Here is a 72,089-nt window from a genome sequence, read left to right as displayed (position 1 = left end):
CGGATTTCTCAAGGTTCTTGCTACATATGAACACTTTCCACATTCTCCCGTGCAACGCGGCTGCTAGTCCTCCTTTGATGCAAAATCTTAAGTTCCTAGCTCATGTCCAAGGCACCAAAGAAGGGTAAAAAGTCAATATTCGATACCTAAAACTTGAATTCTGCTACTTCTTACTGGCTATTACATCAACTTAGAAGCTTCATCTGTGTTCCACTATGGTGCTTCTAGTGTCTCCGCATACCGCAGCAAGCGACGTAGCTTTGCATACGATACGTACAACCATTTTAGAGAGAAGAGCGGCCAATGTGACGATCTGGCTTTAAGTCGATTCGATAACAAATGACGAAAACCGAGTGATTTCTCAGGTTCTTACTACATATGAAAATTTTTCACATTCTCCCGTGCAACGCGGCTGTTAGTCCTCGTTTGATGCAAAATCTTAAGTTCCTAGCTCATGTCCAAGGCACCAAAGAAGGGTAAAAAGTCAATAATCGATACGTAAAACTTGAATTGTACTACTTCTTACTGGGTATTACATCAACATAGAAGCTTCATCTGTGTTGTACTATGGTGCTTATAGTGTCTCCGCATACCACAGCACGCGACATAGCTTTGCAGACAATAAGTACAACCCTTTCAGAGAGAAGAGCGGCCAATGTGACGATCTGGCTTTAAGTCGATTCGATAACAAACGACGAAAACGGACGGATTTCTCAGGTTTTTACTACATATGAACACTTTTCACATTCTCCCGTGCAACTCGGCTCCTAGTCCTCCTTTCATGCAGAACCTTAAGGTCCTAGCTCATGTCGAAGGCACCAAAGCCAGCTAAAAAGTCAATAATCGATACCTGAAACTACATCTACATCTACATCCGTACTCCGCAAGCCACCTGACGGTGTGTGGCGGAGGGTACCCTGAGTACCTCTATCGGTTCTCCCTTCTATTCCAGTCTCGTATTGTACGTGGAAAGAAGGATTGTCGGTATGCTTCTGTGTGGGCTCTAATCTCTCTGATTTTATCCTCATGGTCTCTTCGCGAGATATACGTAGGAGGGAGCAATATACTGCTTGACTCTTCGGTGAAGGTATGTTCTCGAAACTTCAACAAAAGCCCGTACCGAGCTACTGAGCGTCTCTCCTGCAGAGTCTTCCACTGGAGTTTATCTATCATCTCCGTAACGCTTTCGCAATTACTAAATGATCCTGTAACGAAGCGCGCTGCTCTCCGTTGGATCTTCTCTATCTCTTCTATCAACCCTACCTGGTGCGGATCCCACACTGCTGAGCAGTATTCAAGCATTGGGCGAACAAGCGTACTGTAACCTACTTCCTTTGTTGTCGGATTGCATTTACTTAGGATTCTTCCAATGAATCTCAGTCTGGCATCTGCTTTACCGACGATCAACTTTATATGATCATTCCATTTTAAATCACTCCTAATACGTACTCCCAGATAATTTATGGAATTAACTGCTTCCAGTTGCTGACCTGCTATTTTGTAGCTAAATGATAAGGGACCTATCTTTCTATGTATTCGCATCACATTACACTTCGCTACATTGAGATTCAATTGCCATTCCGTGCACCATGCGTCAATTCGCTGCAGATCCTCCTGCATTTCAGTACAATTTTCCATTGTTGCAACCTCTCGATACACCACAGCATCATCTGCAAAAAGCCTCAGTGAACTTCCGATGTCATCCACCAGGTCATTTATGTATATTGTGAATAGCAACGGTCCTATGACACTCCCCTGCGGCACACCTGAAATCACTCTTACTTCGGAAGACTTCTCTCCATTGAGAATGACGTGCTGCGTTCTGTTATCTAGGAACTCCTCAATCCAATCACACAATTGATCTGATAGTCCGTATGCTCTTACTTTGTTCATTAAACGACTATGGGGAACTGTGTCAAACGCCTTGCGGAAGTCAAGAAACACGGCATCTACCTGTGAACCCGTGTCTAAGGCCCTCTGAGAATCGTGGACGAATAGCGCGAGCTGGGTTTCACACGATCGTCTTTTTCGAAACCCATGCTGATTCCTACAGAGTAGATTTCTAGTCTCCAGAAAAGACATTATACTCGAACATAATACGTGTTCCAAAATTCTACAACTGATCGACGTTAGAGATATAGGTCTATAGTTCTGCACATCTGTTCGACGTCCCTTCTTGAGAACGGGGATGACCTGTGCCCTTTTCCAATCCTTTGGAACGCTTCGCTCTTCTAGAGACCTACGGTACACCGCTGCAAGAAGGGGGGCAAGTTCCTTCGCGTACTCTGTGTAAAATCGAACTGGTATCCCATCAGGACCAGCGGCCTTTCCTCTTTTGAGCGATTTTAATTGTTTCTCTATCCCTCTGTCGTCTACTTCGATATCTACCATTTTGTCAACTGTGCGACAATCTAGAGAAGGAAGCACAGTGCAGTCTTCCTCTGTGAAACAGCTTTGGAAGAAGACATTTAGTAATGAACTTGAATTGTACTACTTCTTACTGGCTATTACATCAACTTAGAAGCTTCATCTGTGTTCTATTATGGTGCTCTTAGTGTCTCCGCATACCGCAGCACGCGACATAGCTTTGCAGACGATAATTACAACCGTTTCAGAGAGAAGAGCGGCCAATGTGACGATCTGGCTTTAAGTCGATTCGATAACACATGACGAAAACGGACGAATTTCTCAGGTTTTTACTACATGTGACCACTTTGCACATTCTCCCGTGCAACGCGGCTGCTAGTCCCACTTTCATGCAAAATCTTAAGTTCCTAGCTCATGTCCAAGGCATCAAATAAGGGTAAAAAGTCAATAACCTATACCTAAAACTTGAATTGTACTACTTCTTACTGGCTATTACATTAACTTAGAAACTTCATCTGTGTTCTACTATGGAGCTTTTAGTGTCTCCACATACCGCAGCACGCGACATGGCTTTGCAGACGATAAATGTAACCGTTTCAGAAAGAAGTACGGCCAATGTGACGATCTGGCTTTAAGTCGATTCGATAACAAATGACGATAACGGACGGATTTCTCAGGTTTTTGCTACATATGAACACTTTCCACATTCTCCCGTGCAACGCGGCTGCTAGTCCTCCTTTGATGCAAAATCTTAAGTTCCTAGCTCATGTCCAAGGCACCAAATAAGGTTAAAAAGTCAATAATCGATACCTAAAACTTGAATTCTACTACTTCTTACTGGCTATTACATCAACTTAGAAGTTTCATCTGTGTTCTACTATGGTGCTTTTAGTGTCTCCGCGCACCGCATCACGCGACATAGCTTTGCAGACGATAAATGCAACCGTTTCAGACAGAAGTGCGGTGAGTGTGACGATCTGGCTTTAAGTCGATTCGATAACAAATGACGAAAACGGACGGATTTCTCAGGTTTTTACTACATACGAACGCTTTTCACATTCTCCCGTGCAACGCGGCTGCTACTCCTCCTTTCATGCAAGATCATAAGTTCCTAGCTCATGTCCAAAACACCAAAGAAGTGTAAAAAGTCAATAATCGATACCTAAAGCTTGAATTTTTTTACTTCTTACTGGCTATTACATCAACATAGATGCTTCATCTGTGTTTTACTATGGTGCTTTTAGTGTCTCCGCATACCGCAGCAAGCGACTTAGCTTTGCACACGATACATACAACAATTTTAGAGAGAAGAGCGGCCAATGTGACGATCTGGCTTTAAGTCGATTCGATAACAAATGACGAAAACGGACAGATTTCTCAGGTTCTTACTACATATGAAAATTTTTCACATTCTCCTGTGCAACGCGGCTGTTAGGCCTCGTTTGATGCAAAATCTTAAGTTCCTAGCTCATGTCCAAGGCACCAAAGAAGGGTAAAAAGAAAATAATCGATACGTAAAACTTGAATTTTACTACTTCTTACTGGGTATTACATCAACTTAGAAGCTTCATCTGTGTTGTACTATGGTGCTTATAGTGTCTCCGCATACCACAGCACGCGACATAGCTTTGCAGACAATAAGTACAACCCTTTCAGAGAGAAGAGCGGCCAATTTGACGATCTGGCTTTAAGTCGATTCTATAACAAACGACGAAAACGGACGGATTTCTCAGGTTTTTACTACATATGAACACTTTTCACATTCTCCCGTGCAACTCGGCTCCTAGTCCTCCTTTCATGCAGAACCTTAAGGTCCTAGCTCATGTCGAAGGCACCAAAGCCAGCTAAAAAGTCAATAATCGATACCTGAAACTTGAATTGTACTACTTCTTACTGGCAATTACATCAACTTAGAAGTTTCATCTGTGTTCTACCATGGTGCTTTTGGTGTCTTCGCATACTGCAGCACGCGACGTAGCTTTTCAGACGATAAGTACAACCATATTAGAGGGAAGAGCGGCCAATGTGACGATCGGGCTTTAAGTCGATTCGATAACAAATGACGAAAACGGACGGATTTTTCAGATTTTTACTACATATGAACACTTTTCACATTCTCCCGTGCAATTCGGCTGCTAGTCCTCCTTTCATGCAGAATCTTAAGGTCCTAGCTCATGTCCAAGACAGCAAAGAAGGGTAAAAAGTCAATAATCGATACCTGAAACTTGAATTGTACTACTTCTTACTGGCTATACATCAACTTAGAAGCTTCATCTGTGTTCTACTATGGTGCTTTTAGTGTCTCCGCATACCGCAGCACGCGACATAGCTTTGCAGACAATTAATGTAACCGTTTCAGACAGAAGAGCGGCCAATGTGATGGTCTGGCTTTAAGTCGATTCGATAACAAATGACGAAAGCGGACAGATTTCTCAGGTTTTTACTACATATGAAAACTTTTCACATTCTCCCTTGCAACGGGGCTGCTAGTCCTCCTTTACTGCAAAATGGTATGTTCCTAGCTCATGGCCATGGCACCAAAGAAGGGTAAAAAGTCAATAATCGATACCTAAAACTTGAATTTTGCTACTTCTTACTGGCTATTACATCAACGTAGAAGCTTCATCTGTGTTCTACTATGGTGCTTTTAGTGTCTCCGCATACCGCAGCACGCGACATAGCTTTGCAGACGATAAATGTAACCGTTTCAGACAGAAGTGCGTCCAGTGTGACGATCTGGCTTTAAGTCGATTCGATAACAAATGACGAAAACGGACGGATTTCTCAGGTTTTTGCTACATATGAACACTTTTCACATTCTCCCGTGCAACGCCGATGCTAGTCCTCCTTTCATGCAAAATCATAAGTTCCTAGCTCATGTCCAAGGCATCAAAGAAGGGTAAAAAGTCAATAATCGATACCTAAAACTTGAATTGTACTACTTCTTACTGGCTATTACATCAACTTAGAAGCTTCATCTGTGTTCTACTATGGTGCTTTTAGTGTCTCCGCATACCGCAGCACGCGACATTGCTTTGCAGACGACAAGTACAAACGTTTCACAGAGAAGAGCGGTCAATGTGACGATCTGGCTTTAAGTCGATTCGATAACAAATGACGAAAACGGATAGATTTCTCAGGTTTTTACTACTTATGAAAACTTTTCACATTCTCCCGTGCAACGCGGCTGCTAATCCTCCTTTCATGCAAAACCTTACGTTCCTAGCTCATGTATAAGGCAACAAAGACGGGTTGAAAGTCAATAATAGATACCTAAAACTTGAATTGTACTACTTCTTACTGGCTTCTTCATCAATTTAGAAGCTTCATCTGTGTTCTACTATGGTGTTTTTAGTGTCTCCGCATACCGCAGCACGCGACATAGCTTTGCAGACGAAAAATACAGCCATTTCAGAGAAAAGAGCGGCCAATGTGACGATCTGGCTTTAAGTCGATTCGATAACAAATGACGAAAACGGACGGATTTCTCAGGATTTTACTACATACGAACGCTTTTCACATTTTCCCGTGCAACGGGGCTGCTACTCCTCCTTTGATGCAAAATCTTAAGTTCGTAGCTCATGTCGAAGGCACCAATGAAGGGTAAAAAGTCAATAATCGATACCTAAAGCTTGAATTTTTCTACTTCTTACTGGCTATTACATCAACTTGGAAACTTCATCTGTGTTCTACTATGGTGCTTTTGGTGTCTTCGCAAACTGCAGCACGCGACATAGCTTTTCAGACGATAAGTACAACCATTTTAGAGAGAAGAGCGGCCAATGTGACGATCGGGCTTTAAGTCGATTCGATAACAAATGACCAAATCTGACGGATTTTTCAGGTTTTTACTACATATGAACACTTTTCACATTCTCCCGTGCAACTCGGCTGCTAGTCCTCCATTCATGCAGAATCTTAAGGTCCTAGCTCATGTCCAAGACAGCAAAGAAAGGTAAAAAGTCAATAATCGATACCAAAAACTTGGATTGTACTACTTCTTACTGGCTATACATCAACTTAGAAGCTTCATCTGTGTTCTACTATGGTGCTTTTAGTGTCTCCGCATACCGCAGCACGCGACATAGCTTTGCAGACAATAAATGTAACCGTTTCAGGCAGAAGAGCGGCCAATGTGACGATCTGGCTTTAAGTCGATTCGATAACAAATGACGAAAGCGGACAGATTTGTCAGGTTTTTACTACATATGAAAACTTATCACACTCTCCCGTGCAACGGGGCTGCTAGTCCTCCTTTGATGCAAAATCTTAAGTTACTAGCTCATGTCCAAGGCACCAAAGAAGGGTAAAAAGTCAATAATCGATACCTAAAACTTGAATTTTGTTACTTCTTAATGGCTATTACATCAACTTAGAAGCTTCATCTGTGTTCTACTATGGTGCTTTTAGTGTCTCCGCATACCGCAGCACGCGACATAGCTTTGCAGACGATAAATTTAACCGTTTCAGACAGAAGTGCGGCCAGTGTGACGATCTGGCTTTAAGTCGATTCGATAACAAATAAGGAAAACGGACAGATTTGTCAGGTTTTTACTACATATGAACGCTTTTCACATTCTCCCGTGCAACGCGGCTGCTAGTCCTCCTTTCATGCAATATCATAAGTTCCTAGCTCAAGTCCAAGGCACCAAAGAAGGGTAAAAAGTCAATAACCTATACCTAAAACTTGAATTGTACTACTTCTTACTGGCTATTACATTAACTTAGAAACTTCATCTGTGTTCTACTATGGTGCTCTTAGTGTCTCCACATACCGCAGCACGCGACATGGCTTTGCAGACGATAAATGTAACCGTTTCAGACAGAAGTACGGCCAATGTGACGATCTGGCTTTAAGTCGATTCGATAACAAATAAGGAAAACGGACGGATTTCTCAGGTTTTTACTACATACGAACGCTTTTCACATTCTCCCGTGCAACGCGGCTGCTAGTCCTCCTTTCATGCAAAATCATAAGGTCCTAGCTCATGTCCAAGGCACCAAAGCCATCTAAAAAGTCAATAATCGATACCTAAAACTTGAACTGTACTACTTCTTACTGGCTATTACATCAACTTAGAAGCTTCATCTGTGTTCTACTATGGTGCTTTTAGTGTTTCCGCATAACGCAGCACGCGACATAGCCTTGCAGACGATAAGTACAACCGTTTCAGACAGAAGTACGGCCAATGTGACGATCTGGCTTTAAGTCGATTCGATAACAAATAAGGAAACGGACGGATTTCTCAGGTTTTTACTACATACGAACGCTTTTCACATTCTCCCGTGCAACGCGGCTGCTAGTCCTCCTTTCATGCAAAATCATAAGGTCCTAGCTCATGTCCAAGGCACCAAAGCCATCTAAAAAGTCAATAATCGATACCTAAAACTTGAACTGTACTACTTCTTACTGGCTATTACATCAACTTAGAAGCTTCATCTGTGTTCTACTATGGTGCTTTTAGTGTTTCCGCATAACGCAGCACGCGACATAGCCTTGCAGACGATAAGTACAACCGTTTCAGAGAGAAGAGCGGCCAATGTGACGATCTGGCTTTAAGTCGATTCGATAACAAATGACGAAAGCGGACAGATTTGTCAGGTTTTTACTACATATGAAAACTTATCACACTCTCCCGTGCAACGGGGCTGCTAGTCCTCCTTTGATGCAAAATCTTAAGTTACTAGCTCATGTCCAAGGCACCAAAGAAGGGTAAAAAGTCAATAACCTATACCTAAAACTTGAATTGTACTACTTCTTACTGGCTATTACATTAACTTAGAAACTTCATCTGTGTTCTACTATGGTGCTCTTAGTATCTCCACATACCGCAGCACGCGACATGGCTTTGCAGACGATAAATGTAACCGTTTCAGACAGAAGTACGGCCAATGTGACGATCTGGCTTTAAGTCGATTCGATAACAAATAAGGAAAACGGACGGATTTCTCAGGTTTTTACTACATACGAACGCTTTTCACATTCTCCCGTGCAACGCGGCTGCTAGTCCTCCTTTCATGCAAAATCATAAGGTCCTAGCTCATGTCCAAGGCACCAAAGCCATCTAAAAAGTCAATAATCGATACCTAAAACTTGAACTGTACTACTTCTTACTGGCTATTACATCAACTTAGAAGCTTCATCTGTGTTCTACTATGGTGCTTTTAGTGTTTCCGCATAACGCAGCACGCGACATAGCCTTGCAGACGATAAGTACAACCGTTTCAGACAGAAGTACGGCCAATGTGACGATCTGGCTTTAAGTCGATTCGATAACAAATAAGGAAACGGACGGATTTCTCAGGTTTTTACTACATACGAACGCTTTTCACATTCTCCCGTGCAACGCGGCTGCTAGTCCTCCTTTCATGCAAAATCATAAGGTCCTAGCTCATGTCCAAGGCACCAAAGCCATCTAAAAAGTCAATAATCGATACCTAAAACTTGAACTGTACTACTTCTTACTGGCTATTACATCAACTTAGAAGCTTCATCTGTGTTCTACTATGGTGCTTTTAGTGTTTCCGCATAACGCAGCACGCGACATAGCCTTGCAGACGATAAGTACAACCGTTTCAGAGAGAAGAGCGGTCAATGTGACGATCTGGCTTTAAGTCGATTCGATAACAAATGACGAAAACGGACAGATTTCTCAGGTTCTTACTACATATGAAAATTTTTCACATTCTCCCGTGCAAGCGGCTGTTAGTCCTCGTTTGATGCAAAATCTTAAGTTCCTAGCTCATGTCCAAGGCACCAAAGAAGGGTAAAAAGTCAATAATCGATACCTAAAACTTGAATTTTGTTACTTCTTACTGGCTATTACATCAACTTAGAAGCTTCATCTGTGTTCTACTATGGTGCTTTTAGTGTCTCCGCATACCGCAGCATGCGACATAGCTTTGCAGACGATAAATTTAACCGTTTCAGACAGAGGTTCGGCCAGTGTGACGATCTGGCTTTAAGTCGATTCGATAACAAATAAGGAAAACGGACAGATTTGTCAGGTTTTTACTACATATGAACGCTTTTCACATTCTCCCGTGCAACGCGGCTGCTAGTCCTCCTTTCATGCAATATCATAAGTTCCCAGCTCAAGTCCAAGGCACCAAAGAAGGGTAAAAAGTCAATAACCTATACCTAAAACTTGAATTGTACTACTTCTTACTGGCTATTACATTAACTTAGAAACTTCATCTGTGTTCTACTATGGTGCTCTTAGTGTCTCCACATACCGCAGCACGCGACATGGCTTTGCAGACGATAAGTACAACCGTTTCAGAGAGAAGAGCGGCCAATGTGACGATCTGGCTTTAAGTCGATTCGATAACAAATGACGAAAACGGACAGATTTCTCAGGTTCTTACTACATATGAAAATTTTTCACATTCTCCCGTGCAAAGCGGCTGTTAGTCCTCGTTTGATGCAAAATCTTAAGTTCCTAGCTCATGTCCAAGGCACCAAAGAAGGGTAAAAAGTCAATAATCGATATGTAAAACTTGAATTGTACTACTTCTTACTGGGTATTACATCAACTTAGAAGCTTAATCTGTGTTGTACTATGGTGCTTATAGTGTCTCCGCATACCACAGCACGCTACATAGCTTTGCAGACAATAAGTACAACCCTTTCAGAGAGAAGAGCGGCCAATGTGACGATCTGGCTTCAAGTCGATTCGATAACAAACGACGAAAACGGACCTACTTCTCAGGTTTTTACTACATATGAACACTTTTCACATTCTCCCGTGCAACTCGGCTCCTAGTCCTCCTTTCATGCAGAACCTTAAGGTCCTAGCTTATGTCGAAGGCACCAAAGCCAGCTAAAAAGTCAATAATCGATACCTGAAACTTGAATTGTACTACTTCTTACTGGCAATTACATCAACTTAGAAGCTTCATCTGTGTTCTACTATGGTGCTTTTGGTGTCTTCGCGTACTGCAGCGCGCGACATAGCTTTTCAGACGATAAGTACAACCATTTTAGAGACAAGAGCGGCCAATGTGACGATCGGGCTTTAAGTCGATTCGATAACAAATGACGAAAATAGACGGATTTCTCAGGTTTTTACTACATATGAACACTTTTCACATTCTCCCGTGCAACTCGGCTGCTAGTCATCCTTTGATGCAGAATCTTAAGGTCCTAGCTCATGTCCAAGACAGCAAAGAAGGGTAAAAAGTCAATAATCGATACCTAAAACTTGAATTGTACTACTTCTTACTGGCTATACATCAACTTAGAAGCTTCATCTGTGTTCTACTATGGTGCTTTTAGTGTCTCCGCATACCGCAGCACGCGACAAAGCTTTGCAGACGATAAATGCAACCGTTTCAGACAGAAGTGCGGTGAGTGTGACGATCTGGCTTTAAGTCGATTCGATAACAAATGACGAAAACGGACGGATTTCTCAGGTTTTTGCTACATATGAACACTTTTCACATTCTCCCGTGCAACGCCGATGCTAGTCCTCCTTTCATGCAAAATCATAAGTTCCTAGCTCATGTCCAAGGCATCAAAGAAGGGTAAAAAGTCAATAATCGATACCTAAAACTTGAATTGTACTACTTCTTACTGGCTATTACACCAACTTAGAAGCTTCATCTGTGTTCTACTATGGTGCTTTTAGTGTCTCCGCATACCGCAGCACGCGACATAGCTTTGCAGACGACAAGTACAACCGTTTCAGAGAGAAGAGCGGTCAATGTGACGATCTGGCTTTAAGTCGATTCGATAACAAATGACGAAAACGGATAGATTTCTCATTTTTTTACTACTTATGAAAACTTTTCACATTCTCCCGTGCAACGCGGCTGCTAATCCTCCTTTCATGCAAAACCTTACGTTCCTAGCTCATGTATAAGGCAACAAAGACGGGTTGAAAGTCAATAATGGATACCTAAAACTTGAATTGTACTACTTCTTACTGGCTTCTTCATCAATTTAGAAGCTTCATCTGTGTTCTACTATGGTGTTTTTAGTGTCTCCGCATACCGCAGCACACGACATAGCTTTGCAGACGAAAAATACAACCATTTCAGAGAAAAGAGCGGCCAATGTGACGATCTGGCTTTAAGTCGATTCGATAACAAATGACGAAAACGGACGGATTTCTCAGGATTTTAGTACATACGAACGCTTTTCACATTTTCCCGTGCAACGGGGCTGCTACTCCTCCTTTGATGCAAAATCTTAAGTTCGTAGCTCATGTCGAAGGCACCAATGAAGGGTAGAAAGTCAATAATCGATACCTAAAGCTTGAATTTCTCTACTTCTTACTGGCTATTACATCAACTTGGAAACTTCATCTGTGTTCTACTATGGTGCTTCTAGTGTCTCCGCATACCGCATCATGCGACATAGCTTTGCAGACGATAAATGCAACCGTTTCAGACAGAAGTGCGGTGAGTGTGACGATCTGGCTTTAAGTCGATTCGATAACAAATGACGAAAACGGACGGATTTCTCAGGTTTTTACTACTTACGAACGCTTTTCACATTCTCCCGTGCAACGCGGCTGCTACTCCTCCTTTCATGCAAAATCATAAGTTCCTAGCTCATGTCCAAGGCTCCAAAGAAGGGTAAAAAGTCAATAATCGATACCTAAAGCTTGAATTTTTTTACTTCTTACTGGCTATTACATCAACTTAGAAGCATCTTCTGTGTTTTACTATGGTGCTTTTAGTGTCTCCGCATACCGCAGCAAGCGACTTAGCTTTGCACACGATACGTACAACCATTTTAGAGAGAAGAGCGGCCAATGTGACGATCTGGCTTTAAGTCGATTCGATAACAAATGACGAAAACGGACCGATTTCTCAGGTTCTTACTACATATGAAAATTTTTCACATTCTCCCGTGCAAGCGGCTGTTAGTCCTCGTTTGATGCAAAATCTTAAGTTCCTAGCTCATGTCCAAGGCACCAAAGAAGGGTAAAAAGTCAATAATCGACACGTAAAACTTGAATTGTACTACTTCTTACTGGGTATTACATCAACTTAGAAGCTTCATCTGTGTTCTACTATGGTGCTTATAGTGTCTCCGCATACCACAGCACGCGACATAGCTTTTCAGACAATAAGTACAACCCTTTCAGAGAGAAGAGCGGCCAATGTGACGATCTGGCTCTAAGTCGATTCGATAACAAACGACGAAAACGGACGGATTTCTCAGGTTTTTACTACATATGACCACTTTGCACATTCTCCCGTGCAACGCGGCTGCTAGTCCCACTTTCATGCAAAATCTTAAGTTCCTAGCTCATGTCCAAGGTACCAAAGAAGGGTAAAAAGTCAATAATCGATACCTAAAACTTGAATTGTACTACTTCTTACTGGCTATACATCAACTTAGAATCTTCATCTGTGTTCTACTATGGTGCTTTTGGTGTCTTCGCATACTGCAGCACGCGACATAGCTTTTCAGACAATAAGTACAACCATTTTAGAGAGAAGTGCGGCCAATGTGACGATCGGGCTTTAAGTCGATTCGATAACAAATGACCAAATCTGACGGATTTTTCAGGTTTTTACTACATATGAACACTTTTCACATTCTCCCGTGCAACTCGGCTGCTAGTCCTCCTTTCATGCAGAATCTTAAGGTCCTAGCTCATGTCCAAGACAGCAAAGAAAGGTAAAAAGTCAATAATCGATACCAAAAACTTGAATTGTACTACTTCTTACTGGCTATACATCAACTTAGAAGCTTCATCTGTGTTCTACTATGGTGCTTTTAGTGTCTCCGCATACCGCAGCACGCGACATAGCTTTGCAGACAATAAATGTAATCGTTTCAGGCAGAAGAGCGGCCAATGTGACGATCTGGCTTTAAGTCGATTCGATAACAAATGACGAAAGCGGACAGATTTGTCAGGTTTTTACTACATATGAAAACTTATCACACTCTCCCGTGCAACGGGGCTGCTAGTCCTCCTTTGATGCAAAATCTTAAGTTACTAGCTCATGTCCAAGGCACCAAAGAAGGGTAAAAAGTCAATAATCGATACCTAAAACTTGAATTTTGTTACTTCTTACTGGCTATTACATCAACTTAGAAGCTTCATCTGTGTTCTACTATGGTGCTTTTAGTGTCTCCGCATACCGCAGCACGCGACATAGCTTTGCAGACGATAAATTTAACCGTTTCAGACAGAAGTGCGGCCAGTGTGACGATCTGGCTTTAAGTCGATTCGATAACAAATAAGGAAAACGGACAGATTTGTCAGGTTTTTACTACATATGAACGCTTTTCACATTCTCCCGTGCAACGCGGCTGCTAGTCCTCCTTTCATGCAATATCATAAGTTCCTAGCTCAAGTCCAAGGCACCAAAGAAGGGTAAAAAGTCAATAACCTATACCTAAAACTTGAATTGTACTACTTCTTACTGGCTATTACATTAACTTAGAAACTTCATCTGTGTTCTACTATGGTGCTCTTAGTGTCTTCACATACCGCAGCACGCGACATGGCTTTGCAGACGATAAATGTAACCGTTTCAGACAGAAGTACGGCCAATGTGACGATCTGGCTTTAAGTCGATTCGATAACAAATAAGGAAAACGGATGGATTTCTCAGGTTTTTACTACATACGAACGCTTTTCACATTCTCCCGTGCAACGCGGCTGCTAGTCCTCCTTTCATGCAAAATCATAAGGTCCTAGCTCATGTCCAAGGCACCAAAGCCATCAAAAAAGTCAATAATCGATACCTAAAACTTGAACTGTACTACTTCTTACTGGCTATTACATCAACTTAGAAGCTTCATCTGTGTTCTACTATGGTGCTTTTAGTGTTTCCGCATAACGCAACACGCGACATAGCCTTGCAGACGATAAGTACAACCGTTTCAGAGAGAAGAGCGGCCAATGTGACGATCGGGCTTCAAGTCGATTCGATAACAAACGACGAAAATAGACGGATTTCTCAGGTTTTTACTACATATGAAAACTTTTCACATTCTCCCTTGCAACGGGGCTGCTAGTCCTCCTTTACTGCAAAATCGTAAGTTCCTAGCTCATGGCCATGGCACCAAAGAAGGGTAAAAAGTCAATAATCGATACCTAAAACTTGAATTTTGCTACTTCTTACTGGCTATTACATCAACGTAGAAGCTTCATCTGTGTTCTACTATGGTGCTTTTAGTGTCTCCGCATACCGCAGCACGCGACAAAGCTTTGCAGACGATAAATGCAACCGTTTCAGACAGAAGTGCGGTGAGTGTGACGATCTGGCTTTAAGTCGATTCGATAACAAATGATGAAAACGGACGGATTTCTGAGGTTTTTACTACATACGAACGCTTTTCACATTCTCCCGTGCAACGCGGCTGCTACTCCTCCTTTCATGCAAAATCATAAGTTCCTAGCTCATGTCCAAGGCACCAAAGAAGGGTAAAAAGTCAATAATCGATACCTAAAGCTTGAATTTTTTTACTTCTTACTGGCTATTACATCAACTTAGAATCTTCTTCTGTGTTCTACTATGGTGCTTTTAGTGTCTCCGCATACCGCAGCACGCGACATAGCTTTGCAGACGATAAATGTAACCGTTTCAGACAGAAGTGCGGCCAGTGTGACGATCTGGCTTTAAGTCGATTCGATAACAAATGACGAAAACGGACGGATTTCTCACGTTTTTGCTACATATGAACACTTTTCACATTCTCCCGTGCAACGCCGATGCTAGTCCTCCTTTCATGCAAAATCATAAGTTCCTAGCTCATGTCCAAGGCATCAAAGAAGGGTAAAAAGTCAATAATCGATACCTAAAACTTGAATTGTACTACTTCTTACTGGCTATTACATCAACTTAGAAGCTTCATCTGTGTTCTACTATGGTGCTTTTAGTGTCTCCGCATATCGCAGCACGCGACATAGCTTTGCAGACGACAAGTACAACCGTTTCAGAGAGAAGAGCGGTCAATGTGACGATCTGGCTTTAAGTCGATTCGATAACAAATGACGAAAACGGATAGATTTCTCATTTTTTTACTACTTATGAAAACTTTTCACATTCTCCCGTGCAACGCGGCTGCTAATCCTCCTTTCATGCAAAACCTTACGTTCCTAGCTCATGTATAAGGCAACAAAGACGGGTTGAAAGTCAATAATGGATACCTAAAACTTGAATTGTACTACTTCTTACTGGCTTCTTCATCAATTTAGAAGCTTCATCTGTGTTCTACTATGGTGTTTTTAGTGTCTCCGCATACCGCAGCACGCGACATAGCTTTGCAGACGAAAAATACAACCATTTCAGAGAAAAGAGCGGCCAATGTGACGATCTGGCTTTAAGTCGATTCGATAACAAATGACGAAAACGCACGGATTTCTCAGGATTTTAGTACATACGAACGCTTTTCACATTTTCCCGTGCAACGGGGCTGCTACTCCTCCTTTGATGCAAAATCTTAAGTTCGTAGCTCATGTCGAAGGCACCAATGAAGGGTAAAAAGTCAATAATCGATACCTAAAGCTTGAATTTTTCTACTTCTTACTGGCTATTACATCAACTTGGAAACTTCATCTGTGTTCTACTATGGTGCTTCTAGTGTCTCCGCATACCGCATCACGCGACATAGCTTTGCAGACGATAAATGCAACCGTTTCAGACAGAAGTGCGGTGAGTGTGACGATCTGGCTTTAAGTCGATTCGATAACAAATGACGAAAACGGACGGATTTCTCAGGATTTTAGTACATACGAACGCTTTTCACATTTTCCCGTGCAACGGGGCTGCTACTCCTCCTTTCATGCAAAATCATTCCTAGCTCATGTCCAAGGCACCAAAGAAGGGTAAAAAGTCAATAATCGATACCTAAAGCTTGAATTTTTTTACTTCTTACTGGCTATTACATCAACTTAGAAGCATCATCTGTGTTTTACTATGGTGCTTTTAGTGTCTCCGCATACCGCAGCAAGCGACTTAGCTTTGCACACGATACGTACAACCATTTTAGAGAGAAGAGCGGCCAATGTGACGATCTGGCTTTAAGTCGATTCGATAACAAATGACGAAAACGGACCGATTTCTCAGGTTCTTACTACATATGAAAATTTTTCACATTCTCCCGTGCAAGCGGCTGTTAGTCCTCGTTTGATGCAAAATCTTAAGTTCCTAGCTCATGTCCAAGGCACCAAAGAAGGGTACAAAGTCAATAATCGACACGTAAAACTTGAATTGTACTACTTCTTACTGGGTATTACATCAACTTAGAAGCTTCATCTGTGTTCTACTATGGTGCTTATTGTGTCTCCGCATACCACAGCACGCGACATAGCTTTTCAGACAATAAGTACAACCCTTTCAGAGAGAAGAGCGGCCAATGTGACGATCTGGCTCTAAGTCGATTCGATAACAAACGACGAAAACGGACGGATTTCTCAGGTTTTTACTACATATGACCACTTTGCACATTCTCCCGTGCAACGCGGCTGCTAGTCCCACTTTCATGCAAAATCTTAAGTTCCTAGCTCATGTCCAAGGTACCAAAGAAGGGTAAAAAGTCAATAATCGATACCTAAAACTTGAATTGTACTACTTCTTACTGGCTATACATCAACTTAGAATCTTCATCTGTGTTCTGCTATGGTGCTTTTGGTGTCTTCGCATACTGCAGCACGCGACATAGCTTTTCAGACAATAAGTACAACCATTTTAGAGAGAAGAGCGGCCAATGTGACGATCGGGCTTTAAGTCGATTCGATAACAAATGACCAAATCTGACGGATTTTTCAGGTTTTTACTACATATGAACGCTTTTCACATTCTCCCGTGCAACGCGGCTGCTAGTCCTCCTTTCATGCAATATCATAAGTTCCTAGCTCAAGTCCAAGGCACCAAAGAAGGGTAAAAAGTCAATAACCTATACCTAAAACTTGAATTGTACTACTTCTTACTGGCTATTACATTAACTTAGAAACTTCATCTGTGTTCTACTATGGTGCTCTTAGTGTCTCCACATACCGCAGCACGCGACATGGCTTTGCAGACGATAAATGTAACCGTTTCAGACAGAAGTACGGCCAATGTGACGATCTGGCTTTAAGTCGATTCGATAACAAATAAGGAAAACGGATGGATTTCTCAGTTTTTTACTACGTACGAACGCTTTTCACATTCTCCCGTGCAACGCGGCTGCTAGTCCTCCTTTCATGCAAAATCATAAGGTCCTAGCTCATGTCCAAGGCACCAAAGCCATCTAAAAAGTCAATAATCGATACCTAAAACTTGAACTGTACTACTTCTTACTGGCTATTACATCAACTTAGAATTTTCATCTGTGTTCTACTATGGTGCTTTTAGTGTTTCCGCATAACGCAGCACGCGACATAGCCTTGCAGACGATAAGTACAACCGTTTCAGACAGAAGTACGGCCAATGTGACGATCTGGCTTTAAGTCGATTCGATAACAAATAAGGAAAACGGACGGATTTCTCAGGTTTTTACTACATACGAACGCTTTTCACATTCTCCCGTGCAACGCGGCTGCTAGTCCTCCTTTCATGCAAAATCATAAGGTCCTAGCTCATGTCCAAGGCACCAAAGCCATCAAAAAAGTCAATAATCGATACCTAAAACTTGAACTGTACTACTTCTTACTGGCTATTACATCAACTTAGAAGCTTCATCTGTGTTCTACTATGGTGCTTTTAGTGTTTCCGCATAACGCAGCACGCGACATAGCCTTGCAGACGATAAGTACAACCGTTTCAGAGAGAAGAGCGGCCAATGTGACGATCGGGCTTCAAGTCGATTCGATAACAAACGACGAAAATAGACGGATTTCTCAGGTTTTTACTACATATGAACACTTTTCACATTCTCCCGTGCAACTCGGCTGCTAGTCATCCTTTCATGCAGAATCTTAAGGTCCTAGCTCATGTCCAAGACAGCAAAGAAGGGTAAAAAGTCAATAATCGATACCTAAAACTTGAATTGTACTACTTCTTACTGGCTATACATCAAATTAGAAGCTTCATCTGTGTTCTACTATGGTGCTTTTAGTGTCTCCGCATACCGCAGCACGCGACATAGCTTTGCAGACAATAAATGTAACCGTTTCAGGCAGAAGAGCGGCCAATGTGACGATCTGGCTATAAGTCGATTCGATAACAAATGACGAAAGCGGACAGATTTCTCAGGTTTTTACTACATATGAAAACTTTTCACATTCTCTGCTAGTCCTCCTTTGATGCAAATTCTAAAGTTCCTAGCTCATGTCCAAGGCACCAAAGAAGGGTAAAAAGTCAATAATCGATATGTAAAACTTGAATTGTACTACTTCTTACTGGGTATTACATCAACTTAGAAGCTTAATCTGTGTTGTACTATGGTGCTTATAGTGTCTCCGCATACCACAGCACGCGACATAGCTTTGCAGACAATAAGTACAACCCTTTGAGAGAGAAGAGCGGCCAAAGTGACGATCTGGCTTCAAGTCGATTCGATAACAAACGACGAAAACGGACGGATTTCTCAGGTTTTTACTACATATGAACACTTTTCACATTCTCCCGTGCAACTCGGCTCCTAGTCCTCCTTTCATGCAGAACCTTAAGGTCCTAGCTCATGTCGAAGGCACCAAAGCCAGCTAAAAAGTCAATAATCGATACCTGAAACTTGAATTGTACTACTTCTTACTGGCAATTACATCAACTTAGAAGCTTCATCTGTGTTCTACTATGGTGCTTTTGGTGTCTTCGCGTACTGCAGCGCGCGACATAGCTTTTCAGACGATAAGTACAACCATTTTAGAGACAAGAGCGGCCAATGTGACGATCGGGCTTTAAGTCGATTCGATAACAAATGACGAAAATAGACGGATTTCTCAGGTTTTTACTACATATGAACACTTTTCACATTCTCCCGTGCAACTCGGCTGCTAGTCATCCTTTCATGCAGAATCTTAAGGTCCTAGCTCATGTCCAAGACAGCAAAGAAGGGTAAAAAGTCAATAATCGATACCTAAAACTTGAATTGTACTACTTCTTACTGGCTATACATCAACTTAGAAGCTTCATCTGTGTTCTACTATGGTGCTTTTAGTGTCTCCGCATACCGCAGCACGCGACATAGCTTTGCAGACAATAAATGTAACCGTTTCAGACAGAAGAGCGGCCAATGTGACGATCTGGCTTTAAGTCGATTCGATAACAAATGACGAAAGCGGACAGATTTCTCAGGTTTTTACTACATATGAAAACTTTTCACATTCTCCCGTGCAACGGGGCTGCTAGTCCTCCTTTGATGCAAATTCTTAAGTTTCTAGCTCATGTCCAAGGCACCAAAGAAGGGTAAAAAGTCAATAATCGATACCCAAACCTTGAATTTTTCTACTTCTTACTGGCTATTACATCAACTTAGAAACTTCATCTGTGTTCTACTATGGTGCTTCTAGTGTCTCCGCATACCGCATCACGCGACATAGCTTTGCAGACGATAAATGCAACCGTTTCAGACAGAAGTGCGGTGAGTGTGACGATCTGGCTTTAAGTCGATTCGATAACAAATGATGAAAACGGACGGATTTCTGAGGTTTTTACTACATACGAACGCTTTTCACATTCTCCCGTGCAACGCGGCTGCTACTCCTCCCTTCATGCAAAATCATAAGTTCCTAGCTCATGTCCAAGGCACCAAAGAAGGGTAAAAAGTCAATAATCGATACCCAAAGCTTGAATTTTTTTACTTCTTACTGGCTATTACATCAACTTAGAAGCTTCATCTGTGATTTACTACGGTGCTTTTAGTGTCTCCGCATACCGCAGCAAGCGACTTAGCTTTGCACACGATACGTACAACCATTTTAGAGAGAAGAGCGGCCAATGTGACGATCTGGCTTTAAGTCGATTCGATAACAAATGACGAAAACGGACCGATTTCTCAGGTTCTTACTACATATGAATATTTTTCACATTCTCCCGTGCAACGCGGCTGTTAGTCCTCGATTGATGCAAAATCTTAAATTCCTAGCTCATGTCCAAGGCACCAAAGAAGGGTAAAAAGTCAATAATCGACACGTAAAACTTGAATTGTACTACTTCTTACTGGGTATTACATCAGCTTAGAAGCTTCATCTGTGTTCTACTATGGTGCTTATAGTGTCTCCGCATACCACAGCACGCGACATAGCTTTTCAGACAATAAGTACAACCCTTTCAGAGAGAAGAGCGGCCAATGTGACGATCTGGCTTTAAGTCGATTCGATAACAAACGACGAAAACGGACGGATTTCTCAGGTTTTTACTACGTATGAACACTTTTCACATTCTCCCGTGCAACTCGGCTCCTAGTCCTCCTTTCATGCAGAACCTTAAGGTCTTAGCTCATGTCGAAGGCACCAAAGCCAGCTAAAAACTCAATAATCGATACCTGAAACTTGAATTGTACTACTTCTTACTGGCAATTACATCAACTTAGAAGCTTCATCTGTGTTCTATTATGGTGCTTTTAGTGACTCCGCATACCGCAGCACGCGACATAGCTTTGCAGACGATAATTACAACCGTTTCAGAGAGAAGAGCGGCCAATGTGACGATCTGGCTTTAAGTCGATTCGATAACAAATGACGAAAACGGACGGATTTCTCAGGTTTTTACTACATATGACCACTTTGCACATTCTCCCGTGCAACGCGGCTGCTAGTCCCAGTTTCATGCAAAATCTTAAGTTCCTAGCTCATGTCCAAGGTACCAAAGAAGGGTAAAAAGTCAATAATCGATACCTAAAACTTGAATTGTACTACTTCTTACTGACTATACATCAACTTAGAATCTTCATCTGTGTTCTACTATGGTGCTTTTGGTGTCTTCGCATACTGCAGCACGCGACATAGCTTTTCAGACGATAAGTACAACCATTTTAGAGAGAAGAGCGGCCAATGTGACGATCGGGCTTTAAGTCGATTCGATAACAAATGACGAAATCTGACGGATTTTTCAGGTTTTTACTACATATGAACACTTTTCACATTCTCCCGTGCAACTCAGCTGCTAGTCCTCCTTTCATGCAGAATCTTAAGGTCCTAGCTCATATCCAAGACAGCAAAGAAGGGTAAAAAGTCAATAATCGATACCAAAAACTTGAATTGTACTACTTCTTACTGGCTATACATCAACTTAGAAGCTTCATCTGTGTTCTACTATGGTGCTTTTAGTGTCTCCGCATACCGCAGCACGCGACATAGCTTTGCAGACAATAAATGTAACCGTTTCAGGCAGAAGAGCGGCCAATGTGACGATCTGGCTTTAAGTCGATTCGATAACAAATGACGAAAGCGGACAGATTTGTCAGGTTTTTACTACATATGAAAACTTATCACACTCTCCCGTGAAACGGGGCTGCTAGTCCTCCTTTGATGCAAAATCTTAAGTTCCTAGCTCATGTCCAAGGCACCAAAGAAGGGTAAAAAGTCAATAATCGATACCTAAAACTTGAATTTTGTTACTTCTTACTGGCTATTACATCAACTTAGAAGCTTCATCTGTGTTCTACTATGGTGCTTTTAGTGTCTCCGCATACCGCAGCACGCGACATAGCTTTGCAGACGATAAATTTAACCGTTTCAGACAGAAGTGCGGCCAGTGTGACGATCTGGCTTTAAGTCGATTCGATAACAAATAAGGAAAACCGACAGATTTGTCAGGTTTTTACTACATATGAAAGCTTTTCACATTCTCCCGTGCAACGCGGCTGCTAGTCCTCCTTTCATGCAAAATCATAAGTTCCTAGCTCATGTCCAAGGCACCAAAGAAGGGTAAAAAGTCAATAATCGATACCTAAAGCTTGAATTTTTTTACTTCTTACTGGCTATTACATCAACTTAGAAGCTTCATCTGTGATTTACTATGGTGCGTTTAGTGTCTCCGCATACCGCAGCAAGCGACTTAGCTTTGCACACGATACGTACAACCATTTTAGAGAGAAGAGCGGCCAATGTGACGATCTGGCTTTAAGTCGATTCGATAACAAATGACGAAAACGGACCGATTTCTCAGGTTCTTACTACATATGAATATTTTTCACATTCTCCCGTGCAACACGGCTGTTAGTCCACGATTGATGCAAAATCTTAAGTTCCTAGCTCATGTCCAAGGCACCAAAGAAGGGTAAAAAGTCAATAATCGACACGTAAAACTTGAATTGTACTACTTCTTACTGGGTATTACATCAGCTTAGAAGCTTCATCTGTGTTCTACTATGGTGCTTATAGTGTCTCCGCATACCACAGCACGCGACATAGCTTTGCAGACAATAAGTACACCCCTTTCAGAGAGAAGAGCGGCCAATGTGACGATCTGGCTTCAAGTCGATTCGATAACAAACGACGAAAACGGGCTGATTTCTCAGGTTTTTACTACATATGAACACTTTTCACATTCTCCCGTGCAACTCGGCTCCTAGGCCAACTTTCATGCAGAACCTTAAGGTCCTAGCTCATGTCGAAGGCACCAAAGCCAGCTAAAAAGTCAATAATCGATACCTGAAACTTGAATTGTACTACATCTTACTGGCGATTACATCAACTTAGAAGCTTCATCTGTGTTCTATTATGGTGCTTTTAGTGACTCCGCATACCGCAGCACGCGACATAGCTTTGCAGACGATAATTACACCCGTTTCAGAGAAAAGAGCGGCCAATGTGACGATCTGGCTTTATGTCGATTCTATAACAAATGACGAAAACGGACGGATTTCTCAGGTTTTTACTACATATGACCACTTTGCACATTCTCCCGTGCAACGCGGCTGCTAGTCCCACTTTCATGCAAAATCTTAAGTTCCTAGCTCATGTCCAAGGTACCAAAGAAGGGTAAAAAGTCAATAATCGATACCTAAAACTTGAATTGTACTACTTCTTACTGGCTATACATCAACTTAGAATCTTCATCTGTGTTCTACTATGGTGCTTTTGGTGTCTTCGCATACTGCAGCACGCGACATACCTTTTCAGACGATAAGTACAACCAATTTAGAGAGAAGAGCGGCCAATGTGACGATCGGGCTTTAAGTCGATTCGATAACAAATGACGAAAACGGACGGATTTCTCAGGTTTTTACTACATATGAACACTTTTCACATTCTCCCGTGCAACTCGGCTGCTAGTCCTCCTTTCATGCAGAATCGTAAGGTCCTAGCTCATGTCCAAGACAGCAAAGAAGGGTAAAAAGTCAATAATCGATACCTAAAACTTGAATTGTACTACTTCTTACTGGCTATACATCAACTTAGAAGCTTCATCTGTGTTCTACTATGGTGCTTTTAGTGTCTCCGCATACCGCAGCACGCGACATAGCTTTGCAGACAATAAATGTAACCGTTTCAGACAGAAGAGCGGCCAATGTGACGATCTGGCTTTAAGTCGGTTCGATAACAAATGACGAAAGCGGACAGATTTCTCAGGTTTTTACTACATATGAAAACTTATCACATTCTCCCGTGCAACGGGGCTGCTAGTCCTCCTTTGATGCAAAATCTTAAGTTCCTAGCTCATGTCCAAGGCACCAAAGAAGGGTAAAAAGTCAATAATCGATACCTAAAACTTGAATTTTGCTACTTCTTACTGGCTATTACATCAACTTAGAAGCTTCATCTGTGTTCTACTATGGTGCTTTTAGTGTCTCCGCATACCGCAGCACGCGACACATCTCTGCAGACGATAAACGTAACCGTTTCAGACAGAAGTGCGGTCAGTGTGACGATCTGGCTATAAGTCGATTCGATAACAAATAAGGAAAACGGACGGATTTGACACGTTTTTACTACATATGAACGCTTTTCACATTCTGACGTGCAACGCGGCTGCTAGTCCTCCTTTCATGCAATATCATAAGTTCCTAGCTCAAGTCCAAGGCACCAAAGAAGGGTAAAAAGTCAATAACCTATACCTAAAACTTGAATTGTACTACTTCTTACTGGCTATTACATTAACTTAGAAACTACATCTGTGTTCTACTATGGTGCTTTTAGTGTCTCCGCATACCGCATCACGCGACATAGCTTTGCAGACGATAAATGCAACCGTTTCAGACAGAAGTGCGGTGAGTGTGACTATCTGGCTTTAAGTCGATTCGATAACAAATGACGAAAACGGACGGATTTCTCAGGTTTTTACTACATACGAACGCTTTTCACATTCTCCCGTGCAACGGGGCTGCTAGTCCTCCTTTGATGCAAAATCTTAAGTTCCTAGCTCATGTCGAAGGCACCAAAGAAGGGTAAAAACTCAATAATCGAAACCTAAAGCTTGAATTTTTCTACTTCTTACTGGCTATTACATCAACTTAGAAACTTCATCTGTGTTCTACTATGGTGCTCTTAGTGTCTCCGCATACCGCAGCACGCGACATAGCTTTGCAGACGATAAATGTAACCGTTTCAGAGAGAAGAGCGGCCAGTGTGACGATCTGGCATTAAGTCGATTCGATAACAAATGACGAAAACGGACGGATTTCTCAGGTTTTTGCTACATATGAACACTTTCCACATTCTGCCGTGCAACGCGGCTGCTAGTCCTCCTTTCATGCAAAATCATAAGGTCCTAGCTCAAGTCCAAGGCACCAAAGCCATCTAAAAAGTCAATAATCGATACCTAAAACTAGAACTGTACTACTTCTTACTGGCTATTACATCAACTTAGAAGCTTCATCTGTGTTCTACTATGGTGCTTTTAGTGTTTCCGCATAACGCAGCACGCGACATAGCCTTGCAGACGATAAGTACAACCGTTTCAGAGAGAAGAGCGGCCAATGTGACGATCTGGCTTTAAGTCGATTCGATAACAAATGACGAAAACGGACAGATTTCTCAGGTTCTTACTACATATGAAAATTTTTCACATTCTCCCGTGCAACGCGGCAGTTAGTCCTCGTTTGATGCAAAATCTTAAGTTCGTAGCTCATGTCCAAGGCACCAAAGAAGGTAAAAAGGCAATAATCGATACGTAAAACTTGAATTGTACTACTTCTTACTGGGTATTACATCAACTTAGAAGCTTCATCTGTGTTCTACTATGGTGCTTATAGTGTCTCCGCATACCACAGCACGCGACATAGCTTTGCAGACAATAAGTACAACCGTTTCAGAGAGAAGAGCGGCCAATGTGACGATCTGGCTTTAAGTCGATTCGATAACAAACGACGAAAACAGACGGATTTCTCAGGTTTTTTCTACATAAGAACACTTTTCACATTCTCCCGTGCAACTCGGCTCCTAGTCCTCCTTTCATGCAGAACCTTAAGGTCCTAGCTCATGTCGAAGGCACCAAAGCCAGCTAAAAAGTCAATAATCGATACCTGAAACTTGAATTGAACTACTTCTTACTGGCAATTACATCAACTTAGAAGCTTCATCTGTGTTCTACTATGGTGCTTTTGGTGTCTTCGCATACTGCAGCACGCGACATAGCTTTTCAGACGATAAGTACAACCATTTTAGAGAGAAGAGCGGCCAATGTGACGATCGGGCTTTAAGTCGAATCGATAACAAATGACGAAAACGGACGGATTTCTCAGGTTTTTACTACATATGAACACTTTTCACATTCTCCCGTGCAACTCGGCTGCTAGTCATCTTTCATGCAGAATCTTAAGGTCCTAGCTCATGTCCAAGACAGCAAAGAAGGGTAAAAAGTCAATAATCGATACCTAAAACTTGAATTGTACTACTTCTTACTGGCTATAAATCAACTTAGAAGCTTCATCTCTGTTCTACTATGGTGCTTTTAGTGTCTCCGCATACCGCAGCACGCGACATAGCTTTGCAGACAATAAATGTAACCGTTTCAGACAGAAGAGCGGCCAATGTGACGATCTGGCTTTAAGTCGATTCGATAACAAATGACGAAAGCGGACAGATTTCTCAGGTTTTTACTACATATGAAAACTTTTCACATTCTCCCGTGCAACGGGGCTGCTAGTCCTCCTTTGATGCAAAATCTTAAGTTCCTAGCTCATGTCCAAGGGACCAAAGAAGGGTAAAAAGTCAATAATCGATACCTATAACTTGAATTTTGCTACTTCTTACTGGCTATTACATCAACTTAGAAGCTTCATCTGTGTTCTACTATGGTGCTTTTAGTGTCTCCGCATACCGCAGCACGCGACATAGCTTTGCAGACGATAAATGTAACCGTCTCAGACAGAAGTGCGGCCAGTGTGACGATCTCGCTTTAAGTCGATTCGATTACAAATAAGGAAAACGGACGGATTTCTCAGGTTTTTGCTACATATGAACACTTTTCACATTCTCCCGTGCAAAGCCGATGCTAGTCCTCCTTTCATGCAATATCATAAGTTCCTAGCTCATGTCCAAGGCATCAAAGAAGGGTAAAAAGTCAATAATCGATACCTAAAACTTGAATTGTACTACTTCTTACTGGCTATTACATCAACTTAGAAGCTTCATCTGTGTTCTACTATGGTGCTTTTAGTGTCTCCGCATACCACAGCACGCGACATAGCTTTGCAGACGACAAGTACAACCGTTTCAGAGAGAAGATCGGTCAATGTGACGATCTGGCTTTAAGTCGATTCGATAACAAATGACGAAAACGGACGGATTTCTCAGGTTTTTACTACATATGACCACTTTGCACATTCTCCCGTGCAACGCGGCTGCTAGTCCCACTTTCATGCAAAATCTTAAGTTCCTAGCTCATGTCCAAGGTACCAAAGAAGGGTAAAAAGTCAATAATCGATACCTAAAACTTGAATTGTACTACTTCTTACTGGCTATACATCAACTTAGAATCTTCATCTGTGTTCTACTATGGTGCTTTTGGTGTCTTCGCATACTGCAGCACGCGACATAGCTTTTCAGACGATAAGTACAACCATTTTAGAGAGAAGAGCGGCCAATGTGACGATCGGGCTTTAAGTCGATTCGATAACAAATGACGAAATCTGACGGATTTTTCAGGTTTTTACTACATATGAACACTTTTCACATTATCCCGTGCAACTCAGCTGCTAGTCCTCCTTTCATGCAGAATCTTAAGGTCCTAGCTCATATCCAAGACAGCAAAGAAGGGTAAAAAGTCAATAATCGATACCAAAAACTTGAATTGTACTACTTCTTACTGGCTATACATCAACTTAGAAGCTTCATCTGTGTTCTACTATGGTGCTTTTAGTGTCTCCGCATACCGCAGCACGCGACATAGCTTCGCAGACAATAAATGTAACCGTTTCAGGCAGAAGAGCGGCCAATGTGACGATCTGGCTTTAAGTCGATTCGATAACAAATGACGAAAGCGGACAGATTTGTCAGGTTTTTACTACATATGAAAACTTATCACACTCTCCCGTGCAACGGGGCTGCTAGTCCTCCTTTGATGCAAAATCTTAAGTTCCTAGCTCATGTCCAAGGCACCAAAGAAGGGTAAAAAGTCAATAATCGATACCTAAAACTTGAATTTTGTTACTTCTTACTGGCTATTACATCAACTTAGAAGCTTCATCTGTGTTCTACTATGGTGCTTTTAGTGTCTCCGCATACCGCAGCACGCGACATAGCTTTGCAGACGATAAATTTAACCGTTTCAGACAGAAGTGCGGCCAGTGTGACGATCTGGCTTTAAGTCGATTCGATAACAAATAAGGAAAACGGACAGATTTGTCAGGTTTTTACTACATATGAACGCTTTTCACATTCTCCCGTGCAACGCGGCTGCTAGTCCTCCTTTCATGCAATATCATAAGTTCCTAGCTCAAGTCCAAGGCACCAAAGAAGGGTAAAAAGTCAATAACCTATACCTAAAACTTGAATTGTACTACTTCTTACTGGCTATTACATTAACTTAGAAACTTCATCTGTGTTCTACTATGGTGCTTTTAGTGTCTCCACATACCGCAGCACGCGACATGGCTTTGCAGACGATAAATGTAACCGTTTCAGACAGAAGTACGGCCAATGTGACGATCTGGCTTTAAGTCGATTCGATAACAAATAAGGAAAACGGACGGATTTCTCAGGTTTTTACTACATACGAACGCTTTTCACATTCTCCCGTGCAACCCGGCTGCTAGTCCTCCTTTCATGCAAAATCATAAGGTCCTAGCTCATGTCCAAGGCACCAAAGCCATCTAAAAAGTCAATAATCGATACCTAAAACTTGAACTGTACTACTTCTTACTGGCTATTACATCAACTTAGAAGCTTCATCTGTGTTCTACTATGGTGCTTTTAGTGTTTCCGCATAACGCAGCACGCGACATAGCCTTGCAGACGATAAGTACAACCGTTTCAGAGAGAAGAGCGGCCAATGTGACGATCTGGCTTTAAGTCGATTCGATAACAAATGACGAAAACGGACAGATTTCTCAGGTTCTTACTACATATGAAAATTTTTCACATTCTCCCGTGCAACGCGGCTGTTAGTCCTCGTTTGATGCAAAATCTTAAGTTCCTAGCTCATGTCCAAGGCACCAAAGAAGGGTAAAAAGTCAATAATCGATATGTAAAACGTGAATTGTACTACTTCTTACTGGGTATTACATCAACTTAGAAGCTTAATCTGTGTTGTACTATGGTGCTTATAGTGTCTCCGCATACCACAGCACGCGACATAGCTTTGCAGACAATAAGTACAACCCTTTCAGAGAGAAGAGCGGCCAATGTGACGATCTGGCGTCAAGTCGATTCGATAACAAACGACGAAAACGGACGCATTTCTCAGGTTTTTACTACATATGAACACTTTTCACATTCTCCCGTGCAACTCGGCTCCTAGTCCTCCTTTCATGCAGAACCTTAAGGTCCTAGCTCATGTCGAAGGCACCAAAGCCAGCTAAAAAGTCAATAATCGATACCTGAAACTTGAATTGTAGTACTTCTTACTGGCAATTACATCAACTTAGAAGCTTCATCTGTGTTCTACTATGGTGCTTTTGGTGTCTTCGCATACTGCAGCGCGCGACATAGCTTTTCAGACGATAAGTACAACCATTTTAGAGACAAGAGCGGCCAATGTGACGATCGGGCTTTAAGTCGATTCGATAACAAATGACGAAAATAGACGGATTTCTCAGGTTTTTACTACATATGAACACTTTTCACATTCTCCCGTGCAACTCGGCTGCTAGTCATCCTTTCATGCAGAATCTTAAGGTCCTAGCTCATGTCCAAGACAGCAAAGAAGGGTAAAAAGTCAATAATCGATACCTCAAACTTGAATTGTACTACTTCTTACTGGCTATTACATCAACTTAGAAACTTCATCTGTGTTCTACTATGGTGCTTTTAGTGTCTCCGCATACCGCAGCACGCGACAAAGCTTTGCAGACGATAAATGCAACCGTTTCAGACAGAAGTGCGGTGAGTGTGACGATCTGGCTTTAAGTCGATTCGATAACAAATGATGAAAACGGACGGATTTCTGAGGTTTTTACTACATACGAACGCTTTTCACATTCTCCCGTGCAACGCGGCTGCTACTCCTCCTTTCATGCAAAATCATAAGTTCCTAGCTCATGTCCAAGGCACCAAAGAAGGGTAAAAAGTCAATAATCGATACCTAAAGCTTGAAATTTTTTACTTCTTACTGGCTATTACATCAACTTAGAAGCTTCATCTGTGATTTACTATGGTGCGTTTAGTGTCTCCGCATACCGCAGCAAGCGACTTAGCTTTGCACACGATACGTACAACCATTTTAGAGAGAAGAGCGGCCAATGTGACGATCTGGCTTTAAGTCGATTCGATAACAAATGACGAAAACGGACCGATTTCTCAGGTTCTTACTACATATGAATATTTTTCACATTCTCCCGTGCAACACGGCTGTTAGTCCACGATTGATGGAAAATCTTAAGTTCCTAGCTCATGTCCAAGGCACCAAAGAAGGGTAAAAAGTCAATAATCGACACGTAAAACTTGAATTGTACTACTTCTTACTGGGTATTACATCAGCTTAGAAGCTTCATCTGTGTTCTACTATGGTGCTTATAGTGTCTCCGCATACCACAGCACGCGACATAGCTTTGCAGACAATAAGTACACCCCTTTCAGAGAGAAGAGCGGCCAATGTAACGATCTGGCTTCAAGTCGATTCGATAACAAACGACGAAAACGGGCTGATTTCTCAGGTTTTTACTACATATGAACACATTTCACATTCTCCCGTGCAACTCGGCTCCTAGTCCAACTTTCATGCAGAACCTTAAGGTCCTAGCTCATGTCGAAGGCACCAAAGCCAGCTAAAAAGTCAATAATCGATACCTGAAACTTGAATTCTACTACATCTTACTGGCGATTACATCAACTTAGAAGCTTCATCTGTGTTCTATTATGGTGCTTTTAGTGACTCCGCATACCGCAGCACGCGACATAGCTTTGCAGACGATAATTACACCCGTTTCAGAGAAAAGAGCGGCCAATGTGACGATCTGGCTTTATGTCGATTCTATAACAAATGACGAAAACGGACGGATTTCTCAGGTTTTTACTACATATGACCACTTTGCACATTCTCCCGTGCAACGCGGCTGCTAGTCCCACTTTCATGCAAAATCTTAAGTTCCTAGCTCATGTCCAAGGTACCAAAGAAGGGTAAAAAGTCAATAATCGATACCTAAAATTTGAATTGTACTACTTCTTACTGGCTATACATCAACTTAGAATCTTCATCTGTGTTCTACTATGGTGCTTTTGGTGTCTTCGCATACTGCAGCACGCGACATACCTTTTCAGACGATAAGTACAACCAATTTAGAGAGAAGAGCGGCCAATGTGACGATCGGGCTTTAAGTCGATTCGATAACAAATGACGAAAACGGACGGATTTCTCAGGTTTTTACTACATATGAACACTTTTCACATTCTCCCGTGCAACTCGGCTGCTAGTCCTCCTTTCATGCAGAATCGTAAGGTCCTAGCTCATGTCCAAGACAGCAAAGAAGGGTAAAAAGTCAATAATCGATACCTAAAACTTGAATTGTACTACTTCTTACTGGCTATACATCAACTTAGAAGCTTCATCTGTGTTCTACTATGGTGCTTTTAGTGTCTCCGCATACCGCAGCACGCGACATAGCTTTGCAGACAATAAATGTAACCGTTTCAGACAGAAGAGCGGCCAATGTGACGATCTGGCTTTAAGTCGGTTCGATAACAAATGACGAAAACGGACAGATTTCTCAGGTTCTTACTACATATGAAAATTTTTCACATTCTCCCGTGCAACGCGGCTGTTAGTCCTCGTTTGATGCAAAATCTTAAGTTCCTAGCTCATGTCCAAGGCACCAAAGAAGGGTAAAAAGTCAATAATCGATATGTAAAACGTGAATTGTACTACTTCTTACTGGGTATTACATCAACTTAGAAGCTTAATCTGTGTTGTACTATGGTGCTTATAGTGTCTCCGCATACCACAGCACGTGACATAGCTTTGCAGACAATAAGTACAACCCTTTCAGAGAGAAGAGCGGCCAATGTGACGATCTGGCGTCAAGTCGATTCGATAACAAACGACGAAAACGGACGCATTTCTCAGGTTTTTACTACATATGAACACTTTTCACATTCTCCCGTGCAACTCGGCTCCTAGTCCTCCTTTCATGCAGAACCTTAAGGTCCTAGCTCATGTCGAAGGCACCAAAGCCAGCTAAAAAGTCAATAATCGATACCTGAAACTTGAATTGTAGTACTTCTTACTGGCAATTACATCAACTTAGAAGCTTCATCTGTGTTCTACTATGGTGCTTTTGGTGTCTTCGCATACTGCAGCGCGCGACATAGCTTTTCAGACGATAAGTACAACCATTTTAGAGACAAGAGCGGCCAATGTGACGATCGGGCTTTAAGTCGATTCGATAACAAATGACGAAAATAGACGGATTTCTCAGGTTTTTACTACATATGAACACTTTTCACATTCTCCCGTGCAACTCGGCTGCTAGTCATCCTTTCATGCAGAATCTTAAGGTCCTAGCTCATGTCCAAGACAGCAAAGAAGGGTAAAAAGTCAATAATCGATACCTCAAACTTGAATTGTACTACTTCTTACTGGCTATTACATCAACTTAGAAACTTCATCTGTGTTCTACTATGGTGCATCTAGTGTCTCCGCATACCGCATCACGTGACATAGCTTTGCAGACGATAAATGCAACCGTTTCAGACAGAAGTGCGGTGAGTGTGACGATCTGGCTTTAAGTCGATTCGATAACAAATGATGAAAACGGACGGATTTCTGAGGTTTTTACTACATACGAACGCTTTTCACATTCTCCCGTGCAACGCGGCTGCTACTCCTCCTTTCATGCAAAATCATAAGTTCCTAGCTCATGTCCAAGGCACCAAAGAAGGGTAAAAAGTCAATAATCGATACCTAAAGCTTGAATTTTTTTACTTCTTACTGGCTATTACATCAACTTAGATGCTTCATCTGTGATTTACTATGGTGCGTTTAGTGTCTCCGCATACCGCAGCAAGCGACTTAGCTTTGCACACGATACGTACAACCATTTTAGAGAGAAGAGCGGCCAATGTGACGATCTGGCTTTAAGTCGATTCGATAACAAATGACGAAAACGGACCGATTTCTCAGGTTCTTACTACATATGAATATTTTTCACATTCTCCCGTGCAACACGGCTGTTAGTCCACGATTGATGGAAAATCTTAAGTTCCTAGCTCATGTCCAAGGCACCAAAGAAGGGTAAAAAGTCAATAATCGACACGTAAAACTTGAATTGTACTACTTCTTACTGGGTATTACATCAGCTTAGAAGCTTCATCTGTGTTCTACTATGGTGCTTATAGTGTCTCCGCATACCACAGCACGCGACATAGCTTTGCAGACAATAAGTACACCCCTTTCAGAGAGAAGAGCGGCCAATGTGACGATCTGGCTTCAAGTCGATTCGATAACAAACGACGAAAACGGGCTGATTTCTCAGGTTTTTACTACATATGAACACATTTCACATTCTCCCGTGCAACTCGGCTCCTAGTCCAACTTTCATGCAGAACCTTAAGGTCCTAGCTCATGTCGAAGGCACCAAAGCCAGCTAAAAAGTCAATAATCGATACCTGAAACTTGAATTGTACTACATCTTACTGGCGATTACATCAACTTAGAAGCTTCATCTGTGTTCTATTATGGTGCTTTTAGTGACTCCGCATACCGCAGCACGCGACATAGATTTGCAGACGATAATTACACCCGTTTCAGAGAAAAGAGCGGCCAATGTGACGATCTGGCTTTATGTCGATTCTATAACAAATGACGAAAACGGACGGATTTCTCAGGTTTTTACTACATATGACCACTTTGCACATTCTCCCGTGCAACGCGGCTGCTAGTCCCACTTTCATGCAAAATCTTAAGTTCCTAGCTCATGTCCAAGGTACCAAAGAAGGGTAAAAAGTCAATAATCGATACCTAAAACTTGAATTGTACTACTTCTTACTGGCTATACATCAACTTAGAATCTTCATCTGTGTTCTACTATGGTGCTTTTGGTGTCTTCGCATACTGCAGCACGCGACATACCTTTTCAGACGATAAGTACAACCAATTTAGAGAGAAGAGCGGCCAATGTGACGATCGGGCTTTAAGTCGATTCGATAACAAATGACGAAAACGGACGGATTTCTCAGGTTTTTACTACATATGAACACTTTTCACATTCTCCCGTGCAACTCGGCTGCTAGTCCTCCTTTCATGCAGAATCGTAAGGTCCTAGCTCATGTCCAAGACAGCAAAGAAGGGTAAAAAGTCAATAATCGATACCTAAAACTTGAATTGTACTACTTCTTACTGGCTATACATCAACTTAGAAGCTTCATCTGTGTTCTACTATGGTGCTTTTAGTGTCTCCGCATACCGCAGCACGCGACATAGCTTTGCAGACAATAAATGTAACCGTTTCAGACAGAAGAGCGGCCAATGTGACGATCTGGCTTTAAGTCGGTTCGATAACAAATGACGAAAGCGGACAGATTTCTCAGGTTTTTACTACATATGAAAACTTATCACATTCTCCCGTGCAACGGGGCTGCTAGTCCTCCTTTGATGCAAAATCTTAAGTTCCTAGCTCATGTCCAAGGCACCAAAGAAGGGTAAAAAGTCAATAATCGATACCTAAAACTTCAATTTTGCTACTTCTTACTAGCTATTACATCAACTTAGAAGCTTCATCTGTGTTCTACTATGGTGCTTTTAGTGTCTCCGCATACCGCAGCACGCGACACATCTCTGCAGACGATAAACGTAACCGTTTCAGACAGAAGTGCGGTCAGTGTGACGATCTGGCTATAAGTCGATTCGATAACAAATAAGGAAAACGGACGGATTTGACACGTTTTTACTACATATGAACGCTTTTCACATTCTGACGTGCAACGCGGCTGCTAGTCCTCCTTTCATGCAAAATCATAAGGTCCTAGCTCAAGTCCAAAGCACCAAAGCCATCTAAAAAGTCAATAATCGATACCTAAAACTAGAACTGTACTACTTCTTACTGGCTATTACATCAACTTAGAAGCTTCATCTGTGTTCTACTATGGTGCTTTTAGTGTTTCCGCATAACGCAGCACGCGACATAGCCTTGCAGACGATAAGTACAACCGTTTCAGAGAGAAGAGCGGCCAATGTGACGATCTGGCTTTAAGTCGATTCGATAACAAATGACGAAAACGGACAGATTTCTCAGGTTCTTACTACATATGAAAATTTTTCACATTCTCCCGTGCAACGCGGCAGTTAGTCCTCGTTTGATGCAAAATCTTAAGTTCGTAGCTCATGTCCAAGGCACCAAAGAAGGTAAAAAGGCAATAATCGATACGTAAAACTTGAATTGTACTACTTCTTACTGGGTATTACATCAACTTAGAAGCTTCATCTGTGTTCTACTATGGTGCTTATAGTGTCTCCGCATACCACAGCACGCGACATAGCTTTGCAGACAATAAGTACAACCGTTTCAGAGAGAAGAGCGGCCAATGTGACGATCTGGCTTTAAGTCGATTCGATAACAAACGACGAAAACAGACGGATTTCTCAGGTTTTTTCTACATATGAACACTTTTCACATTCTCCCGTGCAACTCGGCTCCTAGTCCTCCTTTCATGCAGAACCTTAAGGTCCTAGCTCATGTCGAAGGCACCAAAGCCAGCTAAAAAGTCAATAATCGATACCTGAAACTTGAATTGAACTACTTCTTACTGGCAATTACATCAACTTAGAAGCTTCATCTGTGATCTACTATGGTGCTTTTGGTGTCTTCGCATACTGCAGCACGCGACATAGCTTTTCAGACGATAAGTACAACCATTTTAGAGAGAAGAGCGGCCAATGTGACGATCGGGCTTTAAGTCGAATCGATAACAAATGACGAAAACGGACGGATTTCTCAGGTTTTTACTACATATGAACACTTTTCACATTCTCCCGTGCAACTCGGCTGCTAGTCATCCTTTCATGCAGAATCTTAAGGTCCTAGCTCATGTCCAAGGCAGCAAAGAAGGGTAAAAATTCAATAATCGATACCTAAAACTTGAATTGTACTACTTCTTACTGGCTATAAATCAACTTAGAAGCTTCATCTCTGTTCTACTATGGTGCTTTTAGTGTCTCCGCATACCGCAGCACGCGACATAGCTTTGCAGACAATAAATGTAACCGTTTCAGACAGAAGAGCGGCCAATGTGACGATCTGGCTTTAAGTCGATTCGATAACAAATGACGAAAGCGGACAGATTTCTCAGGTTTTTACTACATATGAAAACTTTTCACATTCTCCCGTGCAACGGGGCTGCTAGTCCTCCTTTGATGCAAAATCTTAAGTTCCTAGCTCATGTCCAAGGGACCAAAGAAGGGTAAAAAGTCAATAATCGATACCTATAACTTGAATTTTGCTACTTCTTACTGGCTATTACATCAACTTAGAAGCTTCATCTGTGTTCTACTATGGTGCTTTTAGTGTCTCCGCATACCGCATCACGCGACATAGCTTTGCAGACGATAAATGCAACCGTTTCAGACAGAAGTGCGGTGAGTGTGACGATCTGGCTTTAAGTCGATTCGATAACAAATGACGAAAACGGACGGATTTCTCAGGTTTTTACTACATACGAACGCTTTTCACATTCTCCCGTGCAACGGGGCTGCTAGTCCTCCTTTGATGCAAAATCTTAAGTTCCTAGCTCATGTCGAAGGCACCAAAGAAGGGTAAAAAGTCAATAATCGAAACCTAAAGCATGAATTTTTCTACTTCTTACTGGCTATTACATCAACTTAGAAACTTCATCTGTGTTCTACTATGGTGCTTTTAGTGTCTCCGCATACCGCAGCACGCGACATAGCTTTGCAGACGATAAATGTAACCGTTTCAGAGAGAAGAGCGGCCAGTGTGACGATCTGGCATTAAGTCGATTCGATAACAAATGACGAAAACGGACGGATTTCTCAGGTTTTTGCTACATATGAACACTTTCCACATTCTGCCGTGCAACGCGGCTGCTAGTCCTCCTTTCATGCAAAATCATAAGGTCCTAGCTCAAGTCCAAGGCACCAAAGCCATCTAAAAAGTCAATAATCGATACCTAAAACTAGAACTGTACTACTTCTTACTGGCTATTACATCAACTTAGAAGCTTCATCTGTGTTCTACTATGGTGCTTTTAGTGTTTCCGCATAACGCAGCACGCGACATAGCCTTGCAGACGATAAGTACAACCGTTTCAGAGAGAAGAGCGGCCAATGTGACGATCTGGCTTTAAGTCGATTCGATAACAAATGACGAAAACGGACAGATTTCTCAGGTTCTTACTACATATGAAAATTTTTCACATTCTCCCGTGCAACGCGGCAGTTAGTCCTCGTTTGATGCAAAATCTTAAGTTCGTAGCTCATGTCCAAGGCACCAAAGAAGGGTAAAAAGTCAATAATCGATACCTAAAACTTCAATTTTACTACTTCTTACTGGCTATTACATCAACTTAGAAGCTTCATCTGTGTTCTACTATCGTGCTTTTAGTGTCTCCGCATACCGCAGCACGCGACATAGCTTTGCAGACGATAAATGTAACCGTTTCAGACAGAAGTGCGGCCAGTGTGACGATCTGGCTTTAAGTCGATTCGATAACAAATAACTAAAACGGACGGATTTCTCAGGTTTTTGCTACATATGAACACTTTTCACATTCTCCAGTGCAACGCGGCTGCTACTCCTCCTTTCATGCAAAATCATAAGTTCCTAGCTCATGTCCAAGGCACCAAAGAAGGGTAAAAAGTCAATAATCGATACCTAAAACTTGAATAGTACTACTACTCACTGGCTATTACATCAACTTAGAAGCTTCATCTGTGTACTACTATGGTGCTTTTAGTGTCTCCTCATACCGCAGCACGCGATATAGCTTTGCAGACGACAACTACAACCGTTTCAGAGAGAAGAGCTGCCAATGTGACGATCTGGCTTTAAGTCGATTCGATAACAAATGCCGAAACGGACAGATTTCTCATGTTTTTACTACTTATGAAAACTTTTCACATTCTCAAATGCAACGCGGCTGCTAATCCTCCTTTCATGCAAAATCATAAGTTCCTAGCTCATGTCCAAGGCACCAAAGCCATCTAAAAAGTCAATAATCGATACCTAAAACTTGAACTGTACTACTTCTTACTGGCTATTACATCAACTTAGAAGCTTCATCTGTGTTCTACTATGGTGCTTTTAGTGTTTCCGCATAACGCAGCACGCGACATAGCTTTGCAGACGATAAGTACAACCGTTTCAGAGAGAAGAGCGGCCAATGTGACGATCTGGCTTTAAGTCGAGTCGATAACAAATGACGAAAACGGACGGATTTCTCAGGGATTTTACTACATATGAACACTTTTCATATTCTCCCTTGCAACGCGGCTGCTAGTCCTCCTTTCATGCAAAATCTTAAGTTCCTAGCTCATGTCCAAGGCACCAAAGAAGGGTAAGAAGTCAATAATCGATACCTAAAACTTGAATTTTACTACTTCTTACTGGCTATTACATCAACTTAGAAGATTCATCTGTGTTCTACTATGGTGCTTTTAGTGTCTCCGCATACTGCAGCACGCGACATAGCTTTTCAGACGATAAATGTAACCGTTTCAGACAGAAGTGCGGCCAGTGTGACGATCTGGCTTTTAGTCGATTCGATAACAAATAACGAAAACGGACGGATTTCTCAGGTTTTTGCTACATATGAACACTTTTCACATTCTCCCGTGCAACGCGGCTGCTACTCCTCCTTTCATGCAAGATCATAAGTTCCTAGCTCATGTCCAAGGCACCAAAGAAGGGTAAAAAGTCAATAATCGATACCTAAAATTTGAATAGTACTACTACTTGGCTATTACATCAACGTAGATGCTTCATCTGTCTTCTACTATGGTGCTTTTAGCGTCTCCGCATACCGCAGCATGCGACATTGCTTTGCAGACGATAAGTACAACCGTTTCAGAGAGAAGAGCGGCCAATGTGACGATCTGGCTTTAAGTCGAGTCGATAACAAATGACGAAAACGGACGGATTTCTCAGGGATTTTACTACATAAGAACACTTTTGACATTCTCCCGTGCAACGGGGCTGCTAGTGCTCCTTTGATGCAAAATCGTAAGTTCCTAGCTCATGTCCAAGGCACCAAAGAAGGGTAAAAAGTCAATAATCGATACCTAAAATTTCAATTTTACTACTTCTTACTGGCTATTACATCAACTTAGAAGCTTCATCTGTGTTCTACTATGGTGCTTTTAGTGTCTCCGCATACTGCAGCACGCGACATAGCTTTGCTGACGATAAATGTAACCGTTTCAGACAGAAGTGCGGCCAGTGTGACGATCTGGCTTTTAGTCGATTCGATAACAAATAACTAAAACGGACGGATTTCTCAGGTTTTTGCTACATATGAACACTTTTCACATTCTCCCGTGCAACGCGGCTGCTACTCCTCCTTTCATGCAAAATCATAAGTTCCTAGCTCATGTCCAAGGCACCAAAGAAGGGAAAAAGTCAATAATCGATACCTAAAACTTGAATAGTACTACTACTTACTGGCTATTACATCAACTTAGAAGCTTCATCTGTGTTCTACTATGGTGCTTTTAGTGTCTCCTCATACCGCAGCACGCGATATAGCTTTGCAGACGACAAGTACAACCGTTTCATAGAGAAGAGCGGCCAATGTGACGATCTGGCTTTAAGTCGATTCGATAACAAATGACGAAAACGGACAGATTTCTCATGTTTTTACTACTTATGAAAACTTTTCACATTCTCAAGTGTAACGCGGCTTCTAATCCTCCTTTCATGCAAAATCATAAGTTCCTAGCTCATGTCCAAGGCACCAAAGCCATCTAAAAAGTCAATAATCGATACCTAAAACTTGAACTGTACTACTTCTTACTGGCTATTACATCAACTTAGAAGCTTCATCTGTGTTCTACTATGGTGCTTTTAGTGTTTCCGCATAACGCAGCACGCGACATAGCTTTGCAGACGATAAGTACAACCGTTTCTGAGAGAAGAGCGGCCAATGTGACGATCTGGCTTTAAGTCGATTCGATAACAAATGACGAAAACGGACAGATTTCTCAGGTTTTTACTACATATGAAAACTTTTCACATTCTCCCGTGCAACGCGGCTGCTATTCCTCCTTTGATGCAAAATCTCAAGTTCCTAGCTCATGTATAAGGCAACAAAGAAGGGTAAAAAGTCAATAATGGATACCTAAAACTTGAATTGTATTACTTCTTACTGGCTATTACATCAATTTAGATGCTTCATCTGTGTTCTACTATGGTGCTTTTAGTGTCTCCGCATACCGCAGCTCGCGACATAGCTTTGCAGACGAAAAATACAACCATTTCAGAGAGAAGAGCGGCCAATGTGACGATCTGGCTTTAAGTCGATTCGATAACAAATGACGAAAACGGACAGATTTCTCAGGTTTTTACTACATATGAAAACTTTTCACATTCTCCCGTGCAACGCGGCTGCTATTCCTTCTTTGATGCAAAATCTTAAGTTCCTAGCTCATGTCGAAGGCACCAAAGAAGGGTAAAAAGTCAATAATCGATACCTAAAGCTTGAATTTTTCTACTTCTTACTGGCTATTACATCAACTTAGAAGCTTCATCTGTGTTCTACTATCGTGCTTTTAGTGTCTCCGCATAACGCAGCACGCGACATAGCTTTGCAGACGATAAATGTAACCATTTCAGACAGAAGTGCGGCCAGTGTGACGATCTGGCTTTTAGTCGATTCGATAACAAATAACGAAAACGGACGGATTTCTCAGGTTTTTGCTACATATGAACACTTTTCACATTCTCCCGTGCAACGCGGCTGCTACTCCTCCTTTCATGCAAGATCATAAGTTCCTAGCTCATGTCCAAGGCACCAAAGAAGGGTAAAAAGTCAATAATCGATACCTAAAATTTGAATAGTACTACTACTTGGCTATTACATCAACGTAGATGCTTCATCTGTCTTCTACTATGGTGCTTTTAGCGTCTCCGCATACCGCAGCATGCGACATTGCTTTGCAGACGATAAGTACAACCGTTTCAGAGAGAAGAGCGGCCAATGTGACGATCTGGCTTTAAGTCGAGTCGATAACAAATGACGAAAACGGACGGATTTCTCAGGGATTTTACTACATAAGAACACTTTTGACATTCTCCCGTGCAACGGGGCTGCTAGTGCTCCTTTGATGCAAAATCGTAAGTTCCTAGCTCATGTCCAAGGCACCAAAGAAGGGTAAAAAGTCAATAATCGATACCTAAAATTTCAATTTTACTACTTCTTACTGGCTATTACATCAACTTAGAAGCTTCATCTGTGTTCTACTATGGTGCTTTTAGTGTCTCCGCATACTGCAGCACGCGACATAGCTTTGCTGACGATAAATGTAACCGTTTCAGACAGAAGTGCGGCCAGTGTGACGATCTGGCTTTTAGTCGATTCGATAACAAATAACTAAAACGGACGGATTTCTCAGGTTTTTGCTACATATGAACACTTTTCACATTCTCCCGTGCAACGCGGCTGCTACTCCTCCTTTCATGCAAAATCATAAGTCCCTAGCTCATGTCCAAGGCACCAAAGAAGGGAAAAAGTCAATAATCGATACCTAAAACTTGAATAGTACTACTACTTACTGGCTATTACATCAACTTAGAAGCTTCATCTGTGTTCTACTATGGTGCTTTTAGTGTCTCCTCATACCGCAGCACGCGATATAGCTTTGCAGACGACAAGTACAACCGTTTCATAGAGAAGAGCGGCCAATGTGACGATCTGGCTTTAAGTCGATTCGATAACAAATGACGAAAACGGACAGATTTCTCATGTTTTTACCACTTATGAAAACTTTTCACATTCTCAAGTGTAACGCGGCTTCTAATCCTCCTTTCATGCAAAATCATAAGTTCCTAGCTCATGTCCAAGGCACCAAAGCCATCTAAAAAGTCAATAATCGATACCTAAAACTTGAACTGTACTACTTCTTACTGGCTATTACATCAACTTAGAAGCTTCATCTGTGTTCTACTATGGTGCTTTTAGTGTTTCCGCATAACGCAGCACGCGACATAGCTTTGCAGACGATAAGTACAACCGTTTCTGAGAGAAGAGCGGCCAATGTGACGATCTGGCTTTAAGTCGATTCGATAACAAATGACGAAAACGGACAGATTTCTCAGGTTTTTACTACATATGAAAACTTTTCACATTCTCCCGTGCAACGCGGCTGCTATTCCTCCTTTGATGCAAAATCTCAAGTTCCTAGCTCATGTATAAGGTAACAAAGAAGGGTAAAAAGTCAATAATGGATACCTAAAACTTGAATTGTATTACTTCTTACTGGCTATTACATCAATTTAGAAGCTTCATCTGTGTTCTACTATGGTGCTTTTAGTGTCTCCGCATACCGCAGCACGCGACATAGCTTTGGAGACGAAAAATACAACCATTTCAGAGAGAAGAGCGGCCAATGTGACGATCTGGCTTTAAGTCGATTCGATAACAAATGACGAAAACGGACAGATTTCTCAGGTTTTTACTACATATGAAAACTTTTCACATTCTCCCGTGCAACGCGGCTGCTATTCCTCCTTTGATGCAAAATCTTAAGTTCCTAGCTCATGTCGAAGGCACCAAAGAAGGGTAAAAAGTCAATAATCGATACCTAAAGCTTGAATTTTTCTACTTCTTACTGGCTATTACATCAACTTAGAAGCTTCATCTGTGTTCTACTATCGTGCTTTTAGTGTCTCCGCATAACGCAGCACGCGACATAGCTTTGCAGACGATAAATGTAACCATTTCAGACAGAAGTGCGGCCAGTGTGACGATCTGGCATTAAGTCGATTCAATAACACATGACGAAAACGGACGGATTTCTCAGGTTTTTACTACATACGAACGCTTTTCACATTCTCCCGTGCAACGCGGCTGCTAGTCCTCCTTTCATGCAATATCATAAGTTCCTAGCTCAAGTCCAAGGCACCAAAGATGGGTAAAAAGTCAATAACCTATACCTAAAACTTGAATTGTACCACTTCTTACTGGCTATTACATCAACTTAGAAGCTTCATCTGTGTTCTACTATGGTGCTTTCAGAGTCTCCGCATACCGCAGCACGCGACATAGCTTTGCAGACGATAAATGTAACCATTTCAGACAGAAGTGCGGCCAGTGTGACGATCTGGCATTAAGTCGATTCGATAACAAATGACGAAAACGGACGGACTACTCAGGTTTTTGCTACATATGAACACTTTTCACATTCTCCCGTGCAACGCGGCTGCTAGTCCTCCTTTCATGCAAAATCATAAGTTCCTAGCTCATGTCCAAGGCACCAAAGCCATCTAAAAAGTCAATAATCGATACCTAAAACTTGAACTGTACTACTTCTTACTGGCTATTACATCAACTTCGAAGCTTCATCTGTGTTCTACTATGGTGCTTTTAGTGTTTCCGCATAACGCAGCACGCGACATAGCTTTGCAGACGATAAGTACAACCGTTTCAGAAAGAAGAGCGGCCAATGTGACGATCTGGCTTTAAGTCGATTCGATAACAAATGACGAAAACGGACGGGTTTCTCAGGTTTTTACCACTTATGAAAACATTTCACATTCTCCCGTGCAACGCGGCTGCTGGTCCTCCTTTCATGCAAAACCTTAAGTTCCTAGCTCATGTCCAAGGCACCAAAGAAGGGTAAAAAGTCAAGAATGGATACCTAAATCTTGAATTGTACTACTTCTTACTGGCTATTACATCAACTTAGAAGCTTCATCTGTGTTCTACTATGGTGCTTTCAGTGTCTCCGCATACCGCAGCACGCGATATAGCTTTGCAGACGACAAGTACAACGGTTTCAGAGAGAAGAGCGGCCAATGTGACGATCTGGCTTTAAGTCGATTCGATAACAAATGACGAAAACGGACAGATTTCTCATGTTTTTACTACTTATGAAAACGTTTCACATTCTCCCGTGCAACGCGGCTGCTAATCCTCCTTTCATGCAAAACCTTAAGTTCCTAGCTCATGTATAAGGCAACAAAGAAGGGTAAAAAGTCAATAATGGATACCTAAAACTTGAATAGTACTACTTCTTACTGGCTATTACATCAATTTAGAAGCTTCATCTGTGTTCTACTATGGTGCTTTAAGTGTCTCCGCATACCGCAGCACGCGACATAGCTTTGCAGACGAAAAATACAACCATTTCAGAAAGAAGAGCGGCCAATGTGACGATCTGGCTTTAAGTCGATTCGATAACAAATGACGAAAACGGACAGATTTCTCAGGTTTTTACTACATCTGAAAACTTTTCACATTCTCCCGTGCAACGCGGCTGCTAGTCCTCCTTTGATGCAAAATCTTAAGTTCCTAGCTCATGGCGAAGGCACCAAAGAAGGGTAAAAAGTCAATAATCGATACCTAAAGCTTGAATTTTTCTACTTCTTACTGGCTATTACATCAACTTAGAAGCTTCATCTGTGTTCTACTATCGTGCTTTTAGTGTCTCCGCATACCGCAGCACGCGACATGGCTTTGCAGACGATAAATGTAACCGTTTCAGACAGAAGTGCGGCCAGTGTGACGATCTGGCATTAAGTCGATTTGATAACACATGACGAAAACGGACAGATTTCTCAGGTTTTTACTACATACGAACGCTTTTCACATTCTCCCGTGCAACGCGGCTGCTAGTCCTCCTTTCATGCAATATCATAAGTTCCTAGCTCAAGTCCAAGGCACCAAAGAAGGTTAAAAAGTCAATAACCTATACCTAAAACTTGAATTGTACTACTTCTTACTGGCTATTACATCAACGTAGAAGCTTCATCTGTGTTCTACTATGGTGCTTTTAGTGTTTCCGCATAACGCAGCACGCGACATAGCCTTGCAGACGTATAGTACAACCGTTTCAGTGACAAGTGCGGCAAATGTGACGATCTGGCTTTAAGTCGATTCGATAACAAATGACGAAAACGGACTGGTTTCTCAGGTTTTTACTACTTATGAAAACTTTTCACATTCTCCCGTGCAACGCGGCTGCTGGTCCTCCTTTCATGCAAAACCTTAAGTTCCTAGCTCATGTCCAAGGCACCAAAGAAGGGTAAAAAGTCAAGAATGGATACCTAAAACTTGAATTGTACTACTTCTTACTGGCTATTACATCAACGTAGATGCTTCATCTGTCTTCTACTATGGTGCTTTTAGCGTATCCGCATACCGCAGCATGCGACATTGCTTTGCAGACGATAAGTACAACCGTTTCAGAGAGAAGAGCGGCCAATGTGACGATCTGGCTTTAAGTCGAGTCGATAACAAATAACGAAAAGGGACGGATTTCTCAGGGATTTTACTACATATGAACACTTTTCACATTCTCCCGTGCAACGGGGCTGCTAGTCCTCCTTTGATGCAAAATCTTAAGTTCCTAGCTCATGTCCAAGGCACCAAAGAAGGGTAAAAAGTCAATAATCGATACCTAAAACATGAATTTTACTACATCTTACTGGCTATTACATCAACTTAGAAGCTTCATCTGTGTTCTACTATGGTGCTTTTAGTGTCTCCGCATACCGCAGCACGCGACATAGCTTTGCAGACGATAAATGTAACCGGTTCAGACAGAAGTGCGGCCAGTGTGACGATCTGGCATTAAGTCGATTCGATAACAAATAACTAAAACGGACGGATTTCTCAGGTTTTTGCTACATATGAACACTTTTCACATTCTCCCGTGCAACGCGGCTGCTACTCCTCCTTTCATGCAAAATCATAAGTTCCTAGCTCATGTCCAAGGCACCAAAGCCATCTAAAAAGTCAATAATCGATACCTAAAACTTTAATAGTACTACTACTTACTGGCTATTACATCAACTTAGAAGCTTCATCTGTGTTCTACTATGGTGCTTTTAGTGTCTCCGCATACCGCAGCACGCGATATAGCTTTGCAGACGACAAGTACAACGGTTTCAGAGAGAAGAGCGGCCAATGTGACGATCTGGCTTTAAGTCGATTCGATAACAAATGACGAAAACGGACAGATTTCTCATGTTTTTACTACTTATGAAAACTTTTCACATTCTCCCGTGCAACGCGGCTGCTAATCCTCCTTTCATGCAAAACCTTAAGTTCCTAGCTCATGTATAAGGCAACAAAGAAGGGTAAAAAGTCAATAATGGATACCTAAAACTTGAATTGTACTACTTCTTACTGGCTATTACATCAATTTAGAAGCTTCATCTGTGTTCTACTATGGAGCTTTTAGTGTCTCCGCATACCGCAGCACGCGACATAGCTTTGCAGACGAAAAATACAACCATTTCAGAAAGAAGAGCGGCCAATGTGACGATCTGGCTTTAAGTCGATTCGATAACAAATGACGAAAACGGACAGATTTCTCAGGTTTTTACTACATATGAAAACTTTTCACATTCTCCCGTGCAACGCGGCTGCTAGTCCTCCTTTGATGCAAAATCTTAAGTTCCTAGCTCATGTGGAAGGCACCAAAGAAGGGTAAAAAGTCAAGAATGGATACCTAAAACTTGAATTGTACTACTTCTTACTGGCTATTACATCAACGTAGATGCTTCATCTGTCTTCTACTATGGTGCTTTTAGCGTCTCCGCATACCGCAGCATGCGACATTGCTTTGCAGACGATAAGTACAACCGTTTCAGAGAAATGAGCGGCCAATGTGACGATCTGGCTTTAAGTCGATTCGATAACAAATGACGAAAACGGACGGATTTCTCAGGGATTTTACTACATATGAACACTTTTCACATTCTCCCGTGCAACGGGGCTGCTAGTCCTCCTTTGATGCAAAATCTTAAGTTCCTAGCTCATGTCCAAGGCACCAAAGAAGGGTAAAAAGTCAATAATCGATACCTAAAACTTGACTTTTCCTACTTCTTACTGGCAATTACATCAACTTAGAAGCTTCATCTGTGTTCTACTATGGTGCTTTTAGTGTCTCCTCATACCGCAGCACGCGACATAGCTTTGCAGACGATAAATGTAACCGTTTCAGACAGAAGTGCGGCCAGTGTGACGATCTGGCTTTAAGTCGATTCGATAACAAATAACGAAAACGGACGGATTTCTCAGGTTTTTGCTACATATGAACACTTTTCACATTCTCCCGTGCAACGCGGCTGCTACTCCTCCTTTCATACAAAATCATAAGTTCCTAGCTCATGTCCAAGGCACCAAAGAAGGGTAAAAAGTCAATAAACGATACCTAAAACTTGAATAGTACTACTACTTACTGGCTATTACATCAACTTAGAAGCTTCATCTGTGTTCTACTATGGTGCTTTTAGTGTCTCCGCATACCGCAGCACGCGATATAGCTTTGCAGACGGCAAGTGCAACCGTTTCAGAGAGAAGAGCGGCCAATGTGACGATCTGGCTTTAAGTCGATTCGATAACAAATGACGAAAACGGACAGATTTCTCATGTTTTTACTACTTATGAAAAGTTTTCACATTCTCCCGTGCAACGCGGCTGCTAATCCTCCTTTCATGCAAAACCTTAAGTTCCTAGCTCATGTATAAGGCAACAAAGAAGGGTAAAAAGTCAATAATGGATACCTAAAACTTGAATTGTACTACTTCTTACTGGCTATTACATCAATTTGGAAGCTTCATCTGTGTTCTACTATGGTGCTTTTAGTGTCTCCGCATACCGCAGCACGCGACATAGCTTTGCAGACGAAAAATACAACCATTTCAGAAAGACGAGCGGCCAATGTGACGATCTGGCTTTAAGTCGATTCGATAACAAATGACGAAAACGGACGGATTTCTCAGGTTTTTGCTACATATGAACACTTTTCACATTCTCCCGTGCAACGCGGCTGCTAGTCCTCCTTTCATGCAAAATCATAAGTTCCTACCTCAAGTCCAAGGCACCAAAGAAGGGTAAAAAGTCAATAACCTATACCTAAAACTTGAATTGTACTACTTCTTACTGGCTATTACATCAACTTAGAAGCTTCATCTGTGTTCTACTATGGTGCTTTTAGTGTCTCCGCATACCGCAGCACGCGACATAGCTTTGCAGACGATAAATGTAACCGTTTCAGACAGAAGTACGGCCAGTGTGACGATCTGGCTTTAAGTCGATTCGATAACAAATGACGAAAACGGACGGATTTCTCAGGTTTTTGCTACATATGAACAGTTTTCACATTCTCCCGTGCAACGCGGCTGCTAGTCCTCCTTTCATGCAAAATCATACGTTCCTAGCTCATGTCCAAGGCACCAAAGCCATCTAAAAAGTCAAAAATCGATACCTAAAACTTGAACTGTACTACTTCTTACTGGCTATTACATCAACTTAGAAGCTTCATCTGTGTTCTACTATGGTGCTTTTAGTGTCTCCGCATAACGCAGCACGCGACATAGCTTTGCAGACGATAAGTACAACCGTTTCAGAGAGAAGAGCGGCCAATGTGACGATCTGGCTTTAAGTCCATTCGATAACAAATGACGAAACCGGACGGATTTCTCAGGTTTTTACTACTTATGAAAACTTTTCACATTCTCTCGTGCAACGCGGCTGCTGGTCCTTCTTTCATGCAAAACCTTAAGTTCCTAGCTCATGTCCAAGGCACCAAAGAAGGGTAAATAGTCAAGAATGGATACCTAAAACTTGAATTGTACTACTTCTTACTGGCTATTACCTCAACTTAGAAGCTTCATCTGTGTTCTACTATGGTTTTTTGAGTGTCTCCGCATACCGCAGCACGCGACATAGATTTGCAGACGATAAATGTAACAGTTTCAGACAGAAGTGCGGCCAATGTGACGATCTGGCTTTAAGTCGATTCGATAACAAATAACGAAAACGGATGGATTTCTCAGTTTTTTACTACATACGATCACTTTTCACATTCTCCAGTTCAACGCGGATGCTAGTCCTCCTTTCATGAAAAATCATAAGTTCCTAGCTCATGTCCAAGGCACCAAGGAAGGGAAAAAGTCAATAATCGATACCTAAAACTTGAATAGTACTGCTTCTTACTGGCTATTACATCGACTTAGAAGCTTCATCTGTGTTCTACTATGGTGCTTTTAGTGTCTCCGCATACCGCAGCACGCGAGATAGCTTTGCAGACGATAAGTACAACCGTTGTAGAGAGAAGAGCGGCCAATGTGACGATCTGGCTTTAAGTCGATTCGATAACAAATGACGAAAACGGACGGATTTCTCACGTTTTTACTACATATGAACACTTTCCACATTCTCCCGTGCAACGCGGCTGCTAATCCTCCTTTCATGCATAATCTTAAGTTCCTAGCTCATGTCCAAGGCACCAAAGAATGGTAAAAAGTCAATAATCGATACCTAAAACTTGAATTGTACTACTTCTTACTGGCTATTACGTCAACTTAGAAGCTTCATCTGTGTTCTACTATGGTGCTTTTAGTGTCTCCGCATAACGCAGCATGCGACATAGCTTTGCAGACGATAAGTACAACCGTTTCAGAGAGAAGAGCGGCCAATGTGACGATCTGGCTTTAAGTCGATTCGATAACAAATGACGAAAACGGACGGATTTCTCAGGTTTTTACTACTTATGAAAACTTTTCACATTCTCCCGTGCAACGCGGCTGCTAGTCCTCCTTTCATGCAAAACCTTAAGTTCCTAGCTCATGTCCAAGGCACCAAAGAAGTGTAAAAAGTCAATAATCGATACCTAAAACTTGAATTGTACTGCTTCTTACTGGCTATTACATCGACTTAGAAGCTTCATCTGTGTTCTACTATGGTGCTTTTAGTGTCTCCGCATACCGCAGCACGCGACATAGCTTTGCAGACGATAAGTACAACCGTTTCAGAGAGAAGAGCGGCCAATGTGACGATCTGGCTTTAAGTCGATTCGATAACAAATGACGAAAACCGACGGATTTCTCAGGTTTTTACTACATATGAAAACTTTCCAAATTCTCCCGTGCAACGGTGCTGCTAATCCTCCTTTCATGCAGAATCTTAAGGTCCTAGCTCATGTCAAAGCACCAAAGCAAGCTTAAAGGTCAATAATCCATGCCTAAAACTTGAAATGTACTACTTCATACTGGCTATTACATCAACTTAGAAGCTTCATCTGTGTTCTACTATGGTGCTTTTAGTGTTTCCGCTTACCGCAGCACGCGACATAGCTTTGCAGACGATAAATGTAACTGTTTCAGACAGAAGTGCGGCCAATGTGACGATCTGGCTTTAAGTCGATTCGATAACAAATGACGAAACCGGACGGGTTTCTCAGGTTTTTACTACATATGAACACTTTTCACATACTCCTGTGATACAGGGCTACTAGTCCTCATTTCATGCAAAATCTTAAGTTCCTAGCTCATGTCCAAGGCACCAAAGAAGGGTAAACAGTCAATAATCGATAAATAAAACTTGAATTGTACTACGTCTTACTGGCTATTACATCAACTTAGAAGCTTCATCCATGTTCTACTATGGTGCTTTTGGTATCTCCACATACCGCAGCACGCGACATAGCTTTGCAGACGATAATTACAACCGTTGTAGAGAGAGGAGTGGCCAATGTGACGATTTGGCTTTAAGTCGATTCGATAACAAATGACGAAAATGACGGATTTCTCAGGTTTTTAGTACATATGAACACTTTTCACATTCTCCCGTGCAGCGCGGTTGCTAGTCCTGCTTTCATGCAAAGTCTTAAGTACTTAGCTCATGTCCAAGGCACCAAAGAAGGGTACATAGTCAACAATCGATAACTAAACCTTGATTTGTACTACTTCTTACTGGCTATTACATCAACTTAGAAGCTTCATCTGTGTTCTACCATGGTGCATTTAGTGTCTCTGCATATAGCAGCACGCGACATAGCTTTGCCGACGACAAGTACAACCGTTTCAGAGAAAAGAATGGCCAATGTGACGATCTGCCTTTAAGTCGATTCGAAAACAAATGACAAAAAGTAACAGATTTCTCAAGTTTTTACTACATATGAACATTTTTCACTTTCTCGTGTGCAACTCGGCTGCTAGTCCTCCATTCATGCAGAATCTTAAGGTCCTAGTTCATGTCCAAGGCACCAAAGCCAGCTTAAAGGTCAATATTCCATGCCTAAAACTTGAATTGTACTACTTCTTACAGGCTATTACATCAACTAAGAAGCTTCATCTGTGTTCTGCTATGGTGCTTTTAGTGTTTCCGCATACCGCAGCACGCGACATAGCGTTGCAGACGATAATTGTAACTGTTTCAGACAGAAGTGCGGCCAATGTAACGATCTGGCTTTAAGTAGATTCGATAACAAAGGGCGAAAACGGACGGATTTCTCAGGTTTTTACTACATATGAACATTTTTCACATTCTCCCGTGCAACAGGGCTACTAGTCCACATTTCATGCAAAATCGTAAGTTCCTAGCTCATGTCCAAGGCACCAAAGATTGGTAAACAGTCAATAATCGATCAATAAAACTTGATTTGTACTACTTCTTACTGGCTATTACATCAACTTGGAAGCTTCATCCGTGTTCTACTATGGTGCTTTTAGTGTCTCCGCATACCGCGGCACGCGACATAGCTTTGCAGACGATAATTACAACCTTTGTAGAGAGAAGAGCGACCAATGTGACGATCTGGCTTTAAGTCGATTCGATAACAAATGACGAAAACGGCCGGATTTCTCAGGCTTTTTGTACATATGAACACTTTTCACATTCTTCCGTGCAACAGGGCTACTAGTCCTCATTTCATGCAAAATCTTAAGTTCCTAGCTCATGTCCAAGGCCCTAAAGAAGGGTAAACAGTCAATAATCGATAAATAAAACTTGAATTGCAACTTCTTACTGGCTATAACATCAACTTAGAAGTTTCATCTGTGTTCTACTATGGTGCTTTTAGTGTCTCCGCATGCCGCAGCACGCGACATAGCATTGCATACGATAATTACAACCGTTTCAGAGAGAAGAGCGGCCAATGTGACGATCTGGCTTTAAGTCGATTCGATAACAAATGACGAAAACGGACGGATTTCTCAGGTTTTTACCACATATGAACACTTTCCAAATTCTCCCGAGTAACGCGGCTGCTAGTCCTCCTTACATGCAAAATCTTAAGTTCCTAGCTCATGTCCAAGGCACCAAAGAAGGGTAAAAAGTCAATAGCCGATTCCTAAAACTTGAATTGTACTTCTTCTTACTGGGTATTACATCAACTTAGAAGCTTCATCTGTGTTCTACTATGGTGCTTTTAGTGTTTCCGCATACCGCAGCACGCGACATAGCTTTGCAGACGATAAACGTAACTGTTTCAGACAGAAGTGCGGCCAATGTGTCGATCTGGCTTTAAGTAGATTCGATAACAAAAGACGAAAACGGACGTATTTATCAGGTTTTTACTACATATGAACACTTTTCACATTCTCCCGTTTAACAGGGCTACTATTCCACATTTGATGCAAAATCTTAAGTTCCTAGCTATGTCCAAGACACCAAAGATTGGTAAACAGTCAATAATCGATAAATAAAACTTGAATTGTACTAATTCTTACTGGATATTACATCAACTTAGAAGCTTCATCCGTGTTCTACTATGGTGATTTTACTGTCTCCGCATACCGCAGCACGCGACATAGCTTTGCAGACGATAATTACAAACTTTGTAGAGAGAAGAGCGGCCAATGTGACGATCTGGCTTTAAGTCGATTCGATAACAAATGACGAAAACGGACGGATTTCTCAGGCTTTTTGTACATATGAACACTTTTCACATTCTCCCGTGCAACTCGGCTACTAGTCCTCCTTTCATGCAGAATCTTAAGGTCCTAGCTCATGTCCAAGCCACCAAAGCCAGGTTAAAAGTCAATAATCGATACCTAAAACTTGAATTGTGCTACTTTTTACTGGGTATTACATAAACGTAGAAGCTTCATCTGTGTTCTACTATGGTGCTTTTAGTGTCTGCGCATACCGCAGCACGCGACATAGCTTTGCAGATGATAAGTACAACCGTTTCAGAGAGAAAAGCAGTCATTGTGACGATCTGGCTTTAAGTCGATTCGATAACAAATGACGAAAACGGACGGATGTCTCAGGTTTTTGCTACATATGAACACTTTCCACATTCTCCCGTGCAACGCGGCTGCTACTCCTCCTTCATGCAAAATCTTAAGTTCCTAGCTCATGTCCAAGGCACCAAAGAACGGTAAAAAGTCAATAATCAATACCTAAAACTTGAATTTTACTACTTCTTACTGTCTATTACATCAACTTAGAACCTTCATATGTGTTCTACTATGGTTCTTTTAGTGTCTCCGCATCCCGCAGCATTCGACATAGCTTTGCAGACGATAAATGTAACCGTTTCAGTCAGAAGTGCGGTCAGTGTGACGATCTGGCTTTAAGTCGATTCGATAACAAATGACGAAAACGGACGGATTTCTCAGGTTTTTAGTACATATGAACACTTTTCACATTCTCCCGTGCAGCGCGGTTGCTAGTCCTGCTTTCATGCAAAGTCTTAAGTACTTAGCTCATGTCCAAGGCACCAAAGAAGGGTACATAGTCAACAATCTATAACTAAACCTTGATTTGTACTACTTCTTACTGGCTATTACATCAACTTAGAAGCTTCATCTGTGTTCTACCATGGTGCATTTAGTGTCTCCGCATATAGCAGCACGCGACATAGCTTTGCCGACGACAAGTACAACCGTTTCAGAGAAAAGAATGGCCAATGTGACGATCTGCCTTTAAGTCGATTCGACAACAAATGAGAAAAAGTAACAGATTTCTCAAGTTTTTACTACATATGAACATTTTTCACTTTCTCGTGTGCAACTCGGCTGCTAGTCCTCCATTCATGCAGAATCTTAAGGTCCTAGTTCATGTCCAAGGCACCAAAGCCAGCTTAAAGGTCAATATTCCATGCCTAAAACTTGAATTGTACTACCTCTTACAGGCTATTACATCAACTAAGAAGCTTCATCTGTGTTCTGCTATGGTGCTTTTAGTGTTTCCGCATACCGCAGCACGCGACATAGCGTTGCAGACGATAATTGTAACTGTTTCAAACAGAAGTGCGGCCAATGTAACGATCTGGCTTTAAGTAGATTCGATAACAAAGGACGAAAACGGACGGATTTCTCAGGTTTTTACTACATATGAACACTTTTCACATTCTCCCGTGCAACAGGGCTACTAGTCCACATTTCATGCAAAATCGTAAGTTCCTAGCTCATGTCCAAGGCACCAAAGATTGGTAAACAGTCAATAATCGATCAATAAAACTTGATTTGTACTACTTCTTACTGGCTATTACATCAACTTAGAAGCTTCATCCGTGTTCTACTATGGTGCTTTTAGTGTCTCCGCATACCGCAGCACGCGACATAGCTTTGCAGACGATAATTACAACCTTTGTAGAGAGAAGAGCGGCCAATATGACGATCTGCCTTTAAGTCGATTCGATAACAAATGACGAAAACGGACGGGTTTCTCAGGTTTTTACCACATATGAACACTTTTCACATTCTCCCGTGCAACGCGGCTGCTTGTCCTCCATTAATGCAAAATCTTAAGTTCCTAGCTCATCTCCAAGGCACCAAAGAAGGGTAAAAAGTCAATAATCGATACCTAAAACTTGAATTGTGCTACTTCTTACTGGCTATAACATCAACTTAGAAGTTTCATCTGTGTTCTACTATGGTGCTTTTAATGTCTCCGCATGCCGCAGCACGCGACATAGCATTGCAGACGATAATTACAACCGTTTCAGAGAGAAGAGCGGCCAATGTGACGATCTGGCTTTAAGTCGATTCGATAACAAATGACGAAAACGGACGGATTTCTCAGGTTTTTACCACATATGAACACTTTCCAAATTCTCCCGAGTAACGCGGCTGCTAGTCCTCCTTACATGCAAAATCTTAAGTTCCTAGCTCATGTCCAAGGCACCAAAGAAGGGTAAAAAGTCAATAGCCGATTCCTAAAACTTGAATTGTACTTCTTCTTACTGGGTATTACTTCAACTTAGAAGCTTCTTCTGTGTTCTACTATGGTGCTTTTAGTGTTTCCGCATACCGCAGCACGCGACATAGCTTTGCAGACGATAAACGTAACTGTTTCAGACAGAAGTGCGGCCAATGTGTCGATCTGGCTTTAAGTAGATTCGATAACAAAAGACGAAAGCGGACGTATTTATCAGGTTTTTACTACATATGAACACTTTTCACATTCTCCCGTGCAACAGGGCTACTAGTCCACATTTGATGCAAAATCTTAAGTTCCTAGCTCATGTCCAAGACACCAAAGATTGGTAAACAGTCAATAATCGATAAATAAAACTTGAATTGTACTACTTCTTACTGGATATTACATCAACTTAGAAGCTTCATCCGTGTTCTACTATGGTGATTTTAGTGTCTCCGCATACCGCAGCACGCGACATAGCTTTGCAGACGATAATTACAAACTTTGTAGAGAGAAGACCGGCCAATGTGACGATCTGGCTTTAAGTCGATTCGATAACAAATGACGAAAACGGACGGATTTCTCAGGCTTTTTGTACATATGAACACTTTTCACATTCTCCCGTGCAACTCGGCTACTAGTCCTCCTTTCATGCAGAATCTTAAGGTCCTAGCTCATGTCCAAGCCACCAAAGCCAGGTTAAAAGTCAATGATCGATACCTAAAACTTGAATTGTGCTACTTTTTACTGGGTATTACATCAACGTAGAAGCTTCATCTGTGTTCTACTATGGTGCTTTTAGTGTCTGCGCATACCGCAGCACGCGACATAGCTTTGCAGATGATAAGTACAACCGTTTCAGAGAGAAAAGCAGTCATTGTGACGATCTGGCTTTAAGTCGATTCGATAACAAATGACGAAAACGGACGGATGTCTCAGGTTTTTGCTACATATGAACACTTTCCACATTCTCCCGTGCAACGCGGCTGCTACTCCTCCTTCATGCAAAATCTTAAGTTCCTAGCTCATGTCCAAGGCACCAAAGAACGGTAAAAAGTCAATAATCGATACCTAAAACTTGAATTTTACTGCTTCTTACTGTCTATTACATCAACTTAGAACCTTCATATGTGTTCTACTATGGTTCTTTTAGTGTCTCCGCATCCCGCAGCATTCGACATAGCTTTGCAGACGATAAATGTAACCGTTTCAGTCAGAAGTGCGGTCAGTGTGACGATCTGGCTTTAAGTCGATTCGATAACAAATGACGAAAACGGACGGATTTCTCAGGTTTTTAGTACATATGAACACTTTTCACATTCTCCCGTGCAGCGCGGTTGCTAGTCCTGCTTTCATGCAAAGTCTTAAGTACTTAGCTCATGTCCAAGGCACCAAAGAAGGGTACATAGTCAACAATCGATAACTAAACCTTGATTTGTACTACTTCTTACTGGCTATTACATCAAATTAGAAGCTTCATCTGTGTTCTACCATGGTGCATTTAGTGTCTCCGCATATAGCAGCACGCGACATAGCTTTGCCGACGACAAGTACAACCGTTTCAGAGAAAAGAATGGCCAATGTGACGATCTGCCTTTAAGTCGATTCGACAACAAATGACAAAAAGTAACAGATTTCTCAAGTTTTTACTACATATGAACATTTTTCACTTTCTCGTGTGCAACTCGGCCGCTAGTCCTCCATTCATGCAGAATCTTAAGGTCCTAGTTCATGTCCAAGGCACCAAAGCCAGCTTAAAGGTCAATATTCCATGCCTAAAACTTGAATTGTACTACTTCTTACAGGCTATTACATCAACTAAGAAGCTTCATCTGTGTTCTGCTATGGTGCTTTTAGTGTCTCCGCATACCGCAGCACGCGACATAGCGTTGCAGACGATAATTGTAACTGTTTCAGACAGAAGTGCGGCCAATGTAACGATCTGGCTTTAAGTAGATTCGATAACAAATGACGAAAACGGACGGATTTCTCAGGTCTTTACTACATATGAACACTTTTCACATTCTCCCGTGCAACAGGGCTACTAGTCCTCATTTCATGCAAAATCTTAAGTTCCTAGCTCATGTCCAAGGCCCTAAAGAAGGGTAAACAGTCAATAATCGATAAATAAAACTTGAATTGCACTACTTCTTACTGGCTATAACATCAACTTAGAAGTTTCATCTGTGTTCTACTATGGTGCTTTTAGTGTCTCCGCATGCCGCAGCACGCGACATAGCATTGCAGACGATAATTACAACCGTTTCAGAGAGAAGAGCGGCCAATGTGACGATCTGGCTTTAAGTCGATTCGATAACAAATGACGAAAACGGACGGATTTCTCAGGTTTTTACCACATATGAACACTTTCCAAATTCTCCCGAGTAACGCGGCTGCTAGTCCTCCTTACATGCAAAATCTTAAGTTCCTAGCTCATGTCCAAGGCACCAAAGAAGGGTAAAAAGTCAATAGCCGATTCCTAAAACTTGAATTGTACTTCTTCTTACTGGTTATTACATCAACTTAGATGCTTCATCTGTGTTCTACTATGGTGCTTTTAGTGTCTCCGCATATAGCAGCACGCGACATACCATTGCACACGATAAATGTAACCGTTTCAGAGCGAAGAGCGGCCAATGTGACGATCTGGCTTTAAGTCGATTCGATAACAAATGACAAAAACTGACGGATTTCTCAGGTTTTTAGTACATATGAACACTTTTTACGTTCTCCCGTGCAACTCGGCTGCTAGTCCTCCTTTCATGCAGAATCTTAAGGTCCTAGCTCATGTCCAAGGCACCAAAGCCAGCTTAAAGGTCAATAATCCATGCCTAAAACTTGAATTGTACTACTTCTTACTGGCTATTACATCAACTTAGAAGCTTCATCTGTGTTCTACTATGGTGCTTTTAGTGTTTCCGCATACCGCAGCACGCGACATAGCTTTGCAGACGACAAATGTAACTGTTTCAGACGGAAGTGCGGCCAATGTGACGATCTGGCTTTAAGTAGATTTGATAACAAATGACGAAAACGGACGGATTTCTCAGGTTTTTACTACATATGAACACTTTTCACATTCTCCCGTGCAACAGGGCTACTAGTCCACATTTCATGCAAAATCGTAAGTTCCTAGCTCATGTCCAAGGCACCAAAGATTGGTAAACAGTCAATAATCGATCAATAAAACTTGAATTGTACTACTTCTTACTGGCTATTACATCAACTTAGAAGCTTCATCCGTGTTCTACTATGGTGCTTTTAGTGGCTCCGCATACCGCAGCACGCGACATAGCTTTGCAGACGATAATTACAACCTTTGTAGAGAGAAGAGCGGCCAATGTGACGATCTGGCTTTAAGTCATTCGATAACAAATGACGAAAACGGCCGGATTTCTCAGGCTTTTTGTACATATGAACACTTTTCACATTCTTCCGTGCAACAGGGCTACTAGTCCTCATTTCATGCAAAATCTTAAGTTCCTAGCTCATGTCCAAGGCCCTAAAGAAGGGTAAACAGTCAATAATCGATAAATAAAACTTGAATTGCACTACTTCTTACTGGCTATAACATCAACATAGAAGTTTCATCTGTGTTCTACTATGGTGCTTTTAGTGTCTCCGCATGCCGCAGCACGCGACATAGCATTGCAGACGATAATTACAACCGTTTCAGAGAGAAGAGCGGCCAATGTGACGATCTGGCTTTAAGTCGATTCGATAACAAATGACGAAAACGGACGGATTTCTCAGGTTTTTACCACATATGAACACTTTCCAAATTCTCCCGAGTAACGCGGCTGCTAGTCCTCCTTACATGCAAAATCTTAAGTTCCTAGCTCATGTCCAAGGCACCAAAGAAGGGTAAAAAGTCAATAGCCGATTCCTAAAACTTGAATTGTACTTCTTCTTAGCGGTTATTACATCAACTTAGATGCTTCATCTGTGTTCTACTATGGTGCTTTTAGTGTCTCCGCATATAGCAGCACGCGACATACCATTGCACACGATAAATGTAACCGTTTCAGAGCGAAGAGCGGCCAATGTGACGATCTGGCTTTAAGTCGATTCGATAACAAATGACAAAAACTGACGGATTTCTCAGGTTTTTAGTACATATGAACACTTTTTACGTTCTCCCGTGCAACTCGGCTGCTAGTCCTCCTTTCATGCAGAATCTTAAGGTCCTAGCTCATGTCCAAGGCACCAAAGCCAGCTTAAAGGTCAATAATCCATGCCTAAAACTTGAATTGTACTACTTCTTACTGGCTATTACATCAACTTAGAAGCTTCATCTGTGTTCTACTATGGTGCTTTTAGTGTTTCCGCATACCGCAGCACGCGACATAGCTTTGCAGACGACAAATGTAACTGTTTCAGACGGAAGTGCGGCCAATGTGACGATCTGGCTTTAAGTAGATTCGATAACAAATGACGAAAACGGACGGATTTCTCAGGTTTTTTCTACATATGAACACTTTTCACATTCTCCCGTGCAGCTCGGCTGCTAGTCTTCCTTTCATGCTGAATCTTAAGGTCCTAGCTCATGTCCAAGGCACCAAAGCCAGCTTGTTGTTGTTGTTGTTGTTGTGGTCTTCAGTCCTGAGACTGGTTTGATGCAGCTCTCCATGCTACTCTATCCTGTGCAAGCTTCTTCATCTCCCAGTACCTACTGCAACCTACATCCTTCTGAATCTGCTTAGTGTACTCATCTCTCGGTCTCCCTCTACGATTTTTACCCTCCACACTGCCCTCCAATGCTAAATTTGTGATCCCTTGATGCCTCAAAACATGTCCTACCAACCGATCCCTTCTTCTAGTCAAGTTGTGCCACAAACTTCTCCTCTCCCCAATCCTATTCAATACCTCCTCATTAGTTACGTGATCTATCCACCTTATCTTCAGTATTCTTCTGTAGCACCACATTTCGAAAGCTTCTATTCTCTTCTTGTCCAAACTAGTTATCGTCCATGTTTCACTTCCATACATGGCTACACTCCAAACAAATATTTTCAAAAATGACTTCCTGACACTTAAATCTATATTCGATGTTAACAAATTTCTCTTCTTCAGAAACGCTTTCCTTGCCATTGCCAGTCTACATTTTATATCCTCTCTACTTCGACCATCATCAGTTATTTTACTTCCTAAATCGCAAAACTCCTTTACTACTTTAAGTGTCTCATTTCCTAATCTAATTCCCTCAGCATCACCCGATTTAATTGGACTACATTCCATTATCCTCGTTTTGCTTTTGTTGATGTTCATCTTATATCCTCCTTTGAAGACACTGTCCATTCCGTTCAACTGCTCTTCCAAGTCCTTTGCCGTCTCTGACAGAATTACAATGTCATCGGCGAACCTCAAAGTTTTTACTTCGTCTCCATGAATTTTAATACCTACTCCAAATTTTTCTTTTGTTTCCTTTACTGCTTGCTCAATATACAGATTGAATAACATCGGGGAGAGGCTACAACCCTGTCTCACTCCTTTCCCAACCACTGCTTCCCTTTCATGCCCCTCGACTCTTATGACTGCCATCTGGTTTCTGTACAAATTGTAAATAGCCTTTCGCTCCCTGTATTTTACACCTGCCACCTTTAGAATTTGAAAAAGAATATTCCAGTCAACATTGTCAAAAGCTTTCTCTAAGTCTACAAATGCTAGAAACGTAGGTTTGCCTTTTCTTAATCTTTCTTCTAAGATAAGTCGTAAGGTCAGTATTGCCTCACGTGTCCCAACATTTCGACGGAATCCAAACTGATCCTCCCCGAGGTCCGCATCTACCAGTTTTTCCATTCGTCTGTAAAGAATTCGCGTTAGTATTTTGCAGCTGTGACTTATTAAACTGATAGTTCGGTAATTTTCACATCTGTCAGCACCTGCTTTCTTTGGGATTGGAATTATTATATTCTTCTTGAAGTCTGAGGGTATTTCGCCTGTCTCATACATCTTGCTCACCAGCTGGTAGAGTTTAGTCATGACTGGCTCTCCCAAAGCCGTCAGTAGTTCTAATGGAATGTTGTCTACTCCGGGGGACTTGTTTCGACTCAGGTCTTTCAGTGCTCTGTCAAACTCTTCACGCAGTATCGTATCACCCATTTCGTCTTCATCTACATCCTCTTCCATTTCCATAATATTGTCCTCAAGTACATCACCCTTGTATAAACCTTCTATATACTCCTTCCACCTTTCTGCCTTCCCTTCTTTGCTTAGAACTAGGTTGCCATCTGAGCTCTTGATATTCATACACGTGGTTCTCTTCTCTCCAAAGGTCTCTTTAATTTTCCTGTAGGCAGTATCTATCTTACCCCTAGTGAGATAAGCTTCTACATCCTTACATTTGTCCTCTAGCCATCCCTGTTTAGCCATTTTGCACTTCCTGTCGATCTCATTTTTGAGACGTTTGTATTCCTTTTTGCCTGCTTCATTTACTGCATTTTTATATTTTCTCCTTTCATCAATTAAATTCAATATTTCTTCTGTTACCCAAGGATTTCTAGCAGCCCTCGTCTTTTTACCTACTTTATCCTCTGCTGCCTTCACTACTTCATCCCTCAGAGCTACCCATTCTTCTTCTACTGTATTTCTTTCCCCTATTCCTGTCAATTGTTCCCTAATGCTCTCTCTGAAACTCTGTACAACCTCTGGTTCTTTCAGTTTATCCAGGTCCCATCTCCTTAATTTCCCACATTTTTGCAGTTTCTTCAGTTTTAATCTACAGGTCATAACCAATAGATTGTGGTCAGAGTCCACATCTGCCCCTGGAAATGCCTTACAACTTAAAACCTGGTTCCTAAATCTCTGTCTTACCATTATATAATCTATCTGATACCTTTTTAGTATCTCCAGGATTCTTCCACGTATACAACCTTCTTTCATGATTCTTAAACCAAGTGTTACCTATGACTAAGTTGTGCTCTGTACAAAATTCTACTAGGCGGCTTCCTCTTTCATTTCTTAGCCCCAATCCATATTCACCTACTATGTTTCCTTCTCTCCCTTTTCCTAGACTCGAATTCCAGTCACCCATTACTATTAAATTTTCGTCTCCCTTCACTATCTGAATAATTTCTTTTATTTCATCGTACATTTCTTCAATTTCTTCGTCATCTGCAGAGCTAGTTGGCATATAAACTTGTACTATTGTAGTAGGTGTGGGCTTCGTATCTATCTTGGCCACAATAATGCGTTCACTATGCTGTTTGTAGTAGCTTACCCGCATTCCTATTTTCCTATTCATTATTAAATCTACTCCTGCATTACCCCTATTTGATTTTGTGTTTATAACCCTGTCATCACCTGACCAGAAGTCTTGTTCCTCCTGCCACCGAACTTCACTAATTCCCACTATATCTAACTTTAACCTATCCATTTCAATTTTTAAATTTTCTAACCTACCTGCCCGATTAAGGGATCTGACATTCCACGCTCCGATCCGTAGAACGCCAGTTTTCCTTCTCCTGATAACGACATCCTCCTGAGTAGTCCCCGCCCGGAGATCCGAATGGGGGACTATTTTACCTCCGGAATATTTTACCCAAGAGGATGCCATCATCATTTAATCATACAGTAAAGCTGCATGTCCTCGGGAAAAATTACGGCTGTAGTTTCCCCTTGCTTTCAGCCGTTCGCAGTACCAGCACAGCAACGCCGTTTTGGTTAATGTTGCAAGGCCAGATCAGTCAATCATCCAGACTGTTGCCCCCGCAACTACTGAAAAGGCTGCTGCCCCTCTTCAGGAACCACACGTTTGTCTGGCCTCTCAACAGATACCCCTCCGTTGTGGTTGCACCTACGGTACGGCCATCTGTATCGCTGAGGCACGCAAGCCTCCCCACCAACGGCAAGGTCCATGGTTCATGGGGGGAAAGCCAGCTTAAAAGACAATAATCCATACCTAAAACTTGAATTGTACTACTTCTTACTCACTATTACATCAACTTAGAAGCTTCATCTGTGTTCCACTATTGTGCTTTTAGTGTCTCCGCATACCGCAGCACGCGACATAGCTTTGCAGACGATAAGTACAACCGTTTCAGAGAGAAGAGCGGCCAATGTGACAATCTGGTTTTAAGTCGATTCGATAACAAATGACGAAAACGGACGGATTTCTCAGGTTTTTAATACATATGAACACTTTTCACATTCTCCCGTGCTACAGGGCTACTAGTCCTCATTTCATGCAAAATCTTAACTTCCTAGTTCATGTCCAAGGCACCAAAGAAGGGTAAACAGTCAATAATCGATAAATAAAACTTGAATTGTACTACTTCTTACTGGCTATTACATCAACTTAGAAGCTTCATCCGTGTTCTACTATGGTGCTTTTAGTGTCTCCGCATACCGCAGCACGCGACATAGTTTTGCAGACGATAATTACAACCGTTGTAGAGAGAAGAGCGGCCAATGTGACGATTTGGCTTTAAGTCGATTCGATAGCAAATGACGAAAACCGACGGATTTCTCAGGTTTTTACCACATATGAACACTTGTCACATTGTCCCGTGCAACGCAGCTGCTAATCCTCCTTTCATGCAAAATCTTAAGTTCCTAGCTCATGTCCAAATCACCAAAGAAGGGTAAAAAGTCAATAATCGATACCTAAAACTTGATTTTTACTATTTCTTACTTGCTATTACATCAACTTAGAAGCTTCATCTGTGTTCTACTATGGTGCTTTTAGTGTCTCCGCATATCACAGCACGCGACTTAGCTTTGCACGCGATAAATGTTACCGTTTCAGAGGGAAGAGCTGCCAATGTTACGATCTGGCTTTAAGTCGATTTGATAACAAGTGACGAAAACGGACGGACTTTTCAGGTTTTTGCTACATATGGACAAGTTTCACATTCTCCCGTGCAACAGGGCTACTAGTCCTCATTTCATGCAAAATCTTAAGTTCCTAGCTCATGTCCAAGGCACCAAAGAAGGGTAAACAGCCAATAATCGATAAATAAAACTTGAATTGTACTGCTTCTTACTGGCTATTACATCAACTTAGAAGCTCCATATGTATTCTACTATGGTGCCTTTAGTGTCTCCGCATACCGCAGCACGCGCCATAGCTTTGCAGACGATAAGTACAACCGTATCAGAGAGAAGAGCGGCCAATGTGAGGATGTGGCTTTAAGTCGATTCGATAACAAATGAAAAAAAGGGACGGATTTCACAGGTTTTTACTACATATGAACACTTTTCACGTTCTCCCGTGCAACTCGGCTGCTAGACCTCTCTCTCATGTCGAATCTTAGGGTCCTAGCTCATGTCCAAGCCACCAAAGAAGGGTAATAAGTCAATAATCGATAACTAAAACTTGAATTGTACTACTTCTTACTGGCTATTACATCAACTTAGAAGTTTCAACTGTGTTCTACTATAGTGCTTTTAGTGTTTCCGCATATTGCAGCACGCGACATTGCTTTGCGGACGATAAGTACAACCGTTTCAGAGAGAAGAGCGGCCAATGTGACGATCTGGCGTTAAGTCGACTCGATAACAAATGATGAAAACGGACGGATTTCTCAGGGTTTTACTACATATGAACACTTTCCACATTCTCCCTTGCAACGCGGCTGCTAGTCCTCCTTTCATGCAACATCTTTAGTTCCTAGCTCATGTCTAAGGCACCAAAGAAGGGTAAAAAGTCAATAATCGATACCTAAAACTTGAATTTTACAACTTCTCACTGGCCATTGCATCAACTTAGAAGCTTCATCTGTGTTCTACTATGGTGCTTTTAGTGTCTCCGCATACCGCAGCACGCGACATAGCTTTGCAGACGGTAAGTACACCCGTTTCAGAGTGAAGAGCGGCCAATGTGACGATCTGTCTTTAAGTCGATTCGATAACAAATGTGTAAAACGGACTGATTTCTCAGGGTTTTACTACATATGAACACTTTCCACATTCTCCCGTGCAACGCGGCTGCTAGTCCTCCTTTGATGCAGAATTTCATGGTCCTAGCTCATGTCCAAGGCACCAAAGCCAGCTTAAAAGTCAATAATCCATGCCTAAAACTTGAATTGTACTACTTCTTACTGGCTATTACATCAACTTAGAAGCTTCATCTGTGTTCTACTATGGAGCTTTTAGTGTCTCCGCATACCGCAGCACGCGACATAGCTTTGCAGTCGATAATTACAACCGTTTCAGAGAGAAGAGCGGCCAATGTGAGGATCTGGCTTTAAGTCGATTCGATAACAAATGACCAAAGGGGACGGATTTCTCAGGTTTTTACTACATATGAACTTTTCACGTTCTCCCGTGCAACTCGGCTGCTAGTCCTCCTTTCATGTCGAATCTTAAGGTCCTAGCTCATGTCCAAGCCACAGAGAAGGGTAAAAAAGTCAATAATCGATACCTAAACCTTGAATTGTACTACTTCTTACTGGCTAATACGTCAACTTAGAAGCTTCATCTGTGTTCTACTATGGTGCTTTTAGTGTCTCCGTATACCGCAGCACACGACATGGCTTTGCAGACGATAAGTACACCCGTTTCAGAGAGAAAAGCGACCAATGTGACGATCTTGCTTTAAGTCGATTCGATAACAAATGACGAAAACGGACAGATATCTCAGGTTTTTACTACATATGAACACTTTCCACATTCTCCCGTGCAAGGCGGCTGCTGGTCTTCCTTTTATGCAAAATCGTAAGTTCCTAGCTCATGTCCAAGGCACAAAAGAAGGGTAAAAAAGTCAAAATCGATACCTAAAAATTGAATTGTACTACTTCTTACTGGCTATTACATCTACTTAGAAGCTTCAACTGTGTTCTACTATGGTGCTTTCATTGTCTCTGCATACCGCAGCACGCGACATAGCTTTGCAGACGATGAGTACAACCGTTTCAGAGAGAAGAGCGGCCAATGTGACGATCTGGCTTTAAGTCGATTAGATAACAATTGACGAAAACGGACGGATTTCTCAGGTTTTTACTACATATGAACACTTTCCACATTCTCCCGTGCAACGCGGCTGCTAGTCCTCCATAAATGCTAAATCTTAATTTCCTAGCTCATGTCCAAATCACCGAAGAAGGGTAAACAGTCAATAATCGATAAATAAAACTTGAATTGTACTACTTCTTACTGGCTATTACATCAACTTAGAAGCTTCATCTGTATTCTACTATGGTGCCTTTAGTGTCTCCGCATACCGCAGCACGCGACATAGCTTTGCAGATGATAAGTACACTCGTTTCAGAGAGAAGAGCGGCCTATGTGACGATCTGGCTTTAAGTCGATTCGTTAACAAATGACGAAAACGGACGGATGTCTCAGTTTTTTACTCGGCTGCTAGTCCTCTTTTCATGCAGAATGTTAAGGTCCTAGCTCATGTCCAAGGCACCAAAGCCAGCTTAAAGGTCAATAATCCATGCCTAAAACTTGAATTGTACTACTTCTTACTGGCTATTACATCAACTTAGAAGCTTCATCTGTGTTCTACTATGGTGCTTTTAGTGTTTCCGCATACCGCAGCACGCGACATAGCTTTGCAGACGACAAATGTAACTGTTTCAGACGGAAGTGCGGCCAATGTGACGATCTGGCTTTAAGTAGATTCGATAACAAATGACGAAAACGGACGGATTTCTCAGGTTTTTTCTACATATGAACACTTTTCACATTCTCCCGTGCAGCTCGGCTGCTAGTCTTCCTTTCATGCTGAATCTTAAGGTCCTAGCTCATGTCCAAGGCACCAAAGCCAGCTTGTTGTTGTTGTTGTTGTTGTTGTGGTCTTCAGTCCTGAGACTGGTTTGATGCAGCTCTCCATGCTACTCTATCCTGTGCAAGCTTCTTCATCTCCCAGTACCTACTGCAACCTACATCCTTCTGAATCTGCTTAGTGTACTCATCTCTCGGTCTCCCTCTACGATTTTTACCCTCCACACTGCCCTCCATTGCTAAATTTGTGATCCCTTGATGCCTAAAAACGTCCTACCAACCGATCCCTTCTTCTAGTCAAGTTGTGCCACAAACTTCTCTTCTCCCCAATCCTATTCAATACCTCCTCATTAGTTACGTGATCTATCCACCAAAGAAGGGTAAAAAGTCAATAATCGATACCTAAAACTTGATTTTTACTATTTCTTACTGGCTATTACATCAACTTAGAAGCTTCATCTGTGTTCTACTATTGTGCATTTAGTGTCTCCGCATACCGCAGCACACGACATAGCTTTGCAGACGATAAATGTAACTGTTTCAGACAGAAGTGCGGCCAATGTGACGATCGGGCTTTAAGTAGATTCGATAACAAATGAAAAAAAGTTACAGATTTCACAGGTTTTTACTACATATGAACACTTTTCAAATTCTCACGTGCAACAGGGCTACTAGTCCTCATTTCATGCAAAATCTTAAGTTCCTAGGTCGTGTCCAAGGCACCAAAGAAGAGTAAAAAAACTCAATTATCGATACCTAAAACTTGAACTGTACTACTTCTACTGTCTATTACATCAACTCAGAAGCTTCAACTGTGTTCTACTATGGTGCTTTTAGAGTCTCCGCATATCGCAGCACGCGACATAGGTTGGCACACGATAAATGTAACCGTTTCAGAGAGAAGAGCGGCCATTGTGACGATCTGGCTTTTAGTCGATTTGATAACAAATGACGAAAATGGACGGATTTCTCAGGTTTTTACCACATATGAACACTTTTCAGGATCTCCCGTGCAACTCGGCTGCTAGTCATCCTCTCATGTCGAATCTTAAGGTCCTAGCTCACGTCCAAGCCACCAAAGAAGGGTAATAAGTCAATAATCGATAACTAAAACTTGAATTTTACTACTTCTTACTGGCTATTACATCAACTTAGAAGTTTCTACTGTGTTCTACTATGGTGCTTTTAGTGTCTCCGCATACCGCAGCACGCGACATAGCTTTGCAGACGATAAGTACACCCGTTTCAGAGTGAAGAGCGGCCAATGTGACGATCTGTCTTTAAGTCGATTCGATAACAAATGTCGAAAACGGACGGATTTCTCAGGGTTTTACTACATATGAACACTTTCCACATTCTCCCATGCAACGCGGCTGCTAGTCCTCCTTTGATGCAGAATCTCAAGGTCCTAGCTCATTTCCAAGGCACCAAAGCCAGCTTAAAAGTCAATAATCCATGTCTAAAACTTGAATTGTACTACTTCTTTCTGGCTATTACATCAACTTAGAAGCTTCATCTGTGTTCTACTATGGTGCTTTTAGTGTCTCCGCATACCGCAGCACGCGACATAGCTTTGCAGTCGATAATTACAACCGTTTCAGAGAGAAGAGCGGCCAATGTGACGATCTGGCTTTAAGTCGATTCGATAACAATTGACGAAAACGGACGGATTTCTCAGGTTTTTACTACATACGAACACTTTCCAAATTGACCCGAGCGACGCGGTTGCTAGTCCTCCTTTCATGCAAAATCTTAAGTTCCTAGCTCATGTCCAAGGCACCAAAGAAGGGTAAAAAGTCAATAATCGATACCTAAAACTTGAATTGTACTACTTCTTACTGGCTATTACATCTACTTAGAAGCTTCAACTGTGTTCTACTATGGTGCTTTCATTGTCTCCGCATACCGCAGCACGCGACATAGCTTTGCAGTCGATAATTACAACCGTTTCAGAGAGAAGAGCGGCCAATGTGACGATCTGGCTTTAAGTCGATTCGTTAACAATTGACGAAAACGGACGGATTTCTCAGGTTTTTACTACATATGGACACTTTTCTCATTCTCCCGTGCAACAGGGCTACTAGTCCTCATATCATGCAAAATCTTAAGTTCCTAGCTCATGTCCAAGGCACCAAAGAAGGGTAAACAGTCAATTATCGATAAGTAAAACTTGAATTGTACTACTTCTTACTGGCTATTACATCTACTTAGAAACTTCAACTGTGTTCTACTATGGAGCTTTCATTGTCTCCGCATACCGCAGCACGCGACATAGCTTTGCAGACGATAAGTACAACCGTTTCAGAGAGAAGAGCGGCCAATGAGACGATCTGGCTTTAAGTCGATTCGATAACAATTGACGAAAACGGACGAATTTCTCAGGGTTTTCTACGTATGAACATTTTTCACATTCTCCCGTGCAACGCGGTTGCTAGTCCTCCTTTCATGCAAAATCTTAAGTTCCTAGCTCATGTCCAAGGCACCAAAGAAGGATAAAAAGTCAATAATCGATTCCTAAAACCTGAATTGTACAACTTCTTACTGGCTATTACATCTACTTAGAAACTTCAACTGTGTTCTACTATGGAGCTTTCATTGTCTCCGCATACCGCAGCACGCGACATAGCTTTGCAGACGATAAGTATAACCGTTTCAGAGAGAAGAGCGGCCAATGAGACGATCTGGCTTTAAGTCGATTCGTTAACAATTGACGAAAACGGACGGATTTCTCAGGTTTTTACTACATATGCACACTTTTCTCATTCTCCCGTGCAACAGGGCTACTAGTCCTCATATCATGCAAAATCTTAAGTTCCTAGCTCATGTCCAAGGCACCAAAGAAGGGTAAACAGTCAATAATCGATAAATAAAACTTGAATTGTACTACTTCTTACTGGCTATTACATCAACTTAGAAGCTTCATCTGTGTTCTACTATGGTGCTTTTAGTGTCTCAGCATACCGCAGCACGCGACATAGCTTTGCAGACGGTAAGTACACAAGTTTCAGAGTGAAGAGCGGCCAATGTGACGATCTGTCTTTAAGTCGATTCGATAACAAATGACGAAAACGGACGGATTTCTCAGGGTTTTACTACATATGAACACTTTCCACAATCTCCCATGCAACGCGGCTGCTAGTCCCCCTTTGATGCAGAATCTCAAGGTCCTAGCTCATGTCCAAGTCACCAAAGCCAGCTTAAATGTCAATAATCCATGCCTAAAACTTGAATTGTACTACTTCTTACTGGCTATCATCAACTTAGAAGCTTCATCTGTGTTCTACTATGGTGCTTTTAGTGTCTCCACATATCACAGCACGCGACATAGCTTTGCACACGATAAATGAAACCGTTTCTCGAAGGAAGAGCGGCCAATGTGACGATCTGGCTTTAAGTCGATTTGATAACAGATGACGAAAACGGACGGACTTCTAAGGTTCTTACTACATATGAACTCTTTTCACATTCTCCCGTGCAACAGGGCTACTAGTCCTCATTTCATGCAAAATCTTAAGTTCGTAGCTCATGTCCAAGGCACCAAAGAAGGTTAACAGTCAATAATCGATAAATAAAACTTGAAGTTTACTACTTCCTACTGGCTATTACATCAACTTAGAAGCTTAATCTGTGTTCTACTATGGTGCCTTTAGTGTCTCCGCATACCGCAGCACGCGGCATAGCTTTGCAGACGATAAATATAACCGTTTCAGACAGAAGTGTGCCCAATGTGACGATCTGGGTTTAAGTCGATTCCATAACAAATGACGAAAGCGGACGGATTTCTCAAGTTTTTACCACATATGAACACTTTTCACATTCTCCCGTGCAACGCGGCTGCTAGTCCACCTTTCATGCAAAATCTTAAGTTCCTAGCTCAAGTCCAAGGCACCATAGAAGGGTAAAAAGTCAATAATCGATACCTAAAACTTGAATTGTACTACATCTTACTGCCTATTACATCAACTTAGAAGCTTCATCTGTGTTCTACTATGGTGCTTTTAGTGTCTCCGCATACCGCAGCACGCGACATAGCTTTGCAGACGATAAATGTACCCGTTTCAGTCATAGGTGTGGCCGATGTGACGATCTGGCTTTAAGTCGATTCGATAAGAAATGACGAAAACGGACGGATTTGTCAATTTTTTAAAACATATGAACACTTTTCACATTCTCCCGTGCAACGCGGCTGCTAGTCCTCCTTTAATGCAAAATCTTAGGTTCCTAGCTCATGTCCAAGGCACCAAGAAGAGTAAAAAGTCAATAATCGATACCTAAAACTTGAATTGTAGTACTTCTTACTGGTTATTACATCAACTTAGAAGCTTCATCTGTGTTCTACTATGGTGCTTTTAGTGTCTCCTCATACCGCAGCACGTGACATAGCTTTGCAGACGATAAATGTAACCGTTTCAGACAGAAGAGCGGCCAATGTGACGATTTGGCTTTAAGTCGATTCGATAACAAATGACGAAAACGGACGGATTTCTCAGGTTTTTACTACATATGAACACTTTTCACATTCGCCCGTGCTACACGGCTGCTAGTCCACCTTTCATGCAAAATATTAGGTTCCTAGCTCATGTCCAAGGCACCAAAGAGGGGTAAAAAGTCAATAATCAATACCTGAAACTTGAATTGTACTACTTCTTACTGGCTATTACATAAACTTAGAAGCTTCATCTGTGTTCTACTATGGTGCTTTTAGTGTCTCCGCATACCGCAGCACGCGACATAGCTTTGCAGACGATAAATTTAACCGTTTCAGACAGAAGTGCGGCTAATGTGACGATCTGGCTTTAAGTCGATTCGATAACAAATGACGAATACGGACGGATTTCTCAGGTTTTTACTACATATGAACACTTTTCACATTCTCCCGTGCAACTCGGCTGCTAATCCTCCTTTCATGCAAAATCTTAAGTTCATAGCTCATGACCAAGGCACCAAAGAAGGGTAAAAAGTCAATAATCGATACCTAAAACTTGAATTGTACTACTTCTTACTGGCTATACATCAAATTAGAAGCTTCATCTGTGTTCTACTATTGTGCTTTTATTGTCTCCTAATACCGCAGCACGCGACATAGCTTTGCAAACGATAAATGTAACCGTTTCAGACAGAAGAGCGGCCAAAGAGACGATCTGGCTTTAAGTCGATTCGATAACAAATGACGAGAACGGACGGATTTCTCAGGTTCTTACCACATATGAACACTTTTCACATTCTCCTGAGCAACGCGGCTGCTAGTCCTCCTTTCATGCAAAATCTTAAGTTCCTAGCTCATGTCCGAGTCGCCAAAGAAGGGTAAAAAGTCAATAAACGATACCTAAAACTTGAATAGTACTACTTCTTACTGGCTATTACATCAACTTAGAAGCTTCATCTGTGTTCTACTATGGTGCTTTTAGTGTCTCCGCATACCGCAGCACGTGACATAGCTTTGCAGACGATAAGTACAACCGTTTCAGAGAGAAGAGCGGCCAATGTGACGATCCGGCTTTAAGTCGATTCGATAACAAATGACGAAAACGGACGGGTTTCTCAGGTTTTTACTACATATGAACATTTTTC

Source organism: Schistocerca gregaria, unplaced genomic scaffold (assembly GCF_023897955.1).
Source record: "Schistocerca gregaria isolate iqSchGreg1 unplaced genomic scaffold, iqSchGreg1.2 ptg000553l, whole genome shotgun sequence".
Classification (NCBI taxonomy): Eukaryota; Metazoa; Arthropoda; class Insecta; order Orthoptera; family Acrididae; genus Schistocerca; species Schistocerca gregaria.
Note: the sequence above shows the minus strand (reverse complement) of the source record.